This window comes from Palaemon carinicauda, chromosome 29 (genome assembly GCF_036898095.1).
Source record: "Palaemon carinicauda isolate YSFRI2023 chromosome 29, ASM3689809v2, whole genome shotgun sequence".
NCBI classification, from domain to species: domain Eukaryota; kingdom Metazoa; phylum Arthropoda; class Malacostraca; order Decapoda; family Palaemonidae; genus Palaemon; species Palaemon carinicauda.
Genome location: NC_090753.1, coordinates 89,185,375 through 89,257,463, shown reverse-complemented (window position 1 = coordinate 89,257,463; position 72,089 = coordinate 89,185,375). Strand labels below are relative to the sequence as shown.

At 39.8% G+C, this 72,089-nt stretch overlaps 1 protein-coding gene across 1 annotated transcript; it reads right to left on the bottom strand.

The window, feature by feature from the left end:
- Positions 1–18,146: 18,146 nt before the first annotated feature.
- On the bottom strand, positions 18,147–59,690 carry LOC137622351 (uncharacterized). The gene is made up of 10 exons (XM_068352935.1): positions 59,397–59,690; positions 43,176–43,309; positions 40,876–40,999; positions 31,263–31,364; positions 29,667–29,790; positions 23,145–23,252; positions 22,553–22,711; positions 21,748–21,836; positions 19,654–19,866; positions 18,147–19,158 (listed from the first exon to the last, which is right to left on the bottom strand). Exons 1-10 carry the CDS (start codon positions 59,523–59,525, stop codon positions 18,187–18,189), a joined length of 2,154 nt encoding a protein of 717 aa, XP_068209036.1. The 5' UTR covers positions 59,526–59,690; the 3' UTR covers positions 18,147–18,186.
- Positions 59,691–72,089: the final 12,399 nt, after the last annotated feature.

Genomic DNA, 72,089 nt, shown 5'->3' with positions numbered 1-72,089 from the left:
GATTTATAGAGTTGGGGCCATAAGCTCTTTCTGCAGAGTCCTAGGAGGCCACTTAACATTAAGGTGCAGCTAAGGGAAACTCTCACAGTTGTTGTATTAAGTAAAAGTCTTGAGGCTGGATAGCAAGAAGCAAGAAAGGATACAGAAACAGTGGAAGGCTATAGTTGAAGTTCAAAGGTTGAGTGCAGTTACGGGTCCAAAAAGGATGCTGCTACAAAGACCTTTAAGTAATAACTACTTATCTATGATAAAATTTGTTATGGATAAGGGCACAAGTTTTTGTTGATAATTTGGATCATTTTAGCTGCTTCATGTGTACTCATTTCTAAATAGCTTGTGCATCGGTGTACCCCTTTTGCTTTTATCTTAAAAAAAGATTGTCTGTGTAGATGGTGTGGTAGTTAAGTGTCAAGTGTGAAAGATAAAATTGCTTCGACATCCTCAGGCAGAAAACTTTTGTCTGTTAATCGTTGAGTCTGGTGCATTTGAAGACTAGGAGTCTGTGTAGCTGTGATGATAGTGTCAAATGTTAGTGAAAAAGTTGCTTTCAACTTCTTCTGGCTAGTACCATTCATTATGTGTGGAAGTTTGTTTTTGGTTTTCCCAGGTGGTGGTGGTTTATGCACTTGTAAGTGTTGATCATTTCAACCTAAGGGGAGCATATTCAGATAGAATTTATAGGTGTTATTCAATGGATTTGAGTAACTGAGAATTACTGAGAAGTTTTAGGTAATTATAGGAGCTCTATTAATAAGTGCAGAGTAATGAGAGCAAAGGGAACATTATTATGACTATTACTAACAATTTCTTTTTACTTACGAAAAATTTCTTGCTTTGGAAGATACAATTATTCCAACACTAAATACATAGGGATATTATTTTCGGAAAAGCTGAAAGAATTTTAGTGAGGGATAACCACCCCAACCACTAGTTAGCGGGAGGGGTTGGGGTAGCTCGCTACCCCGCTCATGCACACATCTGGGCTGAGCACCCACTTTGCTTTCTGGCTCGGTAGAGGACAATCACTGCCGCTCTCTACCGCCGTTAAGGCTTGCCATTTGATTGTTTAACAATTACAGTAATTCTGTTTTTCTTATTCTTAAACTTAATGTTTGTTCTGTAACTGGAATACAGTACAAATCACGCTATTTATTAGGGGTTATACTTTTGGTGGAGCTGAAATGACGAGCCATTAAAATTTAGCGAGGGTTAACTACTCACACCGCTAGTTAGCGGTGATTTAGCTCACTTTACTTTTGGCTTGGATCACGTGTAATGTTTTTATATACAGCATATTTAATCTTTGATTACAATTCCTGTAATGCGGACTCGGTTTCTGCCGCAGGGGTGTCGTCATTGTGGTGACACTCCTCCTCCCTTACTACGCCGCTCTCCCTCTTACGTGGATGACCGGCAGATCCTCTGCAGGGAACACCTTTCCTGTTCGCTGGTTAGGTTGGGCTCCCGAATAATTTCTTCAGTAATTAAGTTGAAGTAATAACTTTGCAATTTAATATTTTCAGCTCTCGACCCCACACTCCTTGCGGCGTTGGGCTAATGGCCTTACTCAGCTGGCAGAGGGAGTGCATAGGCTTTACCTTTTCCGCTCCCTCTCGGGGAACCCTCTTCAGACCGAGGGTTGAAGTCTCTCCCGAGTACAGTATTCTTTTTTGTAACAGATTTATGATTTGTAATTCTATTTTTACAGTTCTCTTGCCGCCGCTTTTCTTCTCAAGACAATGACAGCCGGCGAAGGGAGTGCGCAGTCATTACTATATTATTTTTCTGTTCTCTCAGGGGACACCCTTCCCATCTGGGGGTTAGGGGAATCTCCTGAGTGAGTTTCTTTCATAATTTTTATATTTCCTAAGATAGTAATGCCGTTCTTCTTCGTTCGGCTAAGTCAGCAGACATAGAAAGGGCAGATACGTTTGTTCTTGTGGAATCTGCGTACCTACCCCGTCACAGTCTTTTGCTGGAGGGAGCTGTCTATCTGTGGCAACTCCAGATCAGCTCGCTGGTTACGATCTTTTCCCTACGGGACGAGGTCCCTGCCGATAATGGTAGTCTGTTTCACTCTAAGGCTCTCTTTCGTTCCTCATGCTCAAGCATTGGAACAAGGGCAGTGTATGCTTTGGGTGTTCCAGTTGGGAGATCCCTAAGAGGTGAATCCAAAAACTAGCCTTGGCTACGTTTCTCAGGTAGCTCTTGATGCCAACCTTCAACTTGAAAAAGGCTTGTTGAAGGGAAGCAGAGAGCACGGTCAGGATTAAGTTGAGCCTTAGGGAATTCCTGTTATGCTGAGCCTCCAGGCTCTTGTAACCCTGGGCCTTTGGGTCCTCATTGTGCCGAGCCTTCGGGATCTCGTGATCCTTGTTACGAAGAGCCTTCAGGCCTTCATAACCCTGAGCCTCCAGGTACGCGTTGCGCTGAGACTTTGGGCTCTCATGACCCTTGTTACGCTGAGCCTCCAGGCTCTCGCAGCCCTGGACCTATGGGTCCTCGTCGCGCCGAGCCTTTGGTTTCTCGTGACCCTGAGTCTACGGACTTGCATCGTTGAGCCTTTGGGCTCTCGTGACCCTTGCTACGCTGGGGCTTCGGGCTCTTGTAACCCTTGTTACGCTAGGCCTTTGGACTGTCATATTCTTGTCGACTTTGGGCCTCCAGGTCCACGATACGCAGAACCTAATGGTTCTCGTGATACAGAGCCTTCTGAATCTCATCACGCTTAGCCTTCATGCTCACATTTCGTTTTGCCTCCAGGCTGTTATAACCTAGAACCACCAGGTGCTCATTGCAGTGAACCTCTCGGTTCTCGCGAATGTGAGCCTTTTGGCTCTCGTCGCAGTAAGCCTTTGGGCTGTCGTGGCTTTGAGCCTTCAGGCTCTTGTGGCTTTGGGCTTTTGGACCCTCGTCATGCGGAACCCTGGGATTCTCATGACCCTGAGCCTTCGGGCTCTCGTTGCATTGAGCCTTCAGGCTCTCGTGACTTCAGTCCTTCGGGCTCTCGACTTGTTGAGCCTTTGGGCTCTCATGATTTCGGGCCTTTGGGAACTCATCATGTTGAACTTTTTGGTTCTCATGACCTTGAAAGGCTCTCATCTCACTGAGGTTGCGGCCTCTAGCTACGTTGATCCCCCAGGATCTCGTAGCTGGACGACTGTTCTCGATGCTGCAGCGTCGCATGAGTTGCGTCACTCTGCAGCCCTAGCAGCTGGTTGTTATGCATCAGCTAACAGCGGCAGCGGCACGCGACGTGTGACATACCAGCACAGCGTGACGTATCAGCATCACGTGACTTGTAACGTCACTCTACACTACCAGCTGGTCGCTATGTGTCAGCTAGGCTGGTCTCAGCAGCTCCGTGCTTTTCGTCTTCGGACAAACCACCGTCGCCTTCCCCCATCTCTCCCACTAACTAGCGGTTAGGGTAGCAGGCAGCTTATGACTATCGTCACTGAGAGACTCTCACTTTCTGCGAGATCAGCGTCAATCTCGTTACTGCCAGGACGGAAGCAGAGCAGAAAGAATTTTTACAATCTATTCAGTTCAATCCTTCTGGCAGGTCTTGGTTTGCATTAGAAGCTAGCAAAAAACCGTTTGCTGGCAACCTCATACGAACCTGCCTAGTGTATGTGTTTTTTGCGTCCTGGACTAACAAAACCTCATATGAGACTATGCCTTTTATGGGAAACTCTCGTCCCCGAGAAGATTTATATAACTTTTACAAGGCGGCCAGACAAACTTTGTCAACGTATGAATGTTGGCAAACCCCGCCCACAAGCAGGGTAGGCAAACCAACGTAGGTATGGACGCTACACTAACTGTATGTTTTGTTTTGTGGGCGTATGCGCTCGTGTCTTGAAAAATACTATAGCCAGTTGATAATCAAAAATTCCTTGGGGACTAATGTTGCAATTCGTTGCACATACATTATTCCCGCAAGCAGTCTCAGATTTATTTTCAAACGTTTACCTGGCGACGAAGAATACGCATGTATAACCACATGTATATATGGGTGCAAGCGATCTTTCTGCCAACAAGGGCTATAGACCATCTTACAATTAGAACCTCATTCTAATAAATTAGAAGTGCTGATGGCTATATCCCTTACAGGGTGTTGATGCCTATATCTCTTACGGGAAGCCAGGATGTATTTACTCTTCTACCTTCCCGTAACCAGACATACAGTTAAGCTTTTTTTTACGCAGGTTTTCCCTTCGAAGATTCACTTACACACTACACAGAGAACCGCAATACCTATCAAAGGAAAAATCTTTCCTCATGGGTCCACTAGCACCTCATGTCTAAGTGGAATCAAGCAAGCAATTCCTTGGACAGCCTGGTTCGACTGAAGTCAGAGGAACTGACGAACCTCAGATAGTGGGTGGCAGACAAGAACCTCTGCAAAGAGGTTGATCTTGCCCCCCCCCCCTCCTTCTGGAACTGATGCTTTTTGAATGCATCAAAAGAAAGTGGGGGCCAATATGGCACACCAAACCATCTGCATCAGAAAAGTACCAGCATGTAAATCTCTTAGAGAATCATCTAGCAGTAGAGATACTCAGAAAACAGCTCAATGCCCTTATCTGCTTGCTTTATTCCAGACAACAGGAATGTGCTTGCAGACAATCTGAGCAGAGTGACTCGGATAGTAGGCTCTGAATGGTCTTTGAATCATCTAGTAGCCAACAAAGTCCTGACTTTGTGGGGTTCCCCAACTGTGGACTTGTTCACAATGGCCCTGAACTTCCAGTTACCGCTCTACTGTTCCTAAGTCCCAGAACCCCAGGCTCTGGCAAGATGCATGCCAACAACGTTCTGTCTGATGAGAAAAGTCCTCAACCAAGTCAGGATAAGCAAGAACTTATCAACGACTCTAATAGCTCCACTATGGCATCATGCAGAATGGTTTCAGGACCTTTTGCAACTCCTGATAGAGCTTCCAAGGGAACTTCCTCCACGACATGATCTACTCAAACAGCCAAATGTCAACACCTTCCACAAAGCTGTAGCTTCGCTTCAACTTTACGCCTGGAGACTGTCCAGCACTTTTTCACAGCGAGGCTTTTCGCAATGAGTTGCGGAAAGAATGTCTAGAGACCTGACCCTCTTTAGCGTCTGTCTTCCAGTCGAAGTTTTCTATTTTTTGTGGCTGGTGTTGTGGAAGGAGTATCACTCCCCCCGATGCCTCTTTTCCAACAATAGCGGAGTTCCTTGTCCACCGCTGGGAAGAAATGCTTTTCTCAGTTTCGGCAGTTAAAGGTTACCGGTGAGCCTTAGGTCTCGCCTTTAAACTGAAGGGAGTAGATATTTCCTCCTCATTGGAACTTTCTTTCCTCATATGAAATTACGAGATGTCTTGTCCCCTGTCGAAGGTTGGACGTCCTCCTTGGATCGTGGTTCGAGTCCCCTATGAACCATTACGACAGGCAACAAATCACCCCCTTATTCTGCAGACAGTGTTCCTACTCGCTTTCATTTCGGCCAAGAGTCGGTGAACTGCATGGCCTATAGGACGACATCTTCCATTCAAGGGGAGTGGTAATTCTCAGCTTTGCCCCCGAGTTTATTGACAAGACTCAAAAATCCGGGGTAGGGGATCCTAAATTCGGACCCTTTAGGATCGAGAGTCTTTGTTCTGTAACCTACGACCCAGACCAACAGGTGCTTTGTCCAGTGAGGAGTCTGGGGGATTACCTAAAAGAACAGCAGCAGCTTGTCACCATGTCTCAGGAATGTTTGTCAACAGAGGGAAGGTCAAGAGGAGGGTTGCGAAGAACACAATTTCCTCATGGGTTTGCAGTCATTGACCTTGCACTTAATCCTGACCCTCCTCCACAAGGACCCAGGTACCGCAAACAGGCATGTGGAAGCGTCAGACGACCTGCACTGCCCACTACTTACAAGACGGAACACAGAAACAAGGGTATGTTTTCCATTGGTTCTGTGGTGGGTGCACAACAAGTGATCTTAACACCTCAAGCTCCTTGATGGACAAGTAGCAGAGGATTAAGGATTAAGCTCCGTGGTACTCAAGCACAGCTGACCTCACCTCTCTGCAGGTAAGATCCACTTTCCTTGTGTAACGCAAGTATAGAAATAATACTTGTTGCGTCCCTAATACCTCTTGCAAGGGGTGCTATTGGGCAGTCTCAGTACTCCCAGATTCCAATGATGCGAGATCCCATTACTAAGACCAGCCACATTGCTAGTATCACAGACACAGCTTCTGCAGGTCACTAATCGTGCAAAGCACAACTATTTTAGCGAGGACAGGGTTCCTACCACTTTCGATCTATATCGTAAGAGAGAGAACCCAGGGTCAAATCCCAAAGCCAGTTGGCAAGAACTTCCTCCCTCCTAAAAGGTGTCATCCCTATAAATAGCATAGGTTTGTATTCTGTTGGAACAAATAAGAAATTTGGAAGTTATTTTCATTTTTCCTAATGATACAAACCTAGAGCTGTTTATACAAATTGACCTGCCAGCCCTGTCCCCCTAGAAAGTCCTGCCCAAAAGGACATCAGCACTGTAGAATAGAGAAGAAACTTCCTATCATGCTGTAGTCTGTTTACGTAATTAATTTTTTTTTTTTTTGTACATCCTTATTTGTTTACTTTGATCCTTTAACACAAGGTATATGATTTCTTACAGAATATTTAATACTATATTAAATACTGTTTCATGTTGCAGTTTTTGTGTATATATGTTTTGGAAAGTTGAAAAAGCATTAAATACACCATAAATTACCTGATATGAAAAGCAATTGGGTATTAAAAGACAATTATATTATGGCTTTATTTCAAATATCCCTTTTTTATTTGCAAATATATACAAAAACTCATACACAAAAGTAAATCCAATCTTTGGTTGGCAGGGTACAGAGGCAATACATGTATCGACTCCACGTTAAAAGCAACTTGAACGGGTTACATTCTTATCTTTACTTAAATATAATGTATTGGAATACCATTTCTCTATGGAATGTTTGACCCATTATTGTTTTCTATATATATATATATACTGTATATTCATCTTAATTCACTAAGCATTCCCAAAGTTAACAACCATATACTGTATATGTATGTAGGCTATGTAGAACAGAGGGAAGATAAAACCTGGATGCTGGAATGTTGCTTTTGATTAAATGTAAATGGGTTAATTTGCACATCTGTACATTTAGATATAAAGCCTCATGTTGTTTATGCATAACTATTACAAATATAACAGCCAGTAAAAGAAAATATACCAGGTGCAAAAGGTCAGTCTCTAATGTACACCTGGTCTCATTTCATTAGGCCTGAAAAAATAATACCAAATGAATTGAAAAATGGCACTATTTAATACTGGACTGAACCTTTTCAGGTGTTAAATGCCAATAAATTGTTGCGAACTAAAATACATTACATCCTATGGTTTCGACTATGATTACCACTTTATTGTAAATAATAGTTCTCTATTTCACTAAATTTAGTATCTTTCTTAACTAATAAATATCTTAAAACACTGATTTTATGAATATAACTGATCAGATCTGCTACCACAAAAAGAAACTTAAAAATACATGAGCTGACCATGAAATTTCTCCCACAAAATTCTTGATATAGTGTTTGGTGATAGTTCAGTATTTTAATTATCATAAGTATTTTAATTATCATAAGTATTTTAATTATCATAAGTATTTTAATTATCATAAGTATTTTAATTATCATAAGTATTTTAATTATCATAAGTATTTTAATTATCATAAGTATTTTAATTATCATAAGTATTTTAATTATCATACTGTTCATATTTCACCAAAATTCAGTGTCTACCCACACACCTTAAATCCCTGTCCACATGATCGAGTATGCCCGACGGGCAATCAGTGATACCAGACCACAAGAGGTAGTGAGAAAGAGGGTTAATGACGTCAGAAGCGGAAAAACCACAGCAGGGATCTGGCAACACTATTGGTTGCCAGATCCCTGCTGTGGTTTTCCCACTTCTGACATCATCAACCCTCATTCTCACTACCTCTTGTGATCTGGTATCACTGTTTGCCCGTCAGGCATACTCGATTATGCGGACAGGGCTTAATTTTGTGACTAAACGTTATAAATCAAAGACAATGTTTAAACATACGATTCCCCACACATTCAGTGGGAATTTTCCTTTAAAAAAAATAAAGATAAATTCCTGTAGCAAAGAAATACTCAAAATCTGTAGTATAGTAATGCAAAATTGTAAATAAATTTCAACGCTATATAGTACAAAAATGTTTTTTTAAATTCCAAACTACCAATTGTTTCAATAGGATTTGCATCAGCCAATACCAAATCAAAACACATTATTAATCCTTTTGTTTAATAAACTAGAGTATGTCAATAAAGCCATTTTAGCCCCAGCACATAAACATCTCGTACATCAAACTTCAAATCAGAATAGGGAATTTTACTAGCAAGAACTTCATTCTTTCTTTTTAAAGAGCAGATATAATACATAGAGTAAAATGTATACATATAATTTTTTTTTACCTTGATTATAACAGACAAAGCAAAACTTAATCTCAGAGGTGATTCAAGTATCAGGGACGGCCTATAAGAGTGAGAAGGCTTCAAAATGGATTGGTGCTAGGGTACAATGTAATGGAATTTCGGAGTTCTGAATCTTAATTACATTTCAAAAGACAACTATTCATATATATAAACAAATGCACCAAGACCCATTTACATTTACCTATATCAATGAAGTATTTCATATTCAGTATTTTTCCCACCAAGTTACTCTTAGCCATGGAGAACTTACACGTCATTGTAGGCGAGAGAACACAATTGCCCGTTAAGTCGAGGCAATCTTGACATGTGTACTGTTGGTCAATCACATAACGTACTGGAATCTTAAATATAGGAAATCAACAACAGACACCAACTAATGTGCAACTGGATACATTTAAAATATTTCATACAAAAATAATGTCTTGAAGGTGAAACAAAAGTGGGGAAAAGGTAAATGGAAAATTGTAATATATCAATAAATGCAGTGCAAGGCAATATAAATATTAATCTGAACTTATACAAATATAAATATATTTATATATATGTATTGTATATATAAGAACCACTACAAGTAGCCTATCATAAGAATTTTAAGTCATAAATATATTTGAGCAGAGCAACATAAATCACAGCTTTAATGAAGCCTTAAGAAATAATATGCTGTTAACCTTTAGTCAATTTTTTCCCTTCCACGACATCATCTTGGGATCTGACGGAGAGGTGATCGCTCACTAAAACGTTGCGTAAAGGCATGTTGGCGGTTGGGCGGGGGAGAGGTTGGAAAATATCGCAACAGTTTGACCCCAACCATTGTGCGTCACATTCCGCAACCCAAGAGAATGGAATTTAAACTCCATATATGTTATCCAGGTTTATTCTTCAGGATGAAATCTTTTACGTATATCGAGTATTCGGCATTACAGTACTTAGAAAACACCCGTTTCCCACTCACTTCAACAGACAACATTTAAATAACAATATTTTATCATTCAACTTTCTCTGTGACCATATTTTCAGTTTTAATCTTACATCATTTCTTATTTTTACTCAGGTTGAATAATTAAGGAATAAATTTTGCTTTATATAATAACAATTTAGAAGAAAATATTTTAAACCAATAATCACAATATACAGTATTATCTAAACAATAAACAACAATTTGTAAGTTTCTTTTTCACAGAAATATCTACTAACTTAGAATTTTTAAAAAATTATAGGAATGTTGAAATATTAAGTAAATATCTTGACAAAAGGTACATTTTATGGTAACATATAAACAAATTAAAATGATTGCAAGTAAGCTCAAGTCTCTTTGCATTACTGAATGAAACAAAAGATTAATATTTAAGTGGAAAACACCTACAGCATATAGTAGATAAGAAGGTTTGAAATAGTCTTCGTTTTCCTCACATAGTATCTTTGTAATATCCTCTTTGATTCAAGTCCTAATTTCACTTAGCCTCCAAGCTGTAACATGATTTAATAACTATCAATACTTTTTTTTTTTTACTTTAGGTACCATAATTAGAAAGGCTGTGGTAACACTCCTTTGAGGGATCCTCTTAGCTCAGAGGATCGTTGTAAACTCGCACCTCATATGATTCGAGTCGGAACTGTATTCAGGCCGATAGATCTTCCCTGGTACATGATCTTACTAAGGATGGGGGAACTCAGGTTGGTAACTCATAGACCTATCAATTGAGTCAACAGTTGACATGGCCTTGCTCTTCCAGCTCATTAAATGAAGAAGGGCTTAGGTGGTGTTCAAATGCCTTTACAGTACACTGTAAGTCCAGTCTCTAAACACCAACCTGACCCTTTCCTCAAAAGTTCATAGGCAATCTGAGGTACCAATACTTGTTTCATAACACTTCAATCGTATTAATATCCTCACTAGTGAAATGAAATGCCTAACAAGATATCCTGCGTACAGCTTCATTTTCAACTGCATGTTACACCTGGGGTGGATGAGTGGGAGAATACTGCTGAATAATGACTTTGGCTATGCCTATAAATCAGAACTAAACTGTGATATATAACAGTATTTTATATTTTTATATATAATTTTCCTTACACGTTCTATTTATACTATTTCTCAGGGTTAGTTAACAAATAGTATGCTATCTTTGAAAAAAAAAAAAAAAAATGAGGGAAAGGATAATTCTCAAGAAGAGAAGTTTGAAATGAAAGTATTCATGAAAATTTCAGAAGTCGGCAATTGAATTTTCAATTTGATTTACTATTTGCAACTCGGCCAAATCTTCTCACTTTGTTTAAGGTGGCTTTATGAAGAAAGATTTTGGTATTTGGAAGGAATTAATTCACTGTGTTAATTCTTATGGTGGAAATCAAATTTGCTTTAAAAAAAAAAATCCAAGTTTGAACAACCCCCTAGAACAAATCAGAATTGACCACCAAGTTACCGCTGTGCTAAGATCAATAGAAAATTAATAAATAAATATCTATACTGTACTGTATACATATACAATACATACAGTAAAACCAACCTTTATCTTATCTGAAAAACCCAAAAATCTCCATCTTGAAATATAACTTCTTATCTACTGTACATCATCCTTTGTTATCACCAGTAATGCCATAAAGACCCTAATAAATCATAGCAGGGAAATATGAATTTCTTAATATAAACTTTAGATAAATATAAACGACCATCTATCAAAATAATAAAGTAGGAAAAATTAAATTGATCTTTACTCATGATATGAATGAATCATGTCTTGAGCAATAATTAATATATTTCAACTGTCATTTATTGACCCTACCTGACTTACGTAATGTCATGATAATATATCATGGCCTTACGTGGCACTTCTCAATACCAAACACGAACCTGTAATGCAAATGGCGTGTGCTCTTAACATATAAAAAATTACTGTAGAAGTTCATATACTTTGCTTATAATTAGTATAGTCATTGCTATCATTCACGGCACGATATCCAACTACACGAGGGAGAGTAGTGTACGTTTAAAAAGGTCAGGATTTTGTGCGCAAAAATTCTTTGTTACTTTACACCTACTGTTATCTCACCTGGATCCAACAAACTTTTATATTTATGCATACCTGACAAGCGAAAAAGTTTTCTTTTAAATGAACACAAACAATGAAATTATAGCAAATGATTCCACTAAATAGACACTCAGATGAAAACATTGAACATTAAGCCAAGAAGCAACCATTCAGTATTACATTACTGATGCACATTAAAGTACGCATTGTCTGGACGAGCATCCAAACTTCCATTACATACCAACTGCTTAAAACAATGGAAAATTTTCCGTATCATTAATAGTCTGGTTAGCCTTACAATTACAGTGGTTTGACATTATTCTACAAATTTTATGTCACTATTTAACCCATTAACTGTAATTACAGAGAACAAGGTACTGTACTTATTTTTGTATATTTTTGTACATGGAGAATATGCCATTTAAACAAAGCATAACATCTGGAATAATTCCTCACCAGCACCCTAGGAGAACGCAGCTCCTCTAATCACGTACATAAAACTATCTGAAATTTACCACAAACAGGCGAACACACCCAAATCTTACTTACTTTGTTGTCCTATAAGATCTAAAAACACATCCACAGCATTTGGTTTAATAAATATAGAATTTCAAACTTTACCTATGATAAGGTCAAGAACCAATAAAGTTCTCGGATGACTTGGCCCAATATAAAAAGATACAAACTGGATTCCAACATTCTTTAAATTCTGTTTTTCTTATTAAAATTATCAAGCAATCTTATAATACTTTACAACAACCTTCAGTCATTCTCTGGTAAACAAAGAGGAAAGTTAAGAGGTACAGTTACATAGTATTTCCAACAAAGGTCATGGAGGATTGTCAAAACTGACCCATAAAAGAACCAAAAATGCTTCTGGCTCATCTTTCATTACATAATACCTTCATAACCTGAAATATCCTTTAAATAAAAGGGGATATAGCTACTAATTACTTTGCTAACAGTCTTGCACCTCCAAAAAATATGAGGAATAAAAAATGAAGAAAAATATAGAAAGAATTTAAGAGAAAAATAAGACAGAAAAGAAGTACTTTAAAAAATAAAAGAAAATCTACAGTAAATGTGAAAATCATAGGAAAATTAAATTATCTAAATAAAAATTATGCAACTAAAATTAAAACCCAATATACCTGGGAGAAATTCTTTCCGAATCTCAATAATTCTAAGTACATTTCCGTTAAAAATATGCTTCGATTCTGAAGGCAATTGTGCAGATTACTTTCCTTTAAATATCACAAATACAATGTCCTATATAATTGATAATGCTAATCTAAAGTATCATATAGCCAAAACAAACACAATGTCTTATAAATGTCAAAATTTTTGGCATACTTTACGTACTGTACTCGCTCAATCAAGGCTGCAATTTTTGTATGCTTTATTTAAAGTAAAAAACCATAATCTATTGTAGTTATTTATAAAATTCTATTAATGCAGACCATTTTCTCAGAAAAAAAAAACTCAAAAGGGCTTATTGTGTAGGTTAAAGTACTGTTAGGTCTTCAGTGACTCCTGATTACCAAAGAATTAAATACTGTAGTTGTAGTTTTATAGAAGTTAAAGAAAATACCTCATTTCTGTTTTCATGAAGCTAACAAGATTTAATTAACCTTTCAATTCTGTTAATATAAGAGGCTACAAAACTTAAGTACAATGCTGTACATTCATTTCAAAAGTTGGGCTATATCTAAAACCCATATACTGTATAAATTGTAATCATCATAAAAAAAAGTTTCTTCATAAGCTCTCACGGATTATTAGGAGGTGGGGCAAGTTAAGTACAATTTTGGAGGGGAAAAGCTTCTGGTTTGTTAATATCTAATGTAATTTGAGCTTAGTTTTTCTCAAGAAGAAAAAAAAAATGAAATACCATTTCTGACAATCATGGATTGACTTTGACAATTCAACAACGTAAAGACAGTTCATAATTATGCATACTGTAATTCACCTTCACTTTATTAAGTAATAACTAAGTAAATAAATTATGTTTAGATGAATTCAAAGGCCAGACAACTCTTCTCAATTTAATGTTTGACCTCCATGAAATACGTCATTTAAAAAGGAACCCTAAATTTATTAACTGATATTTCTTTCCTTTTATTAAGTATTATTTACCATTCTTAGCGGAATTACCGTCGACATGTTTTCCTAGTAAAATCTCTTATGCATTTCAATAAATGTCACCTCGAGTTAATAGTAAGGAACTGAAGCACACATTTGAGTTTCAGAGAACTTGTTCATACAAGATAAATATGGGCCTTCCTCAGAACAAGCCTAACATTCATCTATTTCACTATGTTGAGTTTCCAAAGAGCTAAATTACTGATGAGTATATTTTTGTCTTGTCTAAACATATAGTCATCCTGATCCCATTACTTGAGGGTTTGTTTAAATCAAATATAATACTGTAAAAATGGTATGACCTAGACAAGGGCTAGGTTTGAATCAAAATTATCTAACAGAGAAAAGTATAAAAGTAAAAAAACTATAAAAGGTTCAGAGGTGAAATTTATGGATACTCAGACCAATCATTCCACTCCACAAATCTAACAATAACCAAGGGACAAAAGTTGTAAAGTGTCAATTTCATCCTTATGACTACAAGAAGCATGAAAAGATCTTGAAGCATTCAAATATAGACCTTAAACTCTTTTCCCAACAATCACATCGTGATTAATTTTTTCCACGATTCGCACATGCACAATCACTTCCACCAAATACGTCCCTGCGATTCAAGACACAAGACTAATGAGAAAATGGTATCTGGACTAAGTGATTCTGCACATTAAAATTGACCTTATTGTACTCCCAAAAAGTTTAAGACACGTGAAATCTACCTTTGGAATGTTTAACACTAATAAACATGTCTAACAACGTAACACTGCACTATGCAGAGTAGAACAGAATATAACAAATGGCTAACATTTTATGATCCAACAGAGTGTTTGAGGAAATTCAGGCTACTAACATTGAAAGCTAACACCTTGCATACAATTCTAATCATTCAGTTGGTTCGGAAGTTGTCACACCTTGATTAGATAAACTTAGCAAACTCCAACATACCCTGTATACCATTCTAGGGCATAGGTAACAAAAGCTGCCTACAATATATATATATGTATATCTATTCTTACATAAATACTTAAGTCATAAGCTAAATCATTGGACAAACTTAACATTAATGTTAAAAACACCAAAACAATGTTATAATGTATCAACATATAATGTATAACATCAAATATTTCAACACCATTATCAAGGTCCCATACATCAAACTATAGCCTAAAATATGTATCAGTACTCAACATACATAAATCGAACAACATAAAAAAAAAGACCTTTACGATCATTTTGATTCTAGCGACCCACTAACAAAATTGTCGAGATTTCTTTTGAAGGAGGAAAATGTCCCTCAATACTTCAGGACATGAAACTTCATTTATCAGTTAAGATAATATATGTGACTGATTGGCACTCATCAGGAACCAGTTTTTAAGGTAAAAACATGAGAATTTAAAAGGTAACGTATAACAACTTTAAATGAAGAACTGATCGACATAATACTGTAATATATGCTGAAATCTTTGTAATTTCATCGGAGAAAGGGAATGATTAAGAGTAAAAATAATAGCTTGAAATAATGTTTACGCAGGAGAAAACAAATTCTTTTAAATATTCTGTGACACTGAAGATCTTACTTCATTCTCCATTGTAAACGTACACATGAGAGACATCACTTCCACTTCCCTTAAAAATACTAAGCACAGATTTAAGCTTCCATTGATTACAATTAGGTAAGTTTCTACCTCCCCTTCCAAAGACCTTTCAGCAGAGATAATTACTTTTTCCAACGTCCATTTCGGTATAGAAATACAAACATGCGTATATGGTTGACAGAAAAGGGTAATATATACCGGTACCATTATAATTATCCTTCAAAAATATTTACCTCGTGATACATACCATGATACTTACCCTTCTAAAATATTTACTTTAGTTATAGGCAAAATGCATAAAAAATACCAAATACAGAAATGTAAAACAAGAGCTATTTGTAATAATAGTTAACCAAGCACAAAACATCATTCTTCTTGAAACATCTATCAATCCAAAGAAATTTTGTGGTCACAACAAATGGATGCTAAATATTTATCCTATATGTGTGCTTTAAATAAAATTCATTAACTCCACTACAAATTGTATATGTGAATTTTTATGAAATTTAGGGATTACAACTAATAAAAAACAGAATAACTCCAACAAAAGTAGAAAAGATAAATACTAATAAGTCAAACCTTTATATGTAACCCACATAAGTTGAGGTGAAAATTACTCATCTTTCGTAAATACCTTCCATAAGCTTTCATACATACACCTTACTTAAATACATTTTCAGCATAAGCTCTAAATCTTCAATACTCAAAATTATGAAAAATGGACTGTTGTAATTATCATACACAATGCAATATAAACTGTCGGGGGTACCATCCATTAAATTCACTTGTTACAATTACAATTATCTACATCATAAGCACTAAATTCAACTAAGTTGTTAAGTTATCCAACCAGTCTAGAGTATCTGCAATTTCTAGAGCAAGGATAAGTGGTTCAGGAAAATTAAAGTTTGTAAAAGGTGAAACGTCTTCACATACTGCATTGTGGGGGGCGAGTTTCAAGCCGAAATTATGCACAATGAGTTATGCATGTCAAAGTGGAAGAAAATAACCTCCAAAAGATTATACTGAAAATCACATTCCTAATTATGCTTAGGGAATTAGTTTCAAAAGTATTATTCCTCTTTCATCATGCAAAAATAAAAATAATAGTTGATACTACTTTTTTCATCAGATAATATAACCAAACTATCGATTCCAAAATCTGGAGGAACGTAGAGAGTAGAGGTCCCCTTTTTTGTTTTGTTTCATTTGTTGATGTCGGCTACCCCCCAAAATTTGGGGAAGTGCCTTGGTATATGTATGTATGTATCAATTCCAAAATCTAATTATCCCAAGTATGGCCTGAAATGTTTGTTCTTAAAAATAAAGATTGGTTCTTCTCTACTAAATTAAGACTACTTAAAAGTATACTGAATGAACAGACAATTAAGATAATGGCAAAATGAACTTAATATTATTAATTTCAAGAACTTTATATTGACTGTTCACATTCAAGTGTTAGTATTTAATCCACTGCAAATAGGGATTAGAATCACAGGTTTCTGCTACTCGTGTTTTGCTTTGGAAGAAAATTCTATTCATGCGAGATGAGAAAAAAAAAGGAATAAAACAGACCTTGCACATTGAAAGGCAATACTGTACAACTCTGGTTTTAAAGAAAGGGATCGTGAATAGGTGACGTGGGAAAAAGGAAATGATCTACCTAGATTGTAATTCTTAAGACTAAATGGACTTCATAAAAAGAAATTATAAATTTTATAACAAATGTTAGAAGATCTAATAAGTATTTAGTTGCTTAATTAAAATTTGTATGATATTTACACAACTAATGGGCTGTACGGAATTGACAATGTTAACCAACTTCTCGTAGCAAAGTTTTTGTCCTTACGTTCTCTCGTGTAAATACGATGGCACATGCAACGGCAATACTAGCTACTAGAATCTTTTATCACCCTCCCTTGAAATGGCAGAAACCGAAGAAGTTATGACACTAGAAAATCTCTACATTTGGCACTTTCTCTTTCATGGCTTCAACAAAATTCAATTTTTATGTACACCTATCCTGCCCATTTGTTTTTCTTTAAATTAGTGAACAATACTTTCTCATAATTTAGTACCAAAAATTCTTTTATCAATCACTACCCAATTACTAGCTATAATAACTATTGAGACCTCTAAATTCAAAATTGCTCAGTACCTACCTCTAAGGGTCACAAAATTTTACTAAGTCACTTTAGTCATCTTCCACTGAAATTAATTTTGCGTTGGAAGAATGGGATCAGTCTCAGCATTACTGGCTGTAAGCTTAGGTGTGTTTCAGAGCCAGCCGAGAGGATTTCTTCTGTGGGGAAACAAAAGAAAAATTAAGTCGCACTCCTGATACTGTGGCATGCAATGAGACAAGTCTTTCTCCAACTGCTGCCTTACATAAGGCATAACATGAACAGACCCATGGACATACTGGCGTCTCAAGACATTTGGAACTAAATGCAAAGCTTTTTGTGATAAATTGATCATTGCTTCATTTCAAACAAGAACTCTCCCACCAGCTACTATAAACTTGAGATTCTTCAGCGAGACTCCTGTGACAAAAGACAGACAGTCCAAATGACCTCGACCCACACAACCCATATCTTAAGAAATAATTATCTTTGGTATAATTTCAGGATATTGCTAATAGCAGCCAATAAACTAAAAATAATCATTAGCTGTGGATAGCTGGTCTCGGGTACACAACCACCATACCTACCTACAAATTAGAATTATGCCGACTGGTTTCTTGAATGACATTGGAAATTTTTTTTTACAGAAACTATAAGTATAAAATTTAGTGTTTTGACAACAAATACATTATCAATAAATCTTCTCATTGATGAACCAGTTCAGGACAGTATAAACTCACATTTTGAGGTAAACTTATTGGTCGAGCGATTCGCTTATCCACGGGAAATTATCAAAAGTTTCATCAAAGTCATTCTCATCTAGGGGACTGAAATTATTATTATTCAATAACAAAGCACCATTAATAAAATTATTCTTGCCAATCTGCCGTTCAGAGCTCACAGCTTGGTGATAGCTATGTCGCAAATTTCCAGTACTATTGAAACTACTTTTTTTAGGTGTACTTGTAACCAAATCACAGAAAAATTCTTCTTTCAAATTTTCACACTGTTCAAGAAAAGTGTCTGGCTGTTGTGACGATTCGGGCCGCGATTTGTGAGCTCCCGTATTGCTAGTGCGTGACCGGCGGATAGACGCTTCGCCTTCTTTACCATTTCTTTGACCACTTAGATACTCATCACTGGCACATTTCTTGTACACACCATTCATACCACTTATCACACTTGTAGCAACATTATCCGCAGCTGCTGCTGTTGCACCAGCTGCGCCGCTACTGGCAGGTTCGTCCTCTTCGCACGTCGCACCTCTGGCCCGTCTCTGGCCTCTCACATTAACCAGTAATGGGGATACTGCTGTAGGCAATGCACTGGCACTGACTGCTCCTTGAGAGCGGACACGACGGGGAGGCGGCCCTCCTTGACCTCTGGCTAATCGTAATAGTGGACTCTGAAGGATTGGCACTGCAGCACCATTGTGTCCGCTGGCGGAAACACTTTTCACTAGTGTATCGTGGTGACCCAGCCTCCCCGGGTGTAACAGCGGAGAGCTAGCTGAACGCTGTCCTGGTCTCCAGCAACTTTGGTCCTTTGTGGGTGGCCTGAGATATGAGGCTGTTGGAGACCGCGTCACAGTGCTGTCTCTGAAGTTTGTTTCATCACTTAAGCCACTTGCTACCTTTTTAGGAGTACTAGTTAAACCAGTAAATTCATGGAAGCTCCGTCGATTTTTACTGTCAATATACTGCTCAAGAATTTTTCTTGGGGAGATCTGAAAAAAAAAAAAAAAAAACTCATGAATACACCTTATAATTTATACTTAATGGATTAGACATGAATATTAACATTAGTTGATTACGAGTCATAGCATCTTGACATGCTGTCACTAAAAGAGAATTCCACTTGGCTCTAAACTCAATCAAAGATATCTCATTAATTATCTGAACAATTAGCTCATAACCTACCTTTTCTTTCTAAAGGTGTCTTAATACAAAACTAAAGTATTGATACTGTAACTCAAGTTTGCTTAGAAGATATGCAATAATTCCATTTAGAGGCTCCTTTATATATCAGTCAAAGGATATGTTCAGCTGAGAGGTGAATGCTGAAGCAAATCTAAGTTAGAGAGCTTGGAGACCAGATGAGGTGAAAGTGGAACTAGACTAGGTCAAGTGCGACAGCTGGGTAAAAGACCAAATGAAACGATGAAGAGGAGAAAAACCACCAAAGGACCACAAAATAACTTATAATAAGCCAATAACTTTACCTTCTTATCCTTGACATCGTCGAAATCAAAATTTTTGAAAAGTTCTTCGCGTTGTAGTTGATAAAAGGAATGTATGCGAACGTTTGGATCTCGGTGTAAAAGACTCCTAATCACAGACTTCATGGGTTCGGACGCAAAGTCTGGGGGCTCGTAATCGCACTTCGACACAGCCAGACTCATCGTTATGTGGTCATCATAGCCACTAACGGGGTACTGAAAGTCAAAAGGAAAACATTAGAAAGACGAAGAATTACTTTGATAATTCTACTCTATAATACTGTACTGTACTGCACAATTGGAACTTGCCAAGACAGACAGCAGTAGTTGGAAAACTTTTTTTAAATTGTAATGGATTTTAATAGTAAACAATCTTCTCTTACAGTTTTCACTAAATGTCACAGAAATTACTTAAGGCTTCAATCTCATACAAAATGTTGTACTGTAATCTGTACTTGTGTGTCAGGACACTGAAGCTATTAATTGTATGCATCTCTCCTATGTTTATACTGCTTATTCTACTAAACCTCGTTTTATCAATATTTACCTGCAATATATAAAAAAAATCAAAATTTCTTTCCTTTCCAAAGATACACGGCTCCCTAGCAGTTAATGGTAAAGTGGATCACTTAATAGTTGCCCATTTTACAGTTTCTCCATCAAAATGACTATTAAAGATGTGGATCTCCCCCCCCTCCTTATTGTGATGAGTTATATTGTAAATTATGTGTATACAGCATATGTGAACATATAGCTTTTATTTTTTTCCCATACAATGCATAACTTCCTCATATATCCTAAATATTGCAGGTGTTTCATTTTACTAGATTACCCTTGGCTGTACCTTACTTCCAACCTCTTTACCTCTGTGCACATTGAAACATGAACACTTATTTTTATAAAAAAAAAAAAAATTCTAATTTGAAAATAGATTTTCATTAAATTCTGACAACCAACAATCAGCGAGATTTCTCTTTTTCCTTTGCAGTAATTTTTCTACATTTATGGCCATCAGGAATACTGTACCACATCCCACCCTCTATCTCTCAACAGAAATGAGGAAAGCTCCTGTGCTATACAGACTTAATTAATTTAGGATACTGCTAAAAAAATTAAGCAAAACTAGATAAGGAAGAGAGAATCATCATTATCATCTCCTACGCCTTATAACGCAAAAGGCGTCTATTAGCTTTTGCCAGTCGTCTCTATCTTGACATTTTAAATCAAGTATTCAACATTCATCATCTACTTCATAGTCCTCAGCCATGCAGGCCTGGGTCTTCCAACTCTTCTAGTGCCTTGTGGAGCCCAGTTAAAAGTTTGGTTAACTAATCTCTTGGGGAGTGCCTAGAACATACCCAAACCATTTCCATCTACCCCTCACCATGATCTCATCCACACATGGCACTCAAGTAATCTCTCTTATAGTTTCATTTCTAATCCTGTCCTGCCATTTAACCCTTTTACCCCCAGGCTATTTGGAACTTTCCAACCCTTAACCCCCAGGGGTTACTTTTTTCAAGCACATTTTGCAGTATAATTTTTTTTAATTGCTCTAACAGCCTTAATTTTCGTCATAGAGAAGGTCAGGTTGGTCTCATTCTGTTGGAAAATGCCTGAAGTTTCTCAAAAAATTATCAAAAATATGCCAAAAAAAATGTAAATAGCAGTTTTTTGCAAGGACGTACCGGTACGTCCATGGGGATAAAGGGATGAGTTTTGTGAAACGTACCAGTACGTCCTTTGGGGGCAAAAGGGTTAACTCCCATTACTCAATTACTATAGAGTAGAGTAATACATTATGATTTATTCAGGCAAATAACAAATGTTGTAACTCATTACTGAAGCAACACAGTATGTCAGGCACACCTCCATTCTATGTAAAGCTAGTGAAAATTCTACTTTGCTACATAGTAACATTTATTTGTTTAACTAATTATCATAATCAATATTCACAATACACAAAGATAATAAAATGATCATTAGAAGACAAGTGTAAGGATATATACAAATTTAGATTAGGCATGGATGTTTTTCAATGCTAGAAAAGCAAGTATCAACAATACTTCCAACAAGGAGAATGGAAGGAAGGCTTACCTGTCCTGTTAAAAGGCTGAAGACAATTATGCCTAAAGACCACCAGTCGACACTGTGATTGTATTCTTCGCCTCGTAAGATTTCTGGCGCTGCAAGAAAACAAAATCATACTATCAATAAAAGTTTATAAGCCCAAGCCTGTCTAGAGAGAAATATCGAATTTTTATTGATTTAAAGTGAATTAAACCTCTTAGGATACAATTACAGACTTGGTGCGTCATCCGCTCATGTAGCTGTATAGAAAAGCTATTTAGCTTTCTAATGCAATTTTCAGTCTCTTAATTGCTTTGTTATTTAGGATCCAAAACATCAAAATAAGTATGATGTCATTGTTCACCATAAAAATGTTTGTAAGTCATGAGCCTGACAGCGATTATGGCATGGCCGGTTTCACCAGAGGGTTAATAAAGCAAAGACTGATGCTTAATAAGTTACATGAAATCACCATTAGCTAAAGGATAACGTATATCCTTATATTGGTAAAATATAATCTAATTTTCAGCTTGCACATCGCATAAATTATGTCTGGCTTAAAATCTAAAATGAAATGGCCTTCAAGTCCCAAGCTTTTCAAATCAAGTGAAAAATAAGAAATTAAGTTTTCTATTACTGGCATTCAGTGTATGGGAATTCCCATAGTCTTACAACAGGCCCAGTTAAAAATAATGAGTTTGCGGTGATACAAACATATTGTTCATTAAAAAAAATTAAAAAAGGGCATATGTGCTAGACATTACACAATCTGTGCTTAAAAATGATTGACATTCCAAATGATAAATGTTATGAAATACTGTACTGAATTTACCCATAAACTGCAAAGTTCCACATATAGTTGCAGTTCGTCCTCCATAGCTCAACCATTTAGCTAATCCAAAGTCGATGATCTTGATGTGACCATCAACATCCAACAAAATGTTTTCCATCTTCAGATCTCTATAGATAATTCCAGCATTATGAAGAAAATCTGGAAAGGCAGTAAACATGTACCTCTGTCAATGTATTTTACATTTTTTTAAAAGTATTCTTACAATAATTCAGTGTTAAAAGACATGGAGGAGTTATTTTAATGACTGATTGTAATAATTTTCCAAAGGGGTGATTAAATATTGTCATGCATTATTTATCGTACGTATATTAAAATGGAAAAGAGTTCATTATATTTAACAACAATTTAAACGTAAAATACATAATTTCCCAATATTTCACATCCATGTCTTTTCAGTCCAAAAGCTTATACAATAATTTATTTCCATCTAGACAAATACTTCAAATTCTACTGTAACTAAATGAGATGAAAAAACAGATAGCATTCAAAGTAAATCTACAGCCTATAATTAAGAAACAAGAGGCTTGCCAACTAATAAAATAAAAATCTCATGAGTGCAGAGAGATCTTACCAAGTGCAAGTGCAATCTGTGCTAGATATATCTTGACCAGAGCTTCCGGCAGCCGTCCAAGGGACCTCCACAGCTGTTGCAGTTCCCCATAGCCGACAAATTCCGTCACTGACACAGAGACATCAAAAGTTATCCAAGTGACAAAATTTTTATGTATGGAAATTATCATAAAGTGATTGAAACTGAAGAGTACACAAACTTATTAAAAGCACAAAAATTAAGTATTAATTTTCCTTATCTGATAGATAAAGAGGTATAACACTCTACAAAGAGCAGCAATTTATGTGATTCTCCTAAGTGATTACTACTACAGTACTTCTAAAGTGTGTCCCATATTCTCTAGGGAGCTAGTGCTCAAGTAAATCATTCCCAATAATGTAATTATTTTATTCATAAGGGGCAACTTCTAAGAGAAGTAATGGATTTAGAACAATAGGTATTAGGTTGGCCACGGCACCAGCCACCCGTTGATGTACTACCGGTAGTGTGTTATTGGGTTCTTAGACTGGCCAAACAGAATTACATTGGATCCCCCTCTCTGGTTACAGCTCATTTTTTCTTTGCCTACACATGCACCGAATAGTCTGGCCTATTTTTTACACTTCTCTGTCCTCATACACTTGACAAACTGAGATTACCAAACCATTCTTCTTCACTCACTGTAATTGTTCAGTGGCTACTTTCTTCTTGGTAAGGGTAGAAAAGACTCTTCAACTATGGTAAGCGGCTCTTCTAGGAGAAGGACACTCCAAAATCAAACCATTGTTCTCTAATCTTGGATAGTGCACTAGACTCTGTACCATGGTCTTCCAGTCTTGGGTAAGAGTTCTTTTACTTGATGGTACACTCGAGTATGCTATTCTATCTTGTTTCTCATCCACTTGTTTTTTTGAAGTTTATATAGTTTATATATGAAAGATCCAATTTAATGTTGCTGTTCATCAAGTATTTTATTTTGATTGTTCATTATTTTCACATAGTTTATTTAGTTCCTTGTTTCCTTTCCTCACTGGGCTATTTTTCACTGTTGGAGCCCTTGGGCTTACAACATCCTGCTTTTCCAACTAGGGTTGTAGCTCAACTTGCAATAATAATAATACTAGGTTGGCTAGGGCCTCATCCACCCATTGAGATACTAACACTAAAGAGTTATTGGGTCATTTTAATGGCCAGACAGTACTACATTGGATCCCTCTCTTTTGATATGGCTCATTTTGTCTTAGCCTACACACACAAAATAGTCTGGCCTATTCCTTCCACATTCTCTTCTGTCTTCCTACACCTGACAACACTAAGATTACCAAACAATTCTTATTTGTTCTACCCTCTTGGTAAGGGTAGAAGAGACTCTTTAGCTATGGCAAGCAGCTCTTCTAGGAGAAGGACACTCCAAAATCAAATTATTGTTCTTTAGTCTTGGGTAATGCCATAACCTCTGTATCATGACCTTCCACTCTTTTGGATTAAAGTTCTCTTGCTTGAGTACACTCAGGAACACTATTCTATATTATTTCTCATCCTCTTGTTTTTCAAGTTTTTATAGTTTATAAATGAAAGCTCTAATTTAATGTTATTACTGTTCTTAAAATATTTTATTTTGGTTTCTTATTACTTCTCTTGTAGTTTATTCATTTCCTTGTTTCCTTTCCTCACTTGCTAATTTTTCCCTGTTGGAGCCCTTGGGCTTATAGCATCTTGCTTTTCCAACTAGGGTTGTAGCTTAGCTTGTAATAATAATAATTAACATATCAAGAGAGAAGAGAGAACATAAAACACATCTAATTCCTGAGATGGAAAACCCCAAGTAAAAATGTTGAATGACAAATATAAACAAGATTTCATATATCAAAATCAGCTTTGATTTCACCTAACCACAGCCCAAAAAATAAGAGGGTTAACTATGAAGGTTCTATATATACTGTACAGTGAACCCTCGCTACTTCGCGGTTCGACAATCGCGGATTCACCACTTCGCGGGTTTTTTCCATAACCCATATATATATACATATCGCGGATTTTCCGGAAAATTCGAAAATACCGCGAAATCTGAAGACAACCAAATACGATATTTTGTTACCTGTAATTCCATTAATACTGTAATTAGTAATATCTGCTCTTACTGATTGTTCATTGCATTACATATGATTTATAATTCAGCACAGAAAGAAATAAAACACGAAAAGAGAATGTGATCATACGATAATACTGTACAGTACTGTACAGTATACAGTACAGTACGTAGTAAAATTAAATCGAACATGAAACGCAAATCAGATGCAGTCATACCATATTAGAATGGTGTAAGGCTGCTGATGGCTACTACTGTACAGTACTACAAATGTAATGGATGTGCTTCTTTTCCATGAATCTTTTGTATGTATACGTACGTAGTACTGCATCCAATAATATTCTTTGTTGCAAAAATCACATTTCGAATAAGCGCACGAGAGAGAGAGAGAGAGAGAGAGAGACACACACACACACACATCCTACAAAAGAATAAAACACTGTAGCATACGTAAAGCTATTAAATATTGTTATTATTATTGTTGTTGTTGTTAATAAAATTATGATTGTTATTATTATTATCATTATTATTATTATTATTATTACAGTACTGTACTGTATTATTATCATTATTTATTATTATTATTATTAATACGTACGTTCGGTATGCGCGGGGCATCTTGTATGAGTTGGTAACCTACGCATCATATACTGTAAGACGGGTTGTGATTGGTTCAAGCGCTGATAGATGACGAATCAGAACTCAAGTTTTGTTATCTAGCCTGTGATTGGTGTTTTGCCATCATCTCCAACCCGCAGCATCTAGGTTCTCGCGGGCCCGGATCGTCCACTCTCTGTTCCCGCGTATCGCTGAGTAGACGCTCTTAAGTTTGTGAATCTGTGCTGTGTGCGACCTTTTTAAGTTGAACTTTTTGTCAAATCCTACTGTAATGGCTCCCAAGCGTTCTGCTTCTCTTAAGGCTGGTAGTGAGCCTAAACGCCACCAAAGGATGATGACGATAGCTGAGAAGGTTACGCTTCTCGATATGTTAAAAGATGGTAGAAGTTACGCGTCCGCTGGGCGCCATTTTGGCATCAACGAATCTACTGTTCGCTATATCAAGAAGGACGAGGCGAACATTAGAAAGACGGCTGCAATCACCTTTAGCAGATCAGCGAAGCGAGTCGTTACAACGCGTAATAAAACGATCGTACGCATGGAAGGTGCTTTAGCTGTGTGGATTGCCGACTGCCGGAAGAAGAACATAGCCTTGGATACGAACACCATCCAAACAAAGGCTTTGAGCTTATATGAGAATTTTGCTGCAAAGGAACCTAAAGACGACGACGGCAACCATGCTGAAGATGATGATGATGCAGATGATCCTCAACCAGGGACATCCACTGATTCCCAGCCTCAGAAACGTTTTTCCGCCAGCAAATGATGGTTCGCGAAGTTTCAGAAACGCTTCGCCCTGAAAAGCGTTTCCCTGCATGGGGAGGCTGGTTCGGCTGACACTGCCGCTGCTGAAACTTACGTGAACCAGACATTCAAGAATATTATCGCCGAAGGTGGATACAAGCCGGAACAAGTCTTTAATATGGATGAGACCGGCTTGTTTTGGAAGAGAATGCCGTCGCGAACTTTCCTGTTCAAAGAGGAAGCCAAAGCCTCTGGCTTTAAAGCATTCAAGGATCGCGTTACCCTCGTGATGTGTGGCAATGCTGCTGGATTTTTGCTAAAGCCGGGGCTTATTTATAAGTCGAAAAATCCTCGCGCTTTGAAAAATAAAAATAAGAATCTCCTTCCCGTGTACTGGATGCATAATCAAAAAGCATGGATTACGAAGATGCTGACCTCCAACTGGTTCCATCAGTGTTTTATCCCGCAAGTCAGCAAATATCTCGTAGAGAAGGGCTTGCCATTCAAGATCCTTCTCCTTATGGATAACGCTGGTGGACACGCAACTGACCTGTCGCATGAGGGCATTCAGGTTGAGTTCCTGCCACCCAACCCCACGTCATTAATTCAACCGATGGACCAGGGGGTTATCAGGGCGTTCAAGGCCCTCTACACGAAGAACACTTTGGCGGACCTCGTTGCGTGTGTGGATGCTGCCCAAGATGATGAGGATGAAGATTTTAACTTGAAGGCGTACTGGCGGCAGTACACCATAGCCACGTGCCTGCAGAATATTCAGAAGGCACTTCAAGAGATGAAACCTGCAACTGTGAATGCGAGCTGGAAGAAGTTGTGGCCCCAGATTGTTTACGACGACGAGGGATTTACACCTGCTGAAATCCAACACTCTGCAGTACGCAAATCTGTGCAGTTGGCTGCCATAATTGGAGGTGACGGGTTTGGCGACATGACGACTGAAGACGTCGACGAGTTGTTGGACTGCCATTCCCAGCCCCTAACTGACGCAGACCTCGAAGACCTGACGAAATTGGCAAGCGAAGAAGAGAGTGAAACCCAGGAAGAGACCCAAGAAAATGTCGAAGAAACGGGCTTAACATTAGAACGGCTTGCCAAGGCCTTGCAACCATGCGAAGGAGTTGAAAGAAATGTTGCAAGAGTGGGACGAGGATATGGTTCGCTCGATGCAATTCTGCAACAAGGTTGATGACATAATGACTCCCTACAAAATGCTCTTGGATCGAAAAAAGAAGCAGCGGCAACAACTTCCGATCACAATGTTCTTCCAGCCTCGCAAAAAAGAGCCAGTTCCTCCTGCTAGTACGCCTTCGGAAGAAATTGAAGAAGTTTCCCAGGAAGAAGTTGAAGAGGTGTCCCAGGAAAAGACACCTCCGTCTGAAGAGACGTAAAATACTACCTGGCTGCACAGTAGAACACATCATCAGCTTCATCATCATCATTTCTACTGTGCAGCAAATTCATCGCCATCATCATTCAAGTTTTTCTTCAACTTCTTTCGTGGCGAGTACAGTAACAATCTTTATTTTTTACTTTAATATTCTTACATTCTAAAACTGTATTTGTGCCTGTTTTATAGTTTAGTACTGTACGTACTGTATGCATTAAGTTAAAGGGAAGGTTTTAAAAGTCTACATGTTGTAACCTATCATATTTTTTTTGTTTAAAATTTACATTTACGTACGTAAAACAATCTAACAATCTCTCTCTCTCTCTCTCTCTCTCTCTCTCTCTCTCTCTCTCTCTCTCTCTCTCTCTCTCTCTCTCTCTCTCTCTCTCTCTCTCTCTCTCTCTCTCTCTCTCTCTCTCTCTCTCTCTTCTCTTAAATTGATTTTTTATGTTTAAAATTTACATTTACTGTACGTACGTAAAACAATCTCTCTCTCTCTCTCTCTCTCTCTCTCTCTCTCTCTCTCTCTCTCTCTCTCTCTCTCTCTCTCTCGTAAATTGTTTTCCTGCTTTGCTACGTACAATACTGTATGTGCTGTACAGTACTGTATGATTTTATATAGATACGGTAAATTATATTTGTAAGGTAACATATTTTGTAAATGCTTTTACTGTAAATACTGTACTGTATCATTATTTATCACTATCATCATGCGCGTTAAATGCCTTGTTTGTTCTGAGCGTGGTTGTTTACTGAGCGTACAGTACTTTATGACGCCGTCGTTTCAGGCGGCGTCATAAAGAAAAACATTTCATTTGGAAGTCCTACGAAAAATACGTAAACTAAAACATTGGTAATAAAAAAATCAACATACAGTACAGTACTGTATAATCAATATAATCGATGCAAAAACTAACCTATATATATGTGTACACTAAATGAGTTTGTTTCTTCATTATGATCAGAGATGAACGTAAACAAAACATTGGTTGCCATTTTTTATCGTGCTTTTTAGGTGTTTAGGAAACGCATGATATAAAATCGCCTTTAATATTTGTGCCTGTTTTAGTTTAGGGTGCTGTAGTACATGCATTAAGTGTTCTGTACATTAAAGGGTGGTTTGTTAACAGTACTACGTACAAGGGAAGGTTTTAAAAGTCCGAATATACATGTTAAATAAATAGGTAAATATGATGTCACTACTTCGCGGAATTTCACCTATCGCGGCCGCGTCTGGAACCTATCTACCGCGATAAACGAGGGTTCACTGTATTCTAAAATCCACAAAAGTTCACAATAGGATTAAAAAATTCTCCTCCTTGGTTTAAGGTACCTCCTGGAATTTCTCCAGTCCAAGTACAGCAGGAGGACGTGATATATTTGGGATATTATGGAAATGGTTCCCACAGCACCCACCCCCGAGAATGTAATAATATTTTGAAGGCAATGTACCAATGTATCTAACTAATACTGTACAATTAATGCCATAAAGATGTAGCCACAAAATGCGGTAAATTACCACGGTAAAACTTATCAAGTCTAATGTTATCTCCACCCAACAATATTAAGAGGCTGGCCAATTTAGAAAGGCACATCTTAATCCATTGATACAGGAATGATAAATTTATAAAGTGGAAAAAATATACCCGCACAAATTGACAAATAGAAACAACCCGATTATACTTACTGACAAGAAGCAACTTGCGTGTTTGCCAGTAGTGAATCAGTGGAGTGATGAAAGGGTGATGACTGCAAACATGTTGAATCATCACTTCCTGTTTAACTTGTCCTACAGCATCTAAACTACATACCTGTGAAATGGTATTCATTAACAAGGTACTTGAAAGTTCTGGGTGCAACAGAGACATGGAACCCAGCAGTTATAGGACTTGAACGTAGTTGCTCCAAAGCAGCATCTATAGTCAATTCTTTTTAGTGAGGCAGATTTGCACCGACTCGCAGGGGTGCCCTATTAGCTCGGAAAAGTTTCCTGATTGCTGATTGGTTGGACAAGATAATTCTAACCCATCAGATAGCAGGAAACACTTCTGAGCTAAAAGGGCACCGCTGCGAGTCAAGTGGAAATGAGCCTCATTAAAAAATTGAGCATAGTTAGCTGTAAGTGCTAGTGTTACAAGGCAGCTACATACACTTCTCAATTGATGTAAAATAGTACTGTATTGTTTTTAATAGGTGAGGACTTCAAATAATATCCACTACTCTTCTATTGCTACGTAAGTCTACGTACTGTGCTACTGTTCTGAGAGTGACTCCTTACTAAATAATTACAGATTACCTTGTTTCAAAAAATTTATCATAAAAACAATACCAATAGTTTCCTTACTAAATAAATTAATTACAGATTACTTGGTCTAAATAAAAGATTTTAAAAGTTAAAACTAATAAAAAAAAATAAAAATTATAACCAAGACTTGCTTTTTGGCACCACTTTTAAACATTTCTTTTGATGTATTAGCTCCTTTACAGATGAAATGTGTAGAAGAATCCAGCACACCTATCGGCACATACGGGGTCTCAAGTTATTAATTCAACTTTTTCATTTATTGTATCTTGGTGTCATTTTTATTGATCTTTCATAATCGATTCTTTACTTCCCCTCTCATTAATATAAGGCTGCTTTTTGCATCGAGATCCTTGGGCTTGTAGCATTCTGCTTCTCCAACTAGGGTTGTAATAACAACCTAAATCTAGCTAAAAAGAGCAAGTCAAGTTGAGGCTAAGGCTATCAAAAAAGCTATCTTTTAAGACTTTGGGGGACATCCTCGAGATCATATGAGGAACTAACATGAAATTTTAATACTAGGAGATGAAAATGATAATCAACCCATAAGGCCCTCTCTACCCAATCTAGTACCATGGATGGCCAGGCAATGGCTGCTAATGACCTGGCAGGCAGACTTATAGGCTGCCCCAAACTCGTTATCTTCGAACTAAACAAGACAGCGAGGTTGCACACACTACTGGAAACTATTGGGCTTGAGCGGGGCTTGAATTCCAGTCCAAAAGATTACGAGATAAGGAAGTTTCGAATGGGGGACTACAATCCTTTAGTTCACCCCTCTTTTATCACTATCCCCCTCAAAATAAACATTCAAGACATAAATAAAAAGCAGTTAAAAACAGGTGATGATTGCATCCTTACTGTAAGGTGCTACCAAATGTCGATGCTGTATTAGGTTAACAAATACTACTGCCTAAAGTATGTGATACCTCTACGAGAAAGGACGAGTCTTAAAAGTGTAAACAGAGCACAAGACCTTACCTGTGATTTTGAAAGCACTTTCATGGCATATTCTTTGTTAGATGTGGCACATTTGACGTGAAAAACTTGACCAAAAGCACCTCTGCTAACTTCACCAATGAACTGAAAAAGATATAAATAATTTCAGTTAAAAATAAGAAATACAGTTGACAATTCTTTCATCTTATAAATGTGTCATTGACAATCTACGTGAAGAGGTCAAGCTCTGAATCTCATTTAAAAACAAACATGGCAATATCTTTATTGCCATAAAATATTCCCCATCCTCACTATTGTGGTAATTAATTCTTTACTACATGCAAAACAAAGCAAAGTTTTTCACACAAACGTTGGGTCTTTGGGATTACCTCGCAGTAAGTCACGAAGCACAGTATTCAAAATTACTGGTGTTCAAACTATGAAAAAAAATCTAAAAGAAGAGTAACCAATTCTTTTGAAACAGGTTTGCTAGGGCACCAGCCACCCATTGGGATACTACCAATATTGTGTTATTGTGTCCTTTGACTGGCCAGACCGTACTACATTGGATCCTTCTCTCGGTTACGGCTCATTTTCCATTTGCTTACACACACACACTGAATAGTCTGGCCTATTCTTTCCACATTCTCCTCTGTCCTCATACACCTGATAACACTAAGATTACCAAACAATTCTTCCTTGTTCATGGGGTTAACTACTGCACTATAATTATGCAGTGGCTATTTCCTCTTGGTAAGGGTAGAAGAGACTCTTTAGCTATGGTAAGCAGCTCTTCTAGGAGAAAGACACTCAGAAATCAAACCATTGTTCACTAAGTCCTGGGTAATGCCATAGCCTCTGTACTATGGTCTTCCACTGTCTTGGAATAGAGTTCTCTCGCTTGAGGGTACCCTCGGGCACATTATTTTATCTTATTTCTCTTCCTGTTTTTTTTTTTTTTTTTTTTTTTTTTTTTTTTTGTCTTTTTAGTTTATATATGAAAGATCTATTTTAATGTTGTTACTGTTCTTAACCCTTTTACCCCCAAAGGACGTACTGGTACGTTTCACAAAAGCCATCCCTTTACCCCCATGGACGTACCGGTACGTCCTTGCAAAAAAATGATATTTTGATTATAAAATAAATTTTTGAATATACTTACCCGGTGAATATATAATAGCCGACGTCTCGGACGGCTCGACAGATTCCAAAAACTCGCGAGCGATCACCGTGAAGGTTGCGGGTGTGACCACCAGCGCCGACTATCGGCCAGATACCGCATATACTTGTCAATTTCTCCAGTTCTTCTCAGTCCGCTGGGTCTCTATCGGGGAGGAAGGGAGGGCCTTTAATTTATATATTCACCGGGTAAGTATATTCAAAAATTTATTTTATAATCAAAATATCATTTTTAAATATTAAACTTAGCCGGTGAATATGTAATAGCTGATTCACACCCATGGTGGTGGGTAGAGACCAGTATTAATACAATAAAGGCGTATATGCTCATGAGTTTTTGACAATTATATCATAAAAAACCCACTTAAGTATAGGTACCTGGTAAGGAAGCTGACTCTGACGATTACTCTGCCTCATTAGTCCGCTTTCCTCACGAAGCCCAGCCATCCTCTCAGGATGCTGAAAGACTCCCAGGAGCTGCTATATCCAGGGTGAACACCCCTATAACAGGACCTCATCAATACCCTTAATCTGGGCGCTCTCAAGAAACAATATTTTGACCACCCGCCAAATCAAAAAGGATGCGAAAGACTTCCTAGTCTTCCGTACAACCCAAGACAAGATTAAAAACATTTCAAGAGAAGATTAAAAGGATATTGGGATTAAGGGAATGTATTGGTAGAACCCTCACCCACTACTGCACTCGCTGCAACGAATGGACCCAGGGTGTAGCAGTCCTCATAAAGAGTCTGGACGTCTTTTAAGTAAAATAAAGCGAACACCGACTTGCTCCTCCAAAAGGTCGCGTCCATAATACTTCGCAGAGACCTGTTTTGCTTAAAAGCCACCGAAGTTGCTATCGCTCTCACTTCGTGCGTCTTGACCTTAAGCAAACAACGATCTTTCTCATTTAAATGAGAATGTGCCTCCCGGATTAAAAATCTAATAAAGTACGATAACGCATTTTTAGACATGGGCAATGAGGGCTTCTTAACGGAGCACCATAAGGCCTCAGAACCACCTCGTAATGGTTTAGTATGAGCCAAATAAAACTTAAGAGCTCTAACTGGGCACAGTACTCTTTCAACCTCGTTGCCTACGATTTCTGACAGACAAGGTATTTCAAAAGATTTAGGCCAAGGACGAGAAGGCAGTTCATTCTTGGCCAAAAAACCAAGTTGAAGCGAACATGTGGCTTTATTTGTAGAGAAGCCGATGTTCTTACTAAAGGCATGGATCTCACTGACCCTTTTAGCCGAAGCCAAGCACACCAAAAAAAGCGTCTTGAGGGTGAGATCCTTCAGGGAGGCTGAATGCAATGGCTCAAACCTGTCGGACATTAGGAACCTTAGGACCACGTCTAAGTTCCAAGCAGGAGTTGACATACGACGCTCCTTAGAGGTCTCGAAGGACTTAAGGAGATCTTGGAGATCTTTATTATTTGACAGATCCAAGCCTCTATGTCTAAACACAGACGCCAACATGCTCCTGTAGCCCTTAATAGTGGGAGCAGAGAGGGAGCGAACATTTCTCAGATGCAGGAGAAAGTCCGCAATTTGGGCTACAGAGGTACTGGAAGAGGAAATAGAGGATGACTTGCACCACTCTCTAAAGACCTCCCACTTCGACTGGTAGACCTTGATAGTAGATGATCTCCTAGCCCTCGGGATCGCTCTGGCGGCCTCCTTCGAAAATCCTCGAGCTCTTGAGAGTCTTTCGATAGTCTGAAGGCAGTCAGACGAAGCGCGGAGAGGCTTTGATGAAGACTCCTTACGTGGGGCTGCCGTAAGAGATCCATCCTTAAAGGTAGACTCCTTGGAACGTCTACCAGCCATTGAAGTACCTCTGTGAACCACTCTCTCGCGGGCCAGAGGGGAGCAACCAACGTCAACCTTGTCCCTTCGTGAGAGGCGAACTTCTGCAAAACCCTGTTGATGATCTTGAACGGCGGAAATGCGTAAGCGTCCATGTGAGACCAGTCCAACAGAAAGGCATCTATGTGGGCCGCCTCTGGATCTGGGACTGGAGAGCAATAGGTCGGGAGCCTTTTGGTCAATGAGGTCGCAAAGAGGTCTATGGTGGGCTGACCCCAAGTCATCCAAAGACTCTTGCACACGTCCTTGTGGAGGGTCCATTCTGTAGGGATCACCTGACCTCTCCGACTGAGACAGTCCGCCAAGACGTTCAATTTTCCCTGGACGAACCTCGTCAACAGTGAGATGCCTCGATCTTTTGACCAGATGAGGAGGTCCCTTGCGATGACGAACAGTGTGTGGGAGTGAGTGCCTCCTTGCTTGGAGATGTACGCCAAGGCTGTGGTGTTGTCCGCATTCACTTCTACCACTTTGTTTCGGAGAAGACTCTCGAAACTCGTCAAGGCCAAGTGAACAGCCAACAGCTCCTTGCAGTTGATGTGAAGGCTCCTCTGATCCGACGTCCAAAGACCCGAACATTCCAGACCGTCCAGAGTCGCTCCCCAACCCAAATCCGACGCGTCTGAAAATAACACGTGGTTTGGGTTCTTGACCGCCAGGGACAGACCCTCTCGCAGACCTATATTGCTGTCCCACCAGTTCAGGCACGTCTTTACTGGTTCGGAGATCGGGATTGAGACAGCCTCCAAAGTCTTGTTCTTGTCCCAATGGGAGTCTAGATGGAACTGGAGAGGGCGAAGGTGAAGTCTCCCTAGAGAGATAAATTGTTCCAGGGATGACAGCGTCCCTAGGAGGCTCATCCAACTTCTCACAGAGCAACGGTCTTTTCTCAGCATGAGGCGGACTTTGAGCAAGGCTTGATCTATCCTGGTGGCAGACGGAAAAGCCCGAAAAGCTAGACTGTGAATCTCCATCCCCAAATAGAGAATCGTTTGGGAGGGAGTCAGCTGAGACTTCTCTAAGTTCACCAACAGTCCCAACTCCTTTGCAAGATCCAACGTCCATTGAAGGTCCTGCAGACAGCGATGACGGGACGATGCTCTGAGCAGCCAGTCGTCCAGGTACAGGGAGGCTCGAATCCCCGATAAATGTAGAAATTTTGCCACATTTCTCATGAGCCTCGTAAAAACAAGAGGAGCAGGGCTGAGGCCGAAGCACAGTCCTCGGAATTGGTACACCACATTCCTGTATACAAACCTCAGATACGGTTGAGAATCCGGGTGTATAGGAATGAGGAAGTACGCATCCTGCAGGTCGAGAGAGACCATCCAGTCTCCCTCTCTGACCGCTGCTAGGACGGACTTCGTGGTCTCCATCATAAATTTTGTTTTGACAACAAAAACGTTGAGCGCACTGACATCCAGCACCAGCCTCCAACCTCCTGTATGCTTTGGGACTAGGAAGAGACGGTTGTAAAATCCCGGTGATTGAAGGTCCGAGACTTTCACCACCGCTCCCTTCTCTAGCAACTGAGACACCTGCAGCTGTAGTGCCTGTCTCCTTGACTCCTCTCGATACCTGGGAGAGAGGTCTATAGGAACTTTTACCAGAGGAGGTCTCCGTACAAAAGGTATTTTGTACCCCTCCTTTAGCAACAACACAGACTCTCGGTCTGCACCCCTCTTCTCCCAGGCCTGCCAGAAGATGTTCAGTCTGTCCCCTACCGCTGTCTGAGGACGTGGGCAGTCAGACTCTGCCACGGGAGGACTTGGATCCTCTCCTCTTGCCTCTTTTACTATCGGCACGAGCGCCTCCCTTACTGGGGGCTCTGCCACGAAAGGGCGGGATAAACCTCGTTGCTGGAGTATCGAGCTTGGGTCTTACGACATAAGATGATGAAGGAGCAGCCTTACGCGCCGACGTAGCCATCAGGTCGTGGGTATCCTTCTGCACCAGAGAAGCTGCAATATCCTTAATCAACTGCTGAGGAAACAAGGCAGATGACAACGGGGCAAAGAGAAGCTCTGACCTTTGGCAGGGAGTTACTCCTGCCGAAAGGAACGAGCAAAGAGTCTCCCTCTTCTTAAGGATTCCTGCCGTAAAGGTAGCAGCGAGCTCATTAGAGCCATCACGGATAGCTTTGTCCATGCAGGACATAATTAGCACGGATACATCACGGTCGGCCGAAGAGATCTTCCTGCTCAAAGCTCCCAGCGACCAATCCAAGAAGTTAAAAACTTCGAAGGCCCTGTAAACCCCTTTGAGGAGATGATCAAGGTCCGAAGAGGACCAGCAAACTTTAGAGCGTCTCATGGCCAGGCGACGGGGAGAGTCTACGAGGCTTGAGAAGTCTCCCTGGGCAGAGGCAGGAACTCCCAAGCCGAGAACTTCTCCCGTGTCATACCAGACGCTCGCTCTAGAAGCCAGTTTAAAAGGGGGGAAAGCAAAGGCTGTCTTCCCCAAACTCCTCCTGGTGATCAACCAATCGCCTAGTAAACGCAAAGCTCTCTTAGAAGAGCGAGAGAGCACTAGCTTAGTAAACGACGGCGTCGAAGTAGCTAGGCCTAGCGTAAACTCTGACGGAGGCGAACGAGGAGCAGCAGTTACAAAATGGTCAGGAAACAGTTCCTTAAAAATCAGCATGATCTTTTTAAAATCAAGAGAGGGCTGAGCAGCTCTAGGCTCCTCACCGTCTGACAAAGTCCCCAAAGGAATATCAGTTGGAAGGGGATCAGCGACTTCCTCATCCGACGGAACCTCGTCCGACAACTGCCGAGTCTCATGATACGGAGAGACATGCCGAGGAGGCAACGCTTGACAGGCAATGTCAACAAGCAACGGAGCAGCAGCAGCAGAAGAGGAAGCGACGTCACGACGCTGCTGAAAGGACTGAAAGTCCTGTGACTGACCAACAACAACAGCTGAAGTTGATTGACGCTCGACGTCACGTCGGACCTGCATTGACTGCAGAGTCTGAGCAGGCAAAACAACCTCCGACTGCGGTGACTGACGCTCAACGTCACGTCGAGGCAACAGAGCCGGTCGGCGAACGTCAGTGCGGGGCTGCGGCGGCAGCAGCTGAACGTCAGTCCGAGACTGCAGCAAAGGAGGATCCATGTCACGTGACTGACGTGAAAGACTAGGCACACGACTAGCATCGCGTTACAAAGCACTAGAAACGTCAGCACTAATGTCAAACAGACGAGTGAACACTCGTTTGGGCGGCTGAAGGCCAGAGTCACGTTCAGCGCACTGGCGACTCGAAAGCAAAGGATCATCGCGAACCTGCTCAAAGTCATACTCTTCCATAAGGGAGGCAAGCTTAGACTGCATGTCCCGCAGGACAACCCACTTCGGGTCAACGGGAGTCGGAACGGGCCGTGACGTCGGTAACGTCTGCGTTGGCAAAACATTGCCTCTACCGCGACCCTCGGACCCCGTGTTACGCTTGCGCTTAACAGGCGAACAGTCATCCGACGACTGCAAAAGGTCAGAGCTGCCCCAATGGCTACAGCCAGGACGCTGGACCTGTCCTGAAGGGACTGACTTTCGCTTCCAGGGTCTAGAAACCTTGCGCCAAGGTTTCTTGTGCGATAAGTCTTCGGAGGACGAGGAGAACATAGTCTCACCCGTCTTATGGTAAGGACGATCTTGACGAGAAACGTCCGATACCATAGAGGGAACGTCTGTACGTTGGTTTACACCTCTCGCCCCCTTAAGTCCTACGACATTACTTCTCCCTGGTGCAGGGGAGCCTGAAAGAGGTCTCGGACTAGGGGAGCGACAAGCACGAACAGACGAACCCTCGGTCGCAACACTAAACACACTTTGCGCACTTATCACTTTATCACTAAGATTTTCTGTTTTACCACTCTGACACTTCAACAACTTAACATCTGACATGAGTTGGTTTCTGTCCGATGCTAAGGACTCAACTTTTTCGCCTAAAGCTTGAATCGCTAAAAACATATCCCGCATGGACGGTTCATGAGTGCTAGTAGGGGGTTCAGGAACAACTACTACAGGGGAAGGATTAGGTTCAGGGGTATGGGAGGAGGAAAATTCCAAAGATCTAGAGGAGCTTCTCCTCACCCTATCTCTCTCAAGCTTACGAGTATATTTGTCATACTCAAGCCAGTCGAATTCCGACAAGACCACGCACTCCTCACACCGATCTCCTAATTGGCAGGATTTACCCCGGCAATTAGAACAAACAGTATGAGGGTCGATAGAGGCCTTGGGAAGACGTTTGTTGCAATCCCTCGCACACTTGCGATATACAGAAGAGTCAGCCATTTTGAACAATCAGAGAAAATCCAAGTCAAAACCAAATTCATCAACAATAAACACCAGCCAAAAAAAGGGTTTCAAGAGTTTAATTGAAGAAAACACCCGACACAGCGAAAGCCAATAAACAACCAAAATAAAGTACTTCACCAAATCGGTCGAAAACTCAAGGTCATAAGCGAGCGGAACCAACTTGTCGACAAGACCGACAGAGAAGAACTGGAGAAATTGACAAGTATATGAGGTATCTGGCCGATAGTCGGCGCTGGTGGTCACACCCGCAACCTTCACGGCGATCGCTCGCGAGTTTTTGGAATCTGTCGAGCCGTCCGAGACGTCAGCTATTATATATTCACCGGCTAAGTTTAATATTTAAAAAATGCTATAAAAATGTTTTTTCATATTTTTGATAATTTTTTGAGAAAATTCAGGCATTTCCCAAGAGAATGAGACCAACCTGACCTCTCTATGACAAAAATTAAGGCTGTTAGAGCAATTTAAAAAAAATATACTGCAAAATGTGCTGGGAAAAAAATAACCCCCTGGGGGTTAAGGGTTGGAAATTTCCAAATAGCCTGGGGGTAAAAGGGTTAAAATACTTAATTTGATTGTTCATTACTTCTCTTAGACAGGTATTTCATTTATTTCCTTACTCCCTTTCCTCGCTGGGCTTACAGCATCCTGTTTTTGAAACTAAGGTTGTAGCTTAGATGATAATATTAATAATCATCATCATCAACATCTCCTCCTACGCCAATAGATGCAAAGGGCTTCGATTAGATTTTGTCCGTCTTCTCTATCTTGAGCTTTTAATTCAATACTTCCCCATTCATCATCTCCTACTTCACACTTAATTGTCCTCAGCCATATAGGCATGGTTCTTCCAACTCTTCTAGTTCCTTGTGGAACCCAGTTAAATGTTTGGTGAACTAATCTCTCTTGGGGAGTGCAAAGAGCATGCCCAAACCATCTCCATCTTATAATATAGTTTCATTTTTAATGCTGTCCTGCCATTTAACTCCCAATATTCTTCTGAGGGCTACCTACCAAATCTGTTGAAGTGTGTTTCATTGCCATACCATGATTCATGTCCATACAGTAACCCATCTCACTAAAGTGTTATATAGCCTGATTTTCATATGTAACTTAAGGCAATTTGATTTCCAAATTCTATTCAACATAGTCATTGTATGATTTGCTTTTTTCAATCTTTCATTAAACTCCAATTCTAATGACCCTATTTTAGAGATCATAGTTCCTAAATATTCAAAAGACTCTACCTCATTAATCCTTTCCCCTTCCAAGGATATTTCATCTACCGTTGTATATTACGTTTTCATCATTTGTCTTTCTTCTATTTATCTTCAGCCCAACCTGAAGTGATATTTCATGCATTCTGGTAAGCAAGCATTGAAAATTATTAGTAATAATAATAAACAGAAAAGGGAAAAAATAATAGGATAAAAAACCATAATTTGAGAAAGCTAGGCCAACGGAGCTCGGTAAATTACCCACATATTGGCAAACAAAAAAAAAGATAAACTATAACAGGTGGACTGGAGAATAAATCCTGACAAGCTACAGCAGGTGACATGGGCGGCTCTCCTGGCAACTTTACTTATCGTTTTTTTGTTTGTTCCTACCCAAGATTTACATCTTGGTTTCTCGGTGTAAATGGACAGTATGGTAAGGCGTAAAGAAAACTGACTTGTCTTTTCAAGGAACAACAAAGAAATTAACCAAAACTAACAAAATACTGTACCAGTGACTTATCTATGCCAAAGCGTTTAGTGACAAGAGCCAAATTATGATCAAATACTTTGGTATAGGAGAATTGTTTGTTTTATTAATATCAATGGCCATGTAATAAGAAAGAGAAGCAGTTAGAAAAGTAGCAGAAAAGGAAGTAGGCTGAAGATAAGGAAATAGCACCATGAAACTAGTAGGAAGGCTAAGAATATGGCATCAAATACACCCGACACCTAATGGGAATTCAGGCACAAAAGACACAGGGGTAAAAATAACTTACTTCACATATCTTTCCCAAAAAAGTGATGATGACAGTAATTATTACCTCTTGAAATTTGCTTGACTGCAAGGTACTACATCTACTAATTATCGAGCTTTGTATACACTAACAAGCATAAGAACAAGGTCTAATAATTATTGAGAATTAGTAATATATGGAGTAAGACGCTATCTGATGAAAAACATACTGCATCTAATCACAAAACCATTTGCTTTCAGGTAAAGTATCCACAAAATTTTAGTACCAATGTATAACGTAAGTCTATACTGCAAAACAAAACACTTACAATCAGCTTCAGTTTCTCATTAATGCCAACGGGAAATTCAGGCAGGAAGAGAGCTTCAGTCTGCGCAACAGGCCAAACTGTCTTACTGTGCGCATACTCACTCTCGAGGGTTGACTGGTGCCATCTGAAGGGGAGAGGAAATTTCATTACTACAACAAGGAAAAAAGAATACTTGAAGTTTGTGATCCATCGAGTTTTTACTATACAGTATATTATACAAATTTACAGTAAGTTTTCCATTAACAGTAGCACCGCAGTAACTGGCTATCTGAATATTGCAAATCTTTCCGAATTAAAAACAATGAATAGAAATACCTATTTTGTATTGCAATATTGTACATGATAATTAAAACTTATCAAACAAGCAATTAGGACATTGAAACAACCAATGCAAACAGTTCCTTTAGTTCAAAAGAAAAAAGTTAACCCCATATTATGAATAAAATAAAATTATTTCCCAAGATCAACAAGTCCCATTTCCATATACTAATAAATTAGATGACTTAGCAGCAAGGTGGAGTTAGATGTAAAATATTAGATGGATAAGGGACCCTGCCATGAGCATTTAGCATCAACTGCACAGGGCCACACAAGACACAATGAAATTTCCATCAGACTAAAAACTGGTTCTAGTTCCGGCTAAAGTTCCTGATCTTTGCCAAACATAAAATCTTTTTATTTTCTGCCACATTCATTATAGTTCATTTCATATCTAACAGTACTACTGCCTTTACATATGACCTGAGGGCTTCATAGTTCACCGCAAAGGTAGTTTTACAAGACCTCTGAGATGAACCAAAGTGTTTGGTCTAGTAAAGCAGAATAAAATCAATATTCCGACTAATATAATAAATTAAAACAAAAGTTCGTATTTTGCATATAAAAGAAAGAACTTACTCTGAAAACCAGCTTACAAATGCAATAAGCAGTCCTACAAAAATTATGCATTTGAAGGCAATGAAGAAGTTCACCCTCCTGAGGTACTGGGGCACGGAGGGTGACTAAATCTACTTTGACTATTTCTATTTCATCTACTCTCCTTCATGTATAGCCCTCAGTACATTTGGTAACACAACATGAAGGAAAATTAAGAAGCATAAAACGATCATTTAGTGAAAAGGGGGACCACATTTACTCGTGAAAATAACAAACCAAATTTCAAATATCTAACATCTGGAAATGAAGGTAGAGGACTTTTAGACTGACTTTACAATAACAGCACATTACCTAATTTATCCTAATTCCTAATAGAAACCAGTAATCTGTACACATATTCAATAACTGGAAATATGAGATTAAGGCACCTACTGAAAGAGTTCACAGCCTAAAAATATCATAAATGTTGCAATTTCATTTTAAGAATATTGAGTATGCAATGTAATTCTTTTAGGGAAATCATTAACTGACTCTCAGGAACTTTCAAAACATTGTTGATGGAATCGAACGTTAGTTCTGCTTACTGAAGAGTGGCCTACAAATACAACTTGAACAATAATTTGAAAGGCAGATCTAAACTCAATAAGCAGTCAATCAAGGTATTGTACTTAATCATGGGACTGAGATAAATGATAACAATTGAAATATTTTGCACTGTGTTCCAAACCATGATCAGTAAACACGGAGGAAATACTTGGCAAAAGAGCATCATGGTTCTCACTGTCCGTCTATATCGTAGTGAAGAGCCAGAGAGTTAAAAGCAGAAGCAAAAAACTACGCAATAAGCTATCGCACGAGAGTTCATAGGCCTTATCATAAAAGTTTGTCAATTAATTGTGAGGAAACTTCAGTTAATAAGCAGTGCAATCTTCCACTACTTCTCCTGCATATAAATTCTTTTAATTCCAGTACACTAACCTTTCAGGATACAAACAGCAAGTCCTCGCTAAAGTACCTGCCATCCATGGTCTATCAATGCAAAATACAGTTTCCATCATAAGGTGAGATTAATTTCCATGGAGATGTTCAATTTTACCTCTAGACTATGAAAGCTAACTGCTAACAATAAAAGAAAAATATCACAGAAAAATGAAAGTCCCTTAACACTTCTGAGCTAGAAAATAAAATGTAATAATTTGCCTAAACATATCTATGAAATTTTCCACCTTCTAGACAAATTTCCTTATAAAAAAATTACTCCAAAAATCAACTTATTTTCTTGACAAGAAGCTGAAACACTGAAAACCAAAACATTGAAAAAGCTTTCCTGTTTCGTAGATACAAACTTCATACGGTACAATATTCTACTGGTAATTTTAATGCTGATCCAGCCTAATTTTTGAACTAAAGCAGATTATACTTACCTTTTCCTGGAGACTCTGGACCAAGGCCGTCGACTAGATTCGGGAACCGGCGCAGAGACAAAGGAGATGATTGAAAGGCCACTTAAAACAGAGAAGCGATGAGTTAGGTTTGTGGCTACATCCACCAAGCTGAACTGTTGGAATACAGAAATAAAATGTACATGAGGTTAGGAACTTTGTGAGGGGTTGGAATCCAATGATTCCTGATTCCAAAGAGGATATTCGGAAACACAGCCAAGTGGATATTAACAGAATTTTAATATTTATTATTTCTACACTCGCCTGATGATCATAATGCTTTTTCTCTGGAGGTCCAATTTAATCAACACCTATCAGTAATTTTCACATATTCCCATTTTCTTTCACTACAATAAATAGGTCCCCTTACCAAAGGAATGGATCCTTTTAGAAAGAGGTCATAATAAGAAATTGAAATAATTTTAGACTAAGAGACTGAGGGGTAACTTGCTAATTTAGCTCGATCACCTATCTCACCCAATTTAAAAAACCCTTTCTAGTGAGCTTCACCCTCAAATTTATTTTACATTACGTATTATACAAACAAGTAATGTAAAAGAACATTTGGGATTCCACTACATTCACAGCGGCCTAAGAATATCTTACAAATTATCTACGTACAAACCTTAGCTATTTAATAGGGGTTATTACTTTCGGCGTAGCTGAAATGACGAGCCATTAGAATTTTAACGAGGGTTTACTACCCCACCGCTAAATAGCGGGGGGTAGGGAGGGTAACCTGCTACCCCCCCTCACACACCCCTGTGCTTGAGCTCACTTTGCTTGGAGGTAGGACTTCAAGGGGGATAGGGCTGGCGGGCAAGTTTGATTAAATAGCTAAGGTTTGTATAGTTAGGAAAAATACAAATTATCTATGAATTTGTCATTTGTTCCGTAACTGACATAAAAACCACGCTATTTAATAGGGGTGACTCACCCATTAGGAAGGGTGGAAAGTCCCTGCCAGTACTGGCTTTTGGCTTTGCCAGGGGTCTCAATATTTGAGTGTGTTTGCACTCAGCAATAAGGAGTCCCTGCACCTCGCTAGAACCATGCTACGCAAGGACTGCAGCCTACGCAAGCTGTGTGTGAAGGTATAATAAAGTGTGACTCGTCCTAGGAAGTTGACCTGTAGTCCCTTAGAAGGAAACTTTAGGCTAGGACTCTCCCAATACCACCTCGTCAGGGTACAGGGACGTGACAGTATTATCTTAATACTCGGAACACAAGGAAATATGATTTACCTGCAGTGGTTTGAGGTTAGCTGTGCAGAGAACCCAGGATGCTGCTTTCCCCTAGAGAGGGGAAGATGAAGAAAAGAGTAAGGGCCAGACAAATCTTTTCATTCATGCAGACTAAGACCGGGTAACAATGCCCTCAACCTTCGGCTACTTGTCCACTAAGGAGCCTGAGGTTTTAAACCAGCTGTTGTGCACTCACCACGGGGCCGATAGAAAACGTATCGAGCCTCCTGTGGGTCACGTCGTGCAGGTAGTGGGCTGTGAAGGTCGTCTGACGTTTCCACACCCCAGCTTGAAGGACCTGCGTCACTGAGAAATTTCTCTTGAAGGCCAGGGACGTAGCTACGCCCCTGACATCATGTGCTCTAGGGCGACGTGACGGAGGAGGGTCTGGATTCAGGGACAGATGGAACACCCTACGAATCCATGCCGAGATGGTGTTCTTGGTGACCCTCCTCTTAATCCTCCCAGTGCTAACAATGCTTGCACCTGCGGACGGACAGCAGCCGTTCTTTTGAGATATAGCCTCAGACTCCTTACTGGGCACAGTAGGAGAAGGCCTGGGACATCTGTTACACAACGAAGACTCGAAATCCGGGAGAAGTCGAACCGAGCGTCTGGCACCCCTGGATTTTGAGTCAGCACCAAACTCAGGGACGAATTTGAACGTTACCCCTCTCCATCCTCTTGCATAGGCGATGTCATATGAGAGACCATGAAGTTCACCGACTCACTTGGCCGAAGCCAAAGCTAGTAGGAACACCGTTTTCCAAGTTAGGTGGCGATTTGAAGCCTGGCGTAATGGTTCACAGTGAGGTCTCTTAAGAGACCTGAGAACTCGAACCACGTTCCATGGAGGAGGTCTCACATCCGACTGAGGGCAGGTAAGTTCATAATTTCGTATGAGTAGGGAAAGTTCCAGCGAGGAAGAAAAGATCATTCCTTTGAGCCTGAAGGCTAGACTTAAGGCTGAGCGATAGCCTTTCACCGCCGAGACTGAAAGGCGCATTTTCTTCCCGCAAATACACGAGGAACTCCGCTATTGCTGGAATAGTGGGATCGAGTGGAGAGATACCCCTTCCACGACACCAACCACAAAAGACTTTCCACTTTGCCTGGTAGACAGATGCGGATGATTTTCGCAGATGTCCAGACATCCTAATCGCAACTAGTTGCGAAAAATCCTCTCTCAGCGAGGAGATGCTGGATGGTCACCAGGCGTAAATTCGTAGCGAAGCTAGGCTTTGTGGAAGATGTTGGCATGTGGTTGTCTGAGCAGATCGTGTTGTGGAGGGAATTCTCTCGGAAGTTCCGTTAGGAGTGGCAGAAGGTCCAGAATCCATTCCGCGTGATGCCATAGCGGAGCTATGAGGGTCATTGAAAGATTGACCAAAATTCTGGTCTTGATGAGCACCCTCCTCCTCAGACAGAACGGGGGAAAGGCGTACACGTCAATGTTGTCCCACCGTTGTTGAAAGGCATCTTGCCAGAGTGCCTTGGGATCCGGGACTGGGGAGCAGTATAGCGGGAGCTTGAAGTTCAACGCTGTAGCGAACAGATCCACAGTCGGGGAACCCCACAAAGTCAGGACTGTTGGCTACTATACAATCCAAAGACCACTTGGTACTCACTATCTGAGATGCTCTGCTCAGACTGTCGGCGAGCACATTCCTCTTGCCTGGAATGAAGCGAGCCGATAGTGGAATCGAGTGGACTTCTGTCCATCTCAGTATCTCTACTGCAAAATGGGATAGCTGCTCCGAAAAGGTGCCTTCCTGCTTGTTAATGTAAGCCACTACTGTGGTGTTGTCGCTCATCACCACCACAGAGTGACCCGCCAGGTATTGTTGGAACTGTTGAAGGGCCAGGAATACGGCCTTCATTTCTAGCAGGTTTATATGGAGGTACTTTTCTGATTCTGACCACAGGCCTGAGGTCCTGTGGTTCAGAACGTGGGCCCCCCACCCTTTCTTTGAGGCGTCTGAGAACAGCATCAAATCCAGGAGGAGGACGAGAAGATCCACTCCCTTTTGTAGGTTCTCGTCTGTCACCCACCACTGAAGGTCCGTCCGTTCCGCGGGGCACATAGGGACCATGACGTCCGGGGAATCGTGTCCTTGATTCCATCGAGACTTGAGTCACCATTACAGAGATCTCATTCTGAGGCGACCATTGGGAACTAGACGGGCCAAGGATAAGAGGTGACCGAGAAGACGTAACCACGATTGGGCTGGGAGTTCGTCTCGTCTGAGGAAAGGACTTGCAACCCTCCTCAGCCTTGCTATCCTGTCGTCTGATGGGAAGGCTTTGTGGAGATTGGTGTCTAAGATCATGCCTAGATATACCAGTCTTTGAGTAGGAAGCAGAGAGGACTTCTTGAGATTTACCATGATCCCCAGATCTTGGCAAAGTCCGAGAAGTTTGTCTCGGTGTCGAAGAAGGGTCGACTCCGAGTCTGCTAGGATCAGCCAGTCGTCCAGATAACGGAGGAGACGGATGCCGATCCTGTGTGGCCTCGATGATATCAGGGTGAACACTTTGGTGAAAACCTGGGATGCTGTGGAGAGACCGAAACACAGCACTTTGAACTGGTAGATCTTGTTGTCTAGGCTGAATCCTAAGTACTTCATTAAAGACGGATGGACTGGGATCTGAAAGTATGCGTCCTTCAGATCCAGTGTACACATGAAGTCTTGGGGTCTCACTGCAAGTCTGACCGTGTCTGCTTGACAAACCTGTTCAGGGCTGAGAGGTCGATGACTGGTCTCCAGCCTCCAGACGCCTTCCTTACAAGAAAGAGTCGACTGAAGAAGCCGGGGGACCCGTCGACGACCTCCTGGAGAACGCCCTCCTTCAACATGGTCTCGACTTCTGCCCGAAGGGCTTGCCCCCCTTGCCGATTCCATGGCAAGGAAGCTCAACGACACTGGATCCGCTGTCAGGGGAGGTAGAGATGTTGTGAATGGGACGCGATATCCTTGACTGATTACAGAAATCGTCCAGGCATCGGCCCCGAGTTGCTGCCACCTGATTGTGCAACTTTGTAGGCATCCCCCCACTGGTGGACATGCGGGGGGACTGCCAATCCTAGCGTTTGTGGCCTCGGCCACTCCCTCTAGGATTTTTCCCTCCCCTGGAGGACTTCTTGTCTTTCCTGTCTTTGACAGGAAAGAGCTTCGACACCGTTTTCTTTGCTGCCACTGCCGGTTTCGTTGTCTTGGACGGGCAAGGTTGTTGGGGTGCTGGAGGTGGTTTATAGGGCTTTGATGTAAGAGCCCTATGTAGGAGAGAGTCCTGGTTAGACTTCCTCCACCTCTCAGCTGCCTGTTCCACATCTTTTGGCTCAAACAAGTTCCTCCCCAAGATGGAGGAATGTCTGAGTCTGCTGACCTCGGTGCTGGGGACCTTCGCGTGAAATCTCTCAGACACCGCATCAAGACGCTTCAAGATGGAATTAGCCCACAAGTTCGATACTTGGTGGCCTAGAAACTCAATGGTACGCGTGCCTGACAGAAGGAAGGTCTCCAAGGACTTCCTGGTACTCTCCTTGGACAGGTCCTCGGATCGTAAAAGGATTCCGAGAGACCCTAGCCAGATATCCAGCTACGAAGTTGCCTGCATGGCATACTTCGCTACCTTCTCCTGATTGAGGATCTCTGAGGCCGAGAAAGACACTTGCCGGCTGGTGAGTCTCTCTAGAGGGACTCCCCTGGTAAGCTCTTCCACAGAGTGGTGTAATGGAAGAGCTAAACAAGACTCCTCCATGATCTCAAAGTACCTCCTCTGATGGACACGAGGAGGCGGGAGGAGTTTGTTGCCGGCGCTGGAACGGCTGGAGGAGGCAAGCTCGGAGAGCTGGCCCTCACCCTTATCTCTGGCACTCTTGACCCCTTGGGACCAAGGCAAAGCCGCACTGGCCTTAGGGTGTGGCGGGATGTAAACAATAACAAACCCCCACACCTTTGATCACTCTAACTTCCAAAATATCCCGCAACACAAACTTTCCCCTTACTTTACTTCAAACTGGACTATTGCACGAAGGGAAAAACAAACAACACATAACCTTAAAACTATATTCACCGTAACCAAAAAAAATCACATTAAATTCAACAGACAAAAATAACAATACACAAAATTTGCTGTATATATATATTGGTGTGTGAGGGTACAGTACCGAGAATTCGCCAACAATCGAAAAAAAATAATATCCTTTACATATACCCAACACCGTCAGTCCACACACAGTACCGAAAAACACTTACCCACTAAAACACCAATCACATTCTTCAACCCAGCAAAATAATCAACACTTAATACTAAAACATACGAGAAACCTCTTAAATATTTAATATACGCGTGTGGCCACCGTCGTCCATAGACTCTACAACACTGGCAACAGTCCTTATAGCCAATTGTCACAACTTCCTGGCAAACAATAACTGCAATCAATTCGACTGTCCAATCACATTATCGGTGGTCATCATCATCATCATCATGTCATCATCATCAACAAGAACAAATCTATTTTCAGCCGGGTTGTCAACGATCAAAATTCTTTCTATATTTCAGCAGTCTAAATATAAATATCCGCAGTCTACTCCTAAGTTCATAGTACGGTCCAGGTCGTCATCATCAAGTTATTCATACATACAAAAGCAAGGCAGGCAAGCAACACCTTCAAGGCCTAAATTTAACTCCAAAGAATGTAAAGGAATCCAAAGGAGGAATTACGGCCTGCAATAAAAAAGAAAAAACACTTACGAAAACTCCTAACTAACTAAACTATCGCACTATAATCAAAGATAAATAACAAACTTTCTATCATTCATGATCGCGCCTAACAAAAATAAATAAAAACAGTACTTACTCCGATACAAGAAAAATCACTTTAAAGCCGGCTGTCAATGAACAAAAAAAACACAACCGACTCCTGCTACAGTCAAATAGAAAACGCTTTTGCCCAAGACATTCATTACCGCCCTAACCTAGCTAAAAATGTAAACAAACAACCTCAATTATACCGACAGTCTTTCCCACTACAAACAATCATTCCGCTAATTACAACTCGTTCGGCGGCGCGCACCGCGGACACACAAACACACATACATACTCTCTCTCTCGCACGCGCGATTTAGCAAAACTAAAGCAAATGAAATTCTCTGTCTCTCTCTCTCTCTCTCTCTCTCTCTCTCTCTGTTAAAACTAAAGCAAATAAAATTCATTCTCTCTCTCTCTGTTAAAACTAAAGCAAATAAAATTCATTCTCTCTCTCTCTCTGTTAAAACTAAAGCAAATAAAATTCATTCTCTCTCTCTCTCTCAATTTGACAAAACTAAAGCAAATAAACACTCTCTCTCTCTCTCTCTCTCTCGATTTGGCAAACAAAAAAATTAATTAAAATAAAATTAATCCTCCACAAGGGGGTTTCTGAGTGCCGAAGACTCGGTCCAGGACCGTGTCCTTGCCCTCTCGAGGGGGAATCTCAGGATCCGAAAACCCGTTGAGATTCCTCATCAGAGTCAGAACTTGCCAGAACACATGTTCTGACTCTTGTAGCTCTCCTCCTGTAGGGCTGGCAGCAAAGTCTCCAGTCCCAAAAGGCTCTTCTTGGGGGGACTCGTGGACGTTCTCCGCGGGTTTGGCTGGCTCTGGTCTCATCCTCGAGGATGACTTAGGAACAGTCTTAGATTCCTTCGACTCCCTCCTGGGAGGGATACAAGACTCCAACAGCGATGGCGGGAGGCTCTTCTCCACCCCTACCCGAGAAGACTTCTCTACGCGAGGTGGGGTTTCTCCCATTGGTGCGATGGGAGAACGCCACACCTCACGAGAATCCCCTGAGGACGGGAAATCTTCGTCCGAAGGGGAAGCAGAGAAAGTCTGGGGGGAAGGGATCCTTCCTCAAAGACTTCCGAGGAGCCAGCTTAACTCTTGGGGAAGTCACCACGTCGTCTATTCCTCTCTTCCTATTCAGGGGGGTCAGTACTGCCGCTGATTTGAGGCCCAACTCAGAGAAGGCAGGCTTAAAGGACGGAACGACAGCTCTGACAAGGGACCCAAACCATGGCTGCTTACTGACAGCGCCCTCCGGAGGGAAGGGAATCGTTCGATCCCTAGGAGTAGAAACCAAAACAGGGTCTTCCTGAAAAGAAGAAAGGGAAAAATGCAAGTTCCTGGACCTATCCTATCCAGTGTTCTCCCGCCCTCTGGTGAGCGCGCTGGTATGCGCTTGTGGGGGGGGGACGTGAAGACAACGACCGGGTTGCCCGCGGTCCTGCAGCCTTGCGCGTGGGATCGCGCTGGCGCTCGCGCGATAGGTTCTTATCCGGTTCACGCGGGCGCGTAGGCGAGCGATGACGGGTGGGTGAGCGATGGCGCGCAGGCGAGGAAGCGCACTATCGCGCGGGCGAGCGATGGCGCACAGGAGATGGAGTGCGCAGGGGCGATAGAGGGCGTGGGCGCGTAGGCGATCGATGGCGCGTTCTGGAGAATGCCGAGGGTGCCCAGCAGGTTGAACAAGCGTTCGTGCGCGTGGAGGCGATTGCACGCGAGCACGTGGACGTGCAGGATCCTTAAAAGCCTGTGAGGGTGAAAGTGTTGGGCGTGCGTGTGCAGGGGAAATCAACCTTGCACGAGGGCGCACATCTACAATGAGCGAACGGGCAGTGCTCGCGAGGGTACGCGTTGGCGCATAGGAGAATGCTGGCGAGCCGGAGGGGTCTGATGGCGCTTCGGTGTCTGCTGGCGCGTAGGAGATCACTGGCGAGCAGGGGAAGAAGTTATCTTCCCTCCTGCGCCCAGATCTGAAGATCGTGGGCGCACGGGCGAACGTTGGCGCGCAGGCGAGCGCTGACGTGTAGGAGATCTAGGGCGCGCATCAGCTGGCGAGCAGGAAAGCGCTGGCGCACAGGGGATCGACGGCGTGCAGGTGAGCGCTGGCGCGGTCTCAGGAACAGGTGCTCGCTGGTGTGTTGTCTCCGGGTCAGCAACTGTAGAGCGCTTGCGCAAAATAGCGTGCAGGAGAACGTTGGAGCGCAGGTGATACCTGGCGCTTAAGGGACTTTGCCACAATGTGAGCAAGTCCCTTTTGCCCCGAAGGAACCGTGGCCTGCTTGATCACAGGATGCGTGGGCGCCCACAGTGCGTCGGCAAGTCAGCAGGTCTGGCAGGAGTAGGAGATCGCGAACGATCAGCAGACAGGTCCAGGGATGTAGCTGGAAGGGCAGGTAAACGGAGACGAGGTTCCTCTGCGGCGAAGAAGAGCCTCCTAACACCCTTGTGAGGTGAAGGAAGGCCTCTACGGCAGAGGGGAAGCCGGGCCTTACGCCTTATACGCCCTCTGGGGCAGCAGGTAGACCGTCGGCAGTCCTTCGAAGAGTAGTCTCTGTCAGTGAACTCCCCCGAGGGGGAGAATCACCTGCAGGAGAGACCGTTGGACTTAGTTCCTCCCTCGAAGGATGTTCGGAGGGGGGAGCTAAGCCTTCAGCTACATCAGCAACAGGAGCAGAGGTTTGAGATAACTCGTCAGAAGACTCTGCCACAACAACATCGACGATAGGCAGAGGATCAACCTCTACTAACGTCGGCGACTGTTTGACAGCTGCCCCTAACCTGATTATGTCAAACAGGGCTTCCTTGGAGGGCGAGCCCTGAAGCCCCAAGGAAGCCCAAAGCTGTAACAAATCATCATTAGCAACATTAGAAACAATTAAATCCTCCCCCGGGGGGGGAGGAGGAGCTGCCTCACTATGGGAGGCAACTCCCTCCCTTTCCCAAACCCCGAGATCGGTCAACAGAAATGCGGCCTACGCTACCACTCGCCGGCCTCTCGGAAGAAGCCGATCGAGTGGGAGCTTTGGAGGAGGTTTGGGCTACGGAAGAAGAGTCCTTGTGGTTTTCTCTCTTCAAGGAAGCCCTTGAAGGAGAAATATCCTGTTTCGACTTCTTCCGGCGCCGGGAAAACCTCTCCCTGCACTCACCACATACTTTATCTCTGTCACACCATTGGCCCCTACAAAAAGAACATACAGTAAGGTGTGTGGATCGGTTTATACCGCCGACATATAAGTCCCACAAGGGCGGTCACGTAAGCCGGGACACTTCCGCATCTCAGAGGCCAACTTCCAAACACTCTGTCAAAAAGAAAAAACAAACAAAGATTAACGGCTGTCAGTGTAGGCGAGGGTGATAGGGGACACGACCGTCTAGCACCCGAGCCGATAGCAAAGTGAGTTCAGCACAGGTGTGTGTGTGTGTGTGAGGGGGGGGGGGGGGTTTAGTATACTACCCCTCCCTAACCCCCGCTAACTAGCAGTGGGGTAGTAAACCCTCGTTAAAATTCTAATGGCTCGTCGTTTCAGCTACGCCGAAAGTAATTACCCAAATTAAATAGCGTGGTTTGTATTTCAGTTACGGAACAGACAGAACTCTTGCGATATATTAGGAATCTCTATTTCAAATTGATTGTGATCTTCCCTTGACAAAAAGCTCACATATAATTCCTTTGCAAGTACAAATGAAAGTTATCAGGACTAAACATCGCAAACTTTAAGATTAATTTGCCTTTTGTATCGATTACAAGGCACTCTTATGGCTATTTTATTGGTGACGCTGATTACTGTATTCCACAGTAGCTTGTTCACAAAAAAATTCACTAATGAAAGCTGATGATGTCACGATGGGACAGTTTGTATATGTGTAATTCATTTACATTCTTTTCAGTATCTTACCTGCTTCGGGTTGTCTTCTGGTAGGAACAAAATAGAGGGTTAGAACAGGTACTCCCATGGAAGAGCAGAGAGGTGAGAGGGAGTACAACAAATAGCGAGTACAGTACTTGAGAAGGTATGCAACTGATCACGAACTGTTGAGAGGGTGCGCGATCAGTTACAACCACCACTTGACCAGTGGAGTTGTGACTTGCGATCGCGCACTTATGCCATGTCACTCGATTAATGTATAATGTATACAACCCTAGTTGTGTACTATATGTAGTGCTGTACAGCATACTTCTAATAGGAGAGCAAACTAGAGACTTGAAACTACCGTGAGGATGAGCAATCGCCAAATAGGTTAACGAAAACAAGCAAAAGAGGCAACGATCCAAAGATACTCACATCGCAAGCATGTACAATAACATTCCAAAGCTGCTCGCATCAGGGTGTTATTTCAATGTTTGCTCCCTATAGCAAGCAAGAGCTGAATTGTATCAATCTGATAAGAAAATACAATTAGTTCAAAACCTTGCTGTTTTCTCCATCATCAGTGGAGGACAGACTAACCCTATTTCTTTCACTGGAAGATAAAAACAGTAAGAGGAGACTTTAAAAGAGTACTTGTTCAAAACGAAAACCGAAGGCTAGTGGTGACTGGTCCCGTTTTCTTTTGTTTGTATGCAGTCAGCTAACTGACAAAATTCCTGATGGGGAGAAAATCTAATGTACAAGTGCTTTTACAAAAGTTTGCGTCTATGCATAAAGCTCCCAATAAAACTGAATCCGAGTGAAGAATAAAACAGTTTAAACTCATTTTCCCGGGCTAGGGTCGATCTGCTGGTATGTAAATGCTAGTCAAAATCGATACCACTATACTAGACAGGAGTTGAGTCACGAGTGTTTATTCAAGGAAGGCATGTGCTTCAAACAAGCACACCTGATATTCTTGATAGTCGTTTTCTTCATTGTTGAAATCAAATGCACGATCCTAATATTTCAACCACATTAGGGCGTACATAATTTTATAAATCTGAAAATAATTTGTATTTTCCCAAATAAACTAGCCGAATCTAGTTGTAAATCTTCTGAGGGTGAGAGAGAAGGATCAGACAACGTCCTATCTTGCATTAATCATATTTCTTGCAATTTATAAAAATGGGATCTGGACGGAATTTGTTCATTCCTATGATTTAATTAGGAGGCTCCCTGCAGGAAGTGCTTCGATTTGAAGTGAGAGAGGGAGTGTGATGTCGACCCAAATTCTATCCGCGAAAGGAAACTACTTTGGGTGACCTTGATCCATAATGGGATCGAATGTGAGGATCACCTCTGTGAGTAACTAAGTTGACAGTTACAATTCCTGAGGTCTACTGGTTAGACCCACCATTTATAATTGTGTGTGAGCACCAGGGAGCGCATGCATTTATTTTCGCATGAGCTACAGTTTCTCGCACTTACACTTCAGAGTGACGCATATAACGTTGAGGTGAAATAAAACACCTATTCTAAACTGCTAATGGGCTGAGCACAAACCAGGAATTTATTTAATTACTGTAAGTCCTTATATGCACTCGTTCAAAACCACGGTGTTCATGTGTGCGAGTGCTCAGTTGAAAGCAGATGAAAGTCCTGCGCTCACCTTGAGCGCAAGCCTTTAGGCGATTACATCCAGCAAGGATTCTGGGAGATGGGCATCTTGGAGAGGTGTCTGGGTAAAAAAGCATCTGGATGATGTACGTCCGAGTTGAGGAATTTCTGTGGTTGAGGTGCACTTGGATTGTTACAGCATTTCCGTGGTGGTGTCCGGCAAAGGTTAACTTGCAACCTTGTTGAGGGTTGAGAGTGTTCGTTTGTCAAGCACTAAGTCGTTTTAAAGTCTGGCAATAGGCAAGCAAAGCAATTGGCTTCCATTATGTGAGGTTGAGAACGTTGAATCATTAACAGACTTTGCCTAGTCTAATGTCTAGGCCTGTCTGACCGTGTCTGCTGTCTCCATCCTAAACGAAGTTTGTTGAATAATATCATTCAGGGAGGAGAGGTCAATGACTGGTCTACAACTTCCAGGAGTCTTCTCTAAATGAGAGTCAAATGTAGAGGCCTGGAGACCCCTAATGTCAAGCGTGCTATCCCTCCCTGGTGAACAGGTGATCGCAAGGTGGCACTACTTCGCTCGTGATCATGTGACATAAATCCCCCCCACCCCCGCGCGTTGTTGACGTAAGGACTAAGTTTGGATGTTTATGCAACCGCTCTGCACCGTAACAGTGTGTACTGTATAGCTTTCTCGCCAAACTTCAATTTACTCCGCTACGAGGATCACAAGCTGGCGTTGACGAACACACTGGTTCACGTGGATCATCGTATGCAAGTACAGTACAGTACTTCCGGGATTACCTGTTCTCGCTTTGATACCTGTTCGCACATCGAAGTTGCTTGCGGGTCACTCGTCAAGTACTCCCGCAGGAGTTTGGCGAGAGGACCTCTGAGATCCAGCATTAGGATTCACTGGACGAGTCATGCTGGACAGCGAAGTATAGCAGTTGCAACCAGCCTACGCGCTACCTCATCGTCTCGTTCCAACGAACCTCACTTCGGAGGAGACCACCCAGAAGAAGACCTAAAGCGCAAATGAGAAAGGTGTTTCCCTCTTTGAGAGGGACAGCTCAATGCTGCAGACAAGTACCGACAGCACTTGTGTAAGCGGTGACAAAGCGAGCAAGGAGACGGTTATGAACACGAAAATGTTCGTGAGCATACAGCTAACGAAGTGATGAGATCTCTACTGGTAGAAGGAATTGCCCGCCCTTGGGTGGGACAATTGTACAGTACAGTACTTGTAAGCAAATACAGTCTAGCCTACAAGAGGTTACCACCCATGAGGTACCAATCCCGAAGGATCTGGACTAATCGATGTCGGCAATAACCCTTAAGAATCAGGGCCTACGAGACTCATCGATGGAAAACGGCGACAGCAAGCAGTCCTTCGCTAGCTAACAAGACTCGTTTCGTATCCCCCGGGTACAGAGGGAAGGCAGTCTCTCCCGCAGGCAGGAACGGTAACTAACCCCTGTTGATGCCGTCAGCCATTCTCCCTGCAAGCGGGAAGATTGCTGGACAGTGGTTGGTGGAGAGTAACTCTCCATCAAAAGGAAAGTTGCCCAACACTTAGTGGAGGTTAACTTTCCCTCAGAAGGGGAAGTTGTCCACCTGGAGACGGGTTCATCGGTGAGTGCTCTTGGACTTCTACTACCTAGAATTGCAAACTTCCATCTCTGAACACCATACTAAGGCAGCTAAAGCAGCTTGGCTGGGCTAGATCAGAAGAGGCTTTGCTTAAAGCAACACTAAGATAGGCTAGGCTAAGCCATGAGAGGCTAGGCCTGATCCAACACTAGATAGGGTAGGCTAGATCATGAGAGGCTAAGCCTGAGCAGCACTGTAGGAGCTAAGCCAGGCATGAAGCAGCACTAGAGAAGCTAAGCTAAGCTTGAAGCAGCATTAGCCAGGCCAGACTAGCTTGGCTTGAAGCAGCCCTGGCAACTCTAAGCTATGCCTGAAGCAGCACTAGCCTGGCTTGGCAGGGCTAAAGCAGCACTATATAAGCTAGGTGCTAGGTTAGGCTAAGCTAAGGTAGGCCAAGCCAAGTTAGGCTAGACCAGAAGCAGCACTGGGCAATCTAAGGTAGCACGTGTACAACACCCATCGTGATTGATTACAGTTCTACACACAAAACACACTATCACTAACAACCACAGTACTGATGGGCAATTTTTTATGGGATAAGGACTGAATATCTAAAAGTTGTCATAACTGAGTGAGGTTGTCACCCACAATAACCACGTCCGAACATGACAAAAATTCCAAGTTGTCAGGATTATTTGTGGCCGTAAACTACTACGAGCCAGCACAGAACAATTGGGTGATCACTTACAGACTGGCTTACCCTCTCAAGAACGCTCTGCAAGCTATCAATCGCAAATAGTAGCCAATTGGTTCATCATAAAAAGAGGAACAAAAAGAGTACTATTCATTAATACAGAAATCAAAGTTTTAATGGTACGGTCCAGAACAAAATGGAAAAAGACCCAGAAACTTTTTACAGTACTTTATATTCAAAATGATATTTACATTTGCAAAATTTACCATCTTTCACTTTCACACCATGTCCAGGTCAACTGACCTTCCACACCATGGCAGTAGTACCGGTCAACGGTGTTATGAAAGGCTAGAAAAAGGTAAGGGCATGAATAAGCTCAAGGCATTTTATAAGTGCATGTCCGTATGACCATGATGACAGCACTTTCAGGATATTTTTGCCAGTTCAAAGAATGGCCAATGCCTCGTGGTGCTTTCTCCTGCATTCCTGATTTCTGCTGCATGTGTCACATGGACATCAGCAATGTCTTTGTTAAAGAACACTTTGCCAACATTACAAGTTTTACATACCACACAATGGTCCTAAAAAGCGGCCTAATATATACTATATATATACTATAAATAAAATTCAGCATTGCACTTAATGAATTTAAACACTTCCCAAATCTAATTCTTTTTTAAGAACCAAACTGTTTCCACGTCAAAATTCCACTGATATCTTACAAAAGGCCGCAATATGAAAAAACAAATAAATCAGGTCTGATCAAGATGAACAGTTCTGATTGGTTAATCTAAAAAAGTGGTAGAAATTTTAGGCACAACCAAGGTTGAACTTTGCACGAGACTGATCCAATTCAAATATCACGACCTGGCATAACACTTATCAAGCCTTTGGTTCAAAATGCAAATACAATCCAGCAAAAATATGTCCAGAGAATCCTAACTTTTTATATATCGAATAATCCATTGCATTTCATGAATACAATGTGACTTCTAACTTTATACACACTTAACCATGAGATAGGAGTGTAAAAACATATTATGTCAGGGGCCCAAAACCTCATGAATGGGTGGTATGCTCCAATAATCATGGTGAAAAATGCATAAAACACAAGATAGCAAGTAGGAAAAATATATAGTTCATGTATTTGGCTATAAATTTAAGTATCATATATATATCTAAATTTCTTTAAAACACATACTATCATATAGATAAAAGTTATCAAAATCAACAGATTAATCATTATTATTACTTTAACTTATTAACGGTCAGCTATGTAACAATACATGACAATTCCGATCAGGGAGGAGCTCCCAATGTGTAAGACAAAACTTCCTAAATTAGGTTAAGTAAAAAAAGTTATATGTCAATGGTTACTAGTGCAGGTGCAAGAATAAAGGTTTTATCCATGATTTTACGTTGTTAGCACCTCAGCATTAATGCTACGAAAAATCAAGAAACAATGAATTAACTCATATAAATATAGAAGCTGGTTGCTTGCACACAAATAAAGACTAGAACAGTGAAATTACTGCAAGGTATCTGGACAAAACTCCTCCCTTATACACTACAATTCTGTGTACTCACGAAATAACATCCACAAAATTTAGTAGATAGGTCCACAACACAACTTCAACAAGGGGCCGATTAAAGGACAGATTTAAACAACATCAAGGCTCGTCTTACAATTCCGTTACCTGCAGCAACTATGGTAGATGTTTTGTTGAGGTAGTACAGAAATCAAGGTGATATGTACTAACTTTGGACTCATTGAAACCGACATAAATCATTGTGTCCTTAATCATGGGGCATGGGATTACCCAACCCAGCCTTAACCATAAAACAAATAGCTTAAAATTACCTTTATACAAAAGTGGAGGATTTAAAGGAAAAATATAAGTATGAAACTCGACTTAAAGAAAAACATAGCAAGTATAAAAATAACTAAACAATATTAGGGATGAATGTATGATAGCGGCCACCTGTATGTATTATTATTATGGCTAACTTAGAATATGGCAGTGTAAGGGGGGTCGCAGAGGAGTGTTAGCCGCCCGTTAAAAAAGTAGGCAAGGACACAGCTTGTAGGTTAGGTTAGGGGGGAAAGTTTAGGTTAGGGGGGAAAGTTTAGGTTAGGGGGGAAAGTTTAGGTTAGTTGATGTTCATTTTTAATCCAAGCGGGAGGAACTGACCACTGATATACAAAATCTCCCAATAATATTCACAAGCAATAATACAAAATATACTGTATACCAATTAGGTTAGTTTGGGCTAGCATACATTAGCATTTCTAAAAACAAAGAAACAGCCCCAAACCAACTCATTAAACATGTATGGTTTCAAATCCCTTCTTCAGAATGACCCTCTTTACCTCTGAGAAGCTGTGTCTGTGCCGTAAGGGGAGGCCCCTGCGATTTCGGAGAAGTTGGTTCGTGCCAACCCCGCCTGCCGCCCCAGCTCCGACGGGCTCTGGTCGCTTGGCCAGCACTCCACCCATCATCACCACATTCTCGTTTTTCTTGTGGCTTCTTCTTCATCACCTCCTTCAGTTGCACACATCGCCACAAGACACACTGATGCCTAGAACCGACATCATTTCATAACAGAAAGGCGGCACAAATGAACTCCATCTTCGATTGGCGTTCGATTTGTTTACATCCTGAGTGAGCACTACCGGACTAAAGTATTAATATGACCATGAGAAAGGGGTACGAGCGTAAATTTTATTTTTATAATCAATTTTTATTCCATGAAAGATGTGATATTGAGTATTAATATGATTTATAACATAAGATAAGAATATTTTATATTTTTAGATGCACGATGTACCCATTATTTCAATGCAATTGGAAACAAATCATTCGAAATCCCGAGACAGCTTGTGACGTAATCATTTGTGGATGACAGGTTGCTCCAACGCAGTTTATGGAGAACGTCACAGAATAATTTTTTTTATGGACAATTTGTATTTCTATTTTCCATTCTTACCGGGGAAATTTCTTTTAGCTTCGAGGTACATCCGGAAAAAGAAGGCCAAGCTTCATGATTGTAAATGTCATGGCTATTGTTGCATTAACCTTTAATAGAGTATCAAATTCCTTAACAATTAATAACTGTGATGTCTATAACGGAGCTTAAAATTGTGTGATTATTTGATGAATACACTAACATGGCAATGAGAGCTTAATAGTCATACCTAGGTTGAAATTGATTTGTTTTCAATATACTAAGATAAAGATTTTAATAGAACTCTCTCTCTCTCTCTCTCTCTCTCTCTCTCTCTCTCTCTCTCTCTCTCTCTCTCTCTCTCTCTCTCTCTCGAGTCAATGCGCTTAGAGATATTTCTAACGGAAATGTATATTCTGCTGATATGAACATCAAAAATGATGTATCGATATGAACAAGGTATTATTATTATTATTATTATTATTATTATTATTATTATTATTACGTGAGTATGAAGGTGGAGTTACAAGGAAGGTTGAGAAACGGAAACCAAAAATAATGACTTGCAAGGTGTAAGCCTATAGTGAGGAGTTAGGATCAAGTATAATGCATTTGTTGATAGAGATTGTTCTCTCAGTCAATTTCTAATGGAAATATGAGGATACGTATGCTATTCCAGAAGCTAGCCGTAGGCGGGATGCATATATAATTATAAAATGTTAAATATATTTTAAAATGATGTCCATGTCATTCTAAAAGGTTGTTTATGATATTCTAAATGTCTATTTTATTCTAAAATGCTGTCTATAATATTCTAAATTGTTGTCTTAATCATTCTAAAATGTTTCCTATACCATTGTGAAATGTTGCCTGTATTATTCTGAATGTTACTTGTAACATTCTGAAATGTCTATTTCATCATTTAGTAGGTTGGCTTGGGCACCAGCCACCTGTTGAGATACTACCACTAGAGAGTTATGGCGTCTTCTGACTGGCCAGACAGTACTTCATTAGATCCTTCTCTCTGGTTACGGTTCATTTTCTTTTCGTCTACACTTACACACACAGAATAGTCTGCCCTATTCTTAACACATTTTCCTGTCCTCATACACCTGACAACACTGAGATTACCAAACAATTCATCTTCTCTCTAGGGGTTAACTACTGCACTGTAATTGTTCAGTGGCCACTTTCCTTTAGGTAAAGGTAGAAGAGACTCTTAGCTATGGTAAGCAGCCCTTCTAAAAGAACACTCCAAAATCAAACCATTGTTCTCTAGTCTTGGGTAGTGCCATAGCCTCTGTACCATGGTCTTCCACTGTCTTGGGTTAGAGTTCTCTTGCTTGAGGGTACACTCGGGCACACTAATCTATCTAATTTCTCTTCCTCTTGTTTTTGTTAAAATTTTTATAGTTTAAACAGGAAATACTTATTTTAATGTTGTTACCGTTCTTGGAATATTTTATTTTCCTTGTTTCCTTTCCTCACTGTGTTATTTTCCCTACTGTAGCCCCTGAGCTTTTTTTTTTTTTTATAGAAATGGGGTCCTCTAGAGAAGGAAAATAAGACGTAATATGATGGCAGGTTAAATGAAAAAACGTGTTAGTAAACATGATACGAACGAACGTGTTTCGCAATACGTATTTCGTCAAGTTTCTTTAAATCTTGAAGGCTAAACATCAATATATTGAATGCAGGGTGAATCTGAGATGCTGCTGTAAAACTTTGGATGTGGGAAAAAAAACCAACATCAAATACTGATAATGATAATGTTAATGTTTTAGAATTTTATCGGTTATAAATCGGTTATTATGAATTACTTTTACTTTTAGGGGTTTATTTCTCGCCCTCCATCAGACACTGAGTCTGTTCAGGCGGGCCTTGGTGTGTGAAAATAATTTCTTTCCAGTTAAGATTTTTAATCCAGAAAGGAAAATTCTTTCGATATTGATATTTAGTTGTGGTAATTTTGAATCTATTTCCAATAATACTGATTTTTAAATTGGTTAAAGTAGCCGTTTTCTTCTGCCATCAAATGAGATATTGCATTTGATTTTTTCAACAACTTTAATTGAATACGTGTTGCAAATCATTGGATGTAATTGACATTTATATCTTGAAAAATAGGAAAAATTAGTTACTGGACAAAGCTACTTTCCTGATCCTATCACACAAGGTAACCCTGCGTAATACGGGATCAATCTATTATTATTATTATTATTATCATTATTATTACTATTATTATTATTATTAATTGCTAAGCTACAACCCTAGTTGGGAAAGCAGGATGCTTTAAGCCCAGGGGCCCCAACAGGGAAAATAACCCAGTGAGGAAAAGAAACAAGGAAAAATAAAATATTCCAAGAAGAGTAACAACATTAAAATAAGTATTTCCTGTTTAAACTATAAAAACTTAACAAAACAAGAGGAAGAGAAATTAGATAGAATAGTGTGTCTGAGTGTACCCACAAGCAAGAGAACTCTAACCCAAGAGACAGTGGATGACCATGGTACAGAGGCTATGGCACTACCCAAGACTAGAGAACAATGGTTTGATTTTGGAGTGTCCTCCTAGAAGAGCTGCTTACCATAGCTAAAGCGTCTCTTCTACCCTTACCAAAAGGACTGAACAATTACAGAGCAGTAGTTAACCCCTTGGGTGAAGAAAATTTGTTTGGTAATCTCAGTGTTGTCAGGTGTATGAGGACAGAGGGGAATCTGTATCAAAAACTGCGTATTGATCGTCTATTGTCAAATCCAAATTATCGAAGCACTAAGAAAACAAGAAAGTCTTCAGTTTCTTCTCGAAAGCCTTAATATATTCAGTCTTTCGGATATCTATTGGGAACATTTATAGTCTTGTTGTAGTTAGACTTTCATTCAAACCTATATTAATTTCGTTTGTAAATTTCAAAGATATTCTCTTAATTTGTATAACATTGATCACTCTTTCTTTCTTTTTTATTTTTGCGTATATGAACTCATAGCTGTATTTTCTTTCTAATCAATTGAAAAAGTGACACATTATTATCATTATACCTAAGCTACAATCCTAGCGGGAAAAGCAAGTGCTTTAAGCCAAAGGTCTCCAATAAGGAAAAATAGCCCAGTGAGGAAACTAAACAATGAAATAAATAAACTACAAGCAAAGCGATGAACAATTTAAAATACGATATTTTAAGAACAGCAACAATTGTAAAATATGTCTTTAAGGTATAAACTATAAAAAAACGTTCTCTGACGAATGCAAGTTTCCAAGATAGATAGAATATAATTTTCAGCATTCACTATTATACTCAATTTTTCTTAATGAGGCGCATTTGCACTGACTCGCAGCTGTGCGCTTTTAGCTCGGAAAAGTTTTTCTGCTCTCTGATTGGTTAGAATTATCTTGTCCAACCAATCAACGATCAGGAAACTTTTCCGAGCTAAAAGGCACCTCTGCGAGTCGGTGTAAATCTTCCTCACTAAAAAGAATTGACTATAGTCATGCTTGTAAGAAACTCAATATTGTTAGCAACGAATACTGAATTATTACAATAACTATACCTGATATTAGCCTCACGCCGGATAAATTGGAGGGGGAGTGGTGGGTTATTAATCAAGGCCCGTCACTAGCAGTAACGGGAGATTACAAACTCGAGAGTAATCGAGATTATCTATTGATTTTTTTACATAAGGGTACGGATCCTCACTTCTGCAGGAGGGTGGCGGCTGAATCTCTCTCTCTCTCTCTCTCTCTCTCTCTCTCTCTCTCTGCCCGAAATATATTTTGCCTGTAAATTAAAGCAGTTATATAAAGACTGCATAATGTATATATATATATATATATATATATATATATATATATATATATATATATATATATTTATATATACACACACATATATATATATATATATATATATATATATATATATATATATATACATATACACATATATATACATACATATATATACATATATATATATACATATATTATATATACATATCTATGTATATGTATCAATATATACTGTGTGTGTGTATATATATATATATATATATATATATATATATATATATATATGTGTGTGTGTGTGTATATATAATATATATATATATATATATATATATATATATATATATATATATATATATATATATATATATATATATATACACACACTAGTGTATGTGATCCATAAATGCACACACACACACACATATATATATATATATATATATATATATATATATATATATATATATATACTGTATATCTAGCCCTTCCTATCAACTACCCTTTCCTAACGACAACACTCTAATCTTCCCTCTTCATCTTATTTCGATATAGAGACCCTAAAGACTTTATAATATTGTTGGACGCAACGAGGAACCTTATCGTTGGTATTCTTAATTTTTCACTGACGTGGGGACGCTATATTACTCTACGGAGTTTGTCATACAATTTCATTATTATTATTATTATTATTATTATTATTATTATTAACTAAGCTGCAACCCTAATTGAAAAGCAAACGCAATGAGGGCAGGAAATACGGAAATAAATAAACTATATAAAACGTAAATATGGCTAATAGGCTTATTGTTGATAATAATAATAATAATAATAATAATATTAATAATGATAATAATAATAATAATAATACAGTAATGCATCTAAACAGAGAATAAGCTTGGGTGATTAGTACCACTCATGAGAAAGCCTCCATTAATATGAAAGGAATCAGTCGCTGGCAACTCGTATGTACAAGAAACCAGGGACGAGTACAAGACCTGTTGCATGTTTGAATGTTCGTGGAAGATTCATATGTATCTCTGTAGATACTTGTTTGGTATGTATCATATTACTTACGTTTATTAATCTGTCTTTTAGTTTTATCTTCAAGAGAACATAACGCTAAAACTAGCATTTAAGGAGCAGTAACATATTTAGTCTGTATCAAAATGAGTCTGGCTTAAATCAAGAATTAAGAGAATATCTGGCAACTATTTTACTTTCTTTGATTCCAATAAGAGCTCGAGAAGTGCCAAATCAAAGATTGGATAAAGGGAGAAATTTATTCGCTATTAGAAAATGTTCATCCTTCAAAAAGGACGATTAAAACACCGTACCATAAGTTATGTGGTATTGATTTTGTGTGATTACACACACACACACACACACACACACACACATATATATATATATATATATATATATATATATATATATATATATATATATATATATATATGTGTGTGTGTGTGTGTCTGTCTGTGTCTGTGTCGTAAATATTGTTTTTTTTTATAAAAGCGCCGCACGCATAGGCCTATTTCTTGTCTGCAAGGTGCTGAGGTGTCAACATTAAGCACATTCGGGTGCTACTATAGCGTGAGGTCTACCGCTGAATTATTCGTCCCTCATAGATGAAACACATTTCATACATTTGTTTAAGCAATAAACACTCAATTTAAACATATTTTAGAAATGTCTTAAAATGATAATTGGAATTTTGATTATATTGAAAAAAAAATAATAAAGGTAAAAATAAACATGTTATCATATATTTCCATATTTATTCTAGCGATACAAAACAATAAACACTTAATTTAAACATATCTTAGAAATGACTTAAATAGATAATTGGATTTCTAATTACATTAAAAAAAGGAATAAAGGTAAAAATAAACATGTTATCATATATTTCCATACATTTATCCTAGCGGTACACACTTCGTACATCTTCTAAGAAAGACACAAATAGATCATTGGAATTTTTTCTTATCACCTTCCAGCAAAAATAATCAAAATGAGACTGGAACAGCTGACGACCAACACCTCGCATTAATCTCTTCAGAATCATCGTTTTAGCGTCCAACCACGATAGCTCAATTGCCTGTGTGTGTGCTCCTGTCGCTGGATCTACATAATATTGCTGGTGGTTCACTGTAGAATGCTGGTACCCCATGGCATTTAGGTTGCGGAAGGTCCAAGCTTGTCGCGTGGTAGACCTCACCCTCCGCCTGGGTAGGCGACATATGGCGGTAGACCTCACGCTATAGTAGCACCCACATTCGGATAAACTTCTACATATATTACTTAGATTTTGCCATAAATAGGCCTAGTCCATATTTCTCCATATCATCATCTATTCGAACAAGACTGAAGTTAGCCATAGTTGCTAAGTTAACGTATTTAACTATGTCCTTTATTCTTTTTTTTACAAACCAACGGTTAAAGTTTGATATTACAAAGGTGGTATGTCTATCTGCACGTTAATATAACCCTGTACCAGAAGAATCAGAGGGTGTAATTATATCATTAATAAACATACCTTAGTAAGTGAACAATAGGCCTAGTCATACAACCTTAAATGATCATTAATCAAGCAAAATGAGCTAGTTTATCAGTATACGAAAGAGAACACGTAACCCTGGTTGACGTGATTCGAAGCGGCATAGGAATCAATATGTTAAACAATGGAACAACGGTATAAATAAATAAACAAAATGCACAGCCACGCTTTAAAAATGGACGGGTGGCAACAGAGCCGCTTTGGCTTGCTAATAATCTCCCTCCTGCGATATTATTTTTAATATTATTGATGAAATTAGCTAAGTGACACTTATGAATATGAAATTCGGTTCATATCATACACGGTTTCGCCGTGTTCGGCAAAAGATGATGACTGGATGGAAATTAAAATGGTTTAAGCGGATATAACAAAAAACGCAAATTCAGGTGAGCGGAAAGTGTGCTATTTCCAGTTCGGGTAAAGTATAAAAATAATTTTTTCCTGTATAAAATTATACTTTGGATTATATTTAAAAGCTATTGTGTTATATAAAGATGAATTGAAGACGTGATCTTATTTTTTAAATCGCGAGAGTAAGATCTTACTTTGTGGTCTTGAGAAAAGAAAATTCGACAATACAGATAAACGCAGAGGTTTAAAATCTGTATAGAAGCTGTGTGAAGGGAACTCTTCAGTTACCCCTCTCTCTCTCTCTCTCTCTCTCTCTCTCTCTCTCTCTCTCTCTCTCTCTCTCTCTCTCTCTCTCTCTCTCTCTCTCTCTCTCTCTCTCTCAACAATCGCCTCGTTGCCATGGTGATTAAATGAGCCATCGCTCATAGCAAATACGTGACAAAAACTAAACAAAATCACTTACGGAAACAACCGACCAGCTAAGCCGCGCTTGCTCAGTTGAGGGAAAAAACGACCTCTGCCAAGCATCTGATGAGCTCTTGGTAAATCTCGCAACTCTACGGACTTTCCCGCCATTTAGCGATTTTTTCAACTGCATTAAAAGCTGCTTTTAATTCTGACATGCGGTGATGAATATGATTATTATGAGAGTAATCTCCAGTTATGCCAGAGAGAGAGAGAGAGAGAGAGAGAGAGAGAGAGAGAGAGAGAGAGAGAGAGAGAGAGAGAGAGAGAGAGAGAGAGAGAGAGCATATTTAAATGTAGTCTACACTGTAGTTTAGACATATGGCAAACTATATAATTTTGTTCTTGATAGTTGGATTAGCAGATATTAGTCACAAAATTTATGTTGTATAACATTAGGATGTGATGATAGGTAATGATTTGCTTATGTGTGATTTTGACCCGATAGGCTACATGTGTAGAAATGTGATGTGTGTTTCAGTAATTATATATCTTTTAACAAGAGGAAAATAAATTTCTTTAATTTATCAATGATTATATGAAGTCATTAGCCTATAAATGAAATTATTCATTCACAGTGACTGATAGACCGTTATATCACTGATCTTTGCAGCGGCATAGAGAAATCATTCGAACAGTCTGTTATTTCCAGCTAATATTCTTATGAACATATAGATATAGTGACTATTTAAATCATATGACGAAATGCTTCAACGGTATATAGTTTATCAAAGGTCACCGATATTATTCTACGGTGTAAATTTCTATAGTTGCCAGATGTCTTCAGATGGATGATTGATAATTTGAAGTTGCCAAATGTTTCCAGATGGAAGATTGCTATTTTGAAGTGGCCAAATGCTTTCAGTTGGATGATTGCTATTTTGAAGTTGCCTAATGTTTTCAGATGGAAGATTGCTATTTTAAAGTTGCCGTTACTATTCCACTGCAGAACAAGGGCCTCAGACATATCCTTCCACTTGTGTCTGTTTACGGTCTTTAGTTCGTCAATCCATCATCTTCTCTTCCTTCACCTGATTCGTTTACAATTTCTATGGACCAATTCTGTTTTTCTTGATGTCCATTTATTGTCTGTCATTCTCATTATATGTCCTGTCCATTTCTTTTTCTTACTTGTTATCAACATAGGTAGTGGGTTCTCCAAGGCACCAGCCACCCATTAAGATACTACCACTAGAGATTATGGGGTCTTTTGACTGGCCAGGCAGTACTCATTGGATTCTGCTCTCTGGTTACGGTTTATTTTCCCTTTGCCTACACACACACACACACCCACAGAGAATAGTCTGGCCTATTCTTTACCTATTCTCTTTGTCCTCGTACATCTGACAACACTGATATTACCAAAAAATTCTTCTTCACCTAAGGGGTTACTGCACTGTAATTGTTCAGTGGCTCCTTTCCTCTTGGTAAGAGTAGAAGAGACTTTAGCTATGGTCAGCAGCACTTCTAGGAGAAGGACACTCCAAAATCAAACCATTGTTCTCTAGTCTTGGGTAGTGCCCTAGCCTCTATACCATGGTCTTCCACTGTCTTGGGTTAGAGTTCTCTTGCTTGAGGGTACACTCGTGCACAATGTTTTGTCATATATCTCTTTCTCTTGTATTTTCAAAGTTTTTATAGTTTATACATGAGATATTTATTTTAATGTTTTTACTCATCTTAAAAATCTTATTTTTCCTTGTTTCCTTTCCTCACTGGGGTATTTTCCCTGTTAGAGCCTCTGGGTTTATAGCATCCTGCTTCTCCATCTAAGAATATATATATATATATATATATATATATATATATATATATATATATATATATATATATACATATATATATATACTCATTAAGACGGTCATATGTATATACAGCTATTACAAAGCATTAACTACAGTGACATTCAAATTCGCAATGCATAGAATCGTTTCAAGATAAATTTGACTTACCATTGTATATGTAACCTCATGAATTTGCAATACTAAATCATCTGTATTTCACAAGGATAAAGACTAATCGTTATTTTTCAGAAGAATATGGTTTATCTATATGTATTTATAACAAACAACGCACAAGCACCCGGTAGAAATCGCCACAAAGGATTAGTAGTTTTTAAATCCTCCATACATAGCGGATTTACTCCAAAATTAAACCATTTTGAAGTGATAGACTGATGATCGGTCTTGTCAAATTTCATGAAATTCTATACAACCGTCCTTTAGATATTTCACGAAGCAAAGACCAACACACAGACAGAACACAAATAACAAATAAACAAACAAACGCAATCAGATAGGACTAAAGAATGACGTCATCGATTGAAGGAAAAAAACAACGGACTCTCGCTAAAGGGGTAAACTCTGTGCTACTTGTTTGGAGGGACGATGGGGGGTGGGGGGTGATGGGGTTTCCTTGGTAGGATGGCTGGGTGTGTCAATGGGGGAGGGGTTCATACCCCCAGAAGCCTAAATACCCCCTTCAGTCTCCCCTTCCCTTCTCGGTGTTCATCTTGAAAGCGGTAGCGTCAATGTTACTTCTGTCTGGCAGACGATGTTTTTAATTCGCCAAAGGATTGGTCGAATGAAATGCGTGCGTTGGTATAAGTATATAATATAATATAATATATAATATAATGTAAGGGTCTCTGTTCATATATTCGTTGTATACGGGTTATATAATACTTGAGGGAAATACGTGGGAGTTTGTTCTTAATGTATAGGTCTATGTGTTTGAATGTATGATGTATTCATAAAATCCCCACTTGTGTACATAGAAAAGCTGTATAATACGCAATAAAAAAAAGATGTATGGATGTTGTAACGATCTAAAAATTTAATCTTGACTATTTCCAAGATTAGACGCTGATTATTTTTTATTACCCTGAATAGTAATAAAAAATATTTTCAATACTGAAAGCTGTGTTAGAGCTGTAAGATTTGACCTGTAAACGCTGGTATTCGACCTGAGGTCAGAAAATTTCACTGAGTATAGCTAATAAATATCTAAGAATTGACCTAATTTCTATTTACCTGGTAATAATAAAGACAATCCATCAATCTCTACAGTATGAATATGCCAGAGACCAATGTGTTGGATTTTCTCTTGGGCCACCCATAATGTAGAATGGAAAATAAAATTGATAAAGGACCTTTGATATTAAGATGTAATGTACATTGGTTCAGGTCAATGCTCTAATGTGAAGGCCACTTCGGTATGCATTAGATAATCCAAATTCGTCCTAATAAGTGACAAATATTTCATAATGAAAGACAAAGTTGACCTACTGAGTGTTAAAGTTGTCTTAAAAGATAATGTTTTTGTCTTAACAAGTGCCAAAGCAGTCATTAGAACTTAGAAGTGGCAATAGTTTATTAACAGGATACTTTACGTCAAGGCAGAAGCTCGCCCAAGGATAAAGATTGAGAATATTGATTGATTGCAGTTAACTAATAGTTGTAAAAAATAGATAGTAGACCCACAATGATGAGGAAAAGTTCGGTAGATTTTGAAAAACAAGTTAATGTAGGTAATGGTAAAAAGAAGAATTGTAAGACATATAGCCTAATGCGAAAGCTAATGTAGATGCAAGAGGGAGAGGAATATGTGAAAATGCTGGTACATATGTAATCAGGGCAAGTGGTTTTGATAAGAGTGAATAAAGATGATCATATAAGATAATGAATAAACTAGGGCTTAAGGTTAAAGAAACAGAACTGGGAGGAGTAGGCCTAGATGAAGATTTGTAAAATGACAGGAACCAGTAGGTCTATTAACTCAATGCAAAGGAACACCTAATTTAAGGGCTGTGAATATCTTAATGCAATGATCTGATTTGTGTGAGCATCTTGAAATTAATATAATGGGTGATGACAATATTAGAAAAGTCAAAGAAAATAAAGAAATAAGATTGCAGTATGTGTACATAAGATTAGCGAGAGTGTATCTGAATGTCCGACGGGATTGTTGAGAAACACAATATTGTATGGAAGATAGGTCTAGGAGTAAACAACTCAAACCTTTTGACAAATTGTTGCAGAATGTTTAATACATCGGGGGTTAATCAACCATTAAGTAGTTAAAAAGATGAATGTGGCATGACAGTAGTGATATTTCTCTCTAGAGCCATCCCTAGATTATTGTTATTATTATTATTACTAGCCAAGCTACAACCCAAGTTGGAAAAGCAAGATGCTATAAGCCCAAGGGCTCCAATAGGGAAAAATAGTCCAGTGAGGAAAGGAAATATGGAAATAAATAAATGATAAGAACAATTAACAATAAATCATTCTAAAAACAGTAACAACGTCAAAACAGATATGTCTTATATAAACAATTAACAACGCCAAAACAGATATGTCATATATAAACTAATTTGTAAAAAGACTCATGTTAGCTTAGTCAAAATAAAAACATTTGCTGCAACTTTGAACTTTTGAAGTTCTACTGATTCAACTACCCGATTAGGAAGATCATTCCACAACTTGGTAACAACTGGAATAAAACTTCTAGAATACTGTATAGTATTGAGCCTCACGATGAAGAAGGCCTGGCTATTAGAATAAACTGCCTGCCTAGTATTACGAACAGGATAGAATTGTCCAGGGATCTGAATGTAAAGGATGGTCAAAGATATGAAAAATCTTATGCAACATGCATAATGAACTAATTGAACGATTGATATCTAGATCCGGAATAAGAAATTTAATAGACCGTAAGTTTCTGTCCAACAAATTAAGATGATAGGGGAAATGACTTTATACTAAACCTTCCAAAATCAAACTATTGTTCTCTAGTCTTGGGTAGCGCCATGGCTTCTGTACCATGGTCTTCCACTGTCTTGGGTTAGAGTTCTATTTTATTTCTCTTCCCATTGTTTTGTTAAAGTTTATATGGCTTATATTGGATATATTTATTTCAATGCTGTTACTATAATTAAAACATTTTAGCTTTCCTTG

What these genes read in the sequence shown, in the direction of transcription:
- LOC137622351 (XM_068352935.1), bottom strand. Translation starts at nt 59,525, where the DNA reads ATGATGGGTGGAGTGCTGGCCAAGCGACCAGAGCCCGTCGGAGCTGGG. An exon ending in TCCAGAGTCTCCAGGAAAAG is followed by an intron (nt 41,000 to 43,175) that starts GTAAGTATAATC and finishes TCTCCCCTTCAG; the next exon opens with ATGGCACCAGTCAACCCTCG. An exon ending in TCAGCCTTTTAACAGGACAG is followed by an intron (nt 19,867 to 21,747) that starts GTAAGCCTTCCT and finishes TTTGACTTTCAG; the next exon opens with TACCCCGTTAGTGGCTATGA.